General features: G+C 40.6%; 1 protein-coding gene across 1 annotated transcript; it reads left to right on the top strand.

Moving 5' to 3' along the window:
* Positions 1-6637: 6637 nt before the first annotated feature.
* LOC142075517 (chondroitin sulfate proteoglycan 4-like) lies at positions 6638-34529 on the top strand. Its single transcript, XM_075136924.1, has 9 exons — positions 6638-6793; positions 7404-10973; positions 11835-12305; positions 13135-13311; positions 18744-18942; positions 22475-22606; positions 26682-26854; positions 31819-32002; positions 32500-34529. Exons 1-9 carry the CDS (start codon positions 6665-6667, stop codon positions 34527-34529), a joined length of 7065 nt encoding a protein of 2354 aa, XP_074993025.1. The 5' UTR covers positions 6638-6664.
* Positions 34530-72089: the final 37560 nt, after the last annotated feature.

The following is a 72089-nucleotide window of genomic DNA, read 5'->3' on the forward strand; positions in this document are numbered from 1 at the left end:
ATTGTGCTGTACAATCACAGTAAACAAGGCTTTTAAAAGTTATTAATATCACAACAGCTTATTTATATTTGGTATTAATAGGCTCTGAACACTTGTTTCCATCACTCAAATCCTATCCCAAGGGAGAGTCTTCCTATTATATTTATGTTGAAGGCATGCTGTTTTTCCTGTGATTTAGGGGAACAAAGTTGGGACCTGCATCTTCATCTGTTGGGGCCTGCGTATTTTCTCTTAGTTAACAGCAGAAGCTATTTGGGACTCAAGGCGTCTCTCGTTGTTTGCCTAGCATCTAATGCATGAGGGCACTTCATGAGTTCAAGCTGTACTTTTATATAGCCTGAAAGTATTTTTACTCTGTGGAAACCTGCCTTCATCTCTAGATTGCACAACCCCTCCACTTCTCACCCTAAATGACTTTGTAGTGCAAAAGAAATGTGTCAGTACGAAAAACAACTGCTCTGTTTTGAGGGAGGGAGAGGCAGAATGGGGGGACAAAGTTATACCGCTTTGGTTTCTCTACAGCCCTGAAGTGAGCTCTCACAGTCTAATATTAGGGTGAAAAGGTCTGCTCTACAAAAGGAGAGGTCACACCTTTTTCACCAACCACAAGGAGAAACAGGCTGCACCAGAGCTTCTACTGGAACATCCAAAATAGTAGAGGGTCAAAAACATACCTGAATTTGTCAACAGACAGATAGAAACCCACTATCATCTGGAAGATTAATATTTATCTGAGCTGCCTGTGCTGGTTGATTTCTGTTCCTGTTACACTTTTGTGAATGAACTGCAGGGGACAAATCTTCAAGATGCAAATCTCAGCTGGACAATGAGATGCTTATTCATTCAAATAACTAAAACGGGTGTTGCCTCTAGATATGCTAGACGTCATGAAGCTAGTACTTCACCAGTCACAACTGATGTTGTATGCGCTTATTGCACTTTATCTGCGTGTGCTGTTAGGACAGATGAATTAGCCTTTATTTTGACTTTGTGTTTTTCAGATAGAAAGATAAGTAACTTTATTTTCTTGAAGGGACATGGTACAGTTGGAGTATCTTGGGAGAGGTGTGCATCAAACATCTAGCAGATAAGGACCTTCTCGGTGTTTGGGGCTCCTAGATAACGGTGCAGCACATGACAACGGTAGATGGTAAGATAGCAGGTTCAAAACCAGTGAATGTGATTTTTCGCCCCCCTTCTTCTTTTAATTCCTTTTTATACAGCCAGCCTGTAGAGCTCACTGACACAGATTATTAGTGAGGCCACTGCAAGGAGTGTGGTCTCAACTGAAGAGTTACTGTGGCACAGAAGTGTCTCTTGTCTTTGCAGTGGACAACAAACAAGCCAACACCAGCTCCTGGCGTGGCAGTTGTGGAGTTTGGAGAGGATCTTGACTGAAAATACATGGACGATGTTAGACCTAATCCTTTACTTTTATGATTTTATCTTTAATGACTAGGTAGCGTAGTAGATTGCATGACTTCCCCCACCCCCCGCTAAAACAAGTCATATATAGTTGTTTTCACAGAAAATTAGCAGGCTACATGGGAACAGTTTGTCTGAGCAGCAGTAATTCTTTGGGCTAATTATGACATTTATTGTACTGTTGAAAATAGAAGATCAATATATTAGGTATTTAAAGTAGACAAATGTTTTTGTCTGCATCAGAAGGATTCAGGACGTCTGACTATACTTTTAAGTGTTATCTACATTGTTTTTCCTTACACTATAGGCTCTGGCGTTATCTTTAAAGGGCCCTGGCACTGATACCTCCTGAACATTTTGAAGACAAAAACATTGTCCGAATACTCTCTTACATGGGAACTACATAATTTTTCTTTTGTGCTTGAAGATTAAATTATGTATTTCAATTTTTTCATATAAAAGGGTAGATATTAGGGGCAGGGAAGGGATCTGGTAAAATGCCCCTCTTCTCTTTTTCATCTGGCATAAATGCAAAACCTTTATGGATTACATGAGGATAAAAGTCTTTCTGGGGTACTGGATCAGGCACAGTAGGGAAAGCCTTTCCGTATGACTTTCTTTCGGAAGAAGGTGTAAAAGGGGTCCAAAGAAGGAAAGAGTTGAGATATGTGTTGATTTGGCTGTTTCCTGTCCACAGTGGAGACCAAAAGGAGTTGAGCAGACATGAAGTCTGCATTAAATTACTTCCAATTAAGAAGTGAGTGTGTAATTGTGATTCCAAGATCACTGTTCTTCCTTATGATCCCTGTGTATTGCTGAGAAGAGACATAATCTAGTCTGAAATGAGAAATACTGACAGAAAAAAAGGGAAAAAAGAAAAAAATCCGTTCTTTCAGTTAGCTCTTTAGTCTTATTTTGTTGTTGGATGGATTTGCATAGCTCATGATAATTGTGTAGTGAGTCTGAGTTTGGTTTCTTGTAGACATGTTCCTGGGGTTGTTAGTTTGGGCAGCGAAGAAGAGACCAGGCTTTTATTGCTTTGTGCTTTGAGTGCAGAAACCAACAGAAAAATTATTCAAGGTGTAGCTGTTTGTTGAATTTGGTGATGTTTTTAATACTAGAGAACAAAAGCTGAACAAAAGGATAAAATGCCAGCCTAATGTCACCACTAGATGATGAGTGAAGAACCTCTTGCTCTGTGATTATGAAGGCTTTTGCTGTACTTGGCCTGGTTTCTCGTGGTTACTTCTAAGAAGGATGTTGTGGACAGAGCTGGTCAGGAATCTTCAGTAAAACTACTTGAAACAAGATACTCAAAACTTACACTTCCCAAATAAATGTTATCTGTTATGATGGAAATACTAGGAGGGATTTATAGCCCTAATGTGGTATTTCTAGTCAGAGTTGAGGGTCGGCTCAAGGGAGAAGGAAAAGAGATACCACAAATTATCCAGTAACTCAGGTTGAACAGATCTTTAAATTGGCATCCCAAGTGATTATGCCTCTGTTTTTTTAAGACTTTATGTATCTTTGTCCATGAAGGGATGTCATAGCTGACGTAGATCTGGCTCTTATTCTCGCCTGCTTCCACCTGTCTTTTCCCTTCAAGGCATAGAGCTGTTACAGAATAGATTGTCTGCCCAGGCAATCCAAAGGAATCATTCCCTATATGATATACTGAATTCACCTGTTCCAGTAGCAAGGGAGCTTCAAAGCTGGTATTGTTGGTTGAAGTCCACTTTCCATAATAGTATGATTGACATCAGATGACAAAGTGTCCCCTTTTCAAAAGCTGTGGCACCAGATTCATTCTGAGGTCACTCATAACAGTTTCAGCCAGAAATCATTCTAAAAGTGTCTGCTCTAGAGGAACTTGATTCCTATACTATAATAACATGCCTCTTAGTTTGGTGGGTACTGAAGCAGAAATCATGCCAAGGCACTGTAGGTGGTCTTGGCCCAAGACCTCATTTAGTGTTGGATCAGTGCCTACGCTGATGTTGAGTTTCCTGCCCCACCTTCAGTGATGGATTCTGACTCTGAAGTGTTTTATGGAAGGCAAAAGCTTTGACTTATGTTTCTTTTTTCTTTTCCGGGAAATTCATATTTAGTATGAACACCAAACTGTTTCCCAGTGGCACACCGCAAAATATTGACTCTGCAACTTCATTTCTAGTTATTCTAAATTGCACTTAGTAATCCATGGATAAGTTTATCTTTCTGCTCCGTTGCTTCCCCCAAAATCCAATAGTTTTTCCCCACATACTTGAGTCTAATGAGAATTTGATGTCTTTAAAAGTTATTTTCAAGTTCCATCAGCAGTCATTAGTTTTGATTTAGAAATTCACCAATGAAGTTTGGGGGCTGCGTCACAGTGATGATAATGAAACTTTCAGGACATTAACATCTGTGAAAGCTGTGTATTTCATTTGTTAATTTCTGAGAAATTTCACTGATAAAATTATAATGAAATCTCTTACTTGCCAGTTCTGTAGGGGTACTAGGGTGTAATGTAGCAAAACAAATGTAACTGCTTTTCGGAGTCTCAGCAGGGTGAGGAGAAGATCTGTCTTCTCGAGATGGGACCTTCTTGTACCCATAACATTATATTGATGTTCTGATGTTTCTACAATGGCTGAAGGAAATGGAGTAATGTTTTGATTAAGGCAGGTTATTTCAGACAGCTAGATTATGCTTCCTATGATCTTCAGGAAGACAGTATCTCAGTGCCTCATTTGCTGAGATGGAGGTCAAGGGACTCCTCTCCCTTACCTGTGTTATTGGGTCCAAAGCACTACAGGGTAGGAACAATCTCCTATAGTCCATTGGTAGATAGAACAGTGACAGTCCTAGCCACTGCCATAATATGAATTTACCACAATATAAAAATTATAAACATTTAACTTGTTTCCTGGCTTATTAATAAAATTTAGTCCTCACTTGTACTGGGGGTTTGTCTCTAGTTCTGTTATTCCAATACTTGCTTTAAAAGGGAGGTTGGTCTTTATTAACCATACAGTAATAACATTTCTATATACAACAAACAGTAGTGGTTCTCTTACTGTGTAGATTTTATGGAAGACATGTAAGGTATATTAGAGCTATTTGATGAAAGCTTCTTTTATGCTAGAAGTAAACTGGTGGGGAAGAATTCCTTTTTGTTCAACTTGGAACCAATTTTTCTATGCACAGTGGTTACTCTTCCTTTGCAAGAAATATGTGTACTTCAGTAATCCAAAAATCTTTCCGGTGTTTCTCTGGGTGCTTAATATATTAACACACTATTACATAGCTTTTGGCTGTGGGATTTGCTGAAACCTTATTCTTGGAAAAGCCACCTAAAATTTTTATGTATACTACAGCGAAGTTTTATATACTATTAGTGATTGTTTCATGAAGCAGCTGGTTAACGAGACCTTTGATTTGGTACTCTGTCATGTCCAGTTCAGAGACTTGAATTAAAGCCACATTTTGTAAGAGTCATCAGAGTGTGTTAGATTCAGCAGAGGGACAGCTAATGTAGAAACAGGAACAATTAAACCTCAATAGCCCTCTACTTTAGTTTAAAAAAAACCTGTTAGAATGAGAAAATTGTCTCAGAATGAAGCTAAAAGCTGCAAAATAAGCATTTAACTGGTGGTGTCCTTAAAGAGTTGTGACCATACACAACTGAAAAAGCATCATAAACCCTGGCAGATGTAATGTGAAAATAGACCGGCCTGGAAAAAAAAAAGGTCAAGGATCAGCTAGCTGAAAGAATCAATGCTTTTACTAAATCCTTCTTAAATACATCAAGAACAAAAACCCTGGAGAGGGTCTGTGCAGCCAGTTGATTAAGTTATCAGTATGAACGAAGCACTCAGAAAGGGCATGGCTACTGCAGAGAAGCTAAATGAAATGGCATTTACTGCTAATTGGGAAGATTCCCAAACTGAAATTCCTTTTTTGCGGGGTAACAAGAGGGGTTGACCTAAAAAAACCTCAGGGTTGAAATTGCTTACTTGCTAAGGATAATATCTGATCTTACGCTTTAAACTCCCTGAGTACCTGACGCCTGGCGGGTGGCAAATTTTATGCCAGTGTTTAAAACAAGAATGACCAGAGGACTGTAAGCCTGACACCCATACCATTCAAATTTATAGATACTGTAGCAAAGGATAAAAGTCACAGAAGTAAGTAGGATCAACTTGGGAAGGGTCAGTAGGGTTTCTTTAAAGATAAGTTCTGCTTTACAAACCTCTTGGAGTTTTCTTGTTGGAGGCAGGACAGGTGGCTAAGATTTAGATTCCCAGAAGGCTTTTGGTAAAGTTTGACATCAAAGGCTTTTGAGCAGCCATTGGATAGGAATGCAGGGCTTTCTGTATTAAGTAATGAATTAAAAGATAGGACGAGGGGTAAATGATTGATTTTTTTTTTTTGTATAAGAGGGAAGTTACCAGCAGAGTTTTTGAGGATTTGGTCTTGGAATCTGTGCTGTTCAGTATAATAATAACAGGGGATGGTAAAGGCAGTGAGTAGTCAAATGGGAAAGTTTGCTGTTCTTCAAGGCAGTAAAGGGGACAAGAGAGTGAAGGATTGCAGGAGGCCCGTACAGAACTGAGTGAGTTGGCAGCAGGGCAGCAGGGGTGGTTGGAGGCTGCATACATGAAACAAGACGACACTTCAGCCTGGAAAAGGGATAGATGAGAACATATGAAAGAGTCACTCAGATGGCAGGAGACCTGTGGGTCTTCTCATCAGAGATGATAGCGGATGTCTCTGACGGAGATGTAAGAGCATGTTATAGATGAAGATGTTTCCAAAGAGAAACTAGAGGAGTACTTCAGAGAGAAATCCTTTGGCAGTTACAAAATAGACCGACTGTGACAAGCTCAGGAAACCACCTGAAACAAAAAATAATTGGAAGAGTATTTGAAGGAAAGTATTAAATATGATTGCACTGTTCTTATGATTCCCTGTCGTCACTGTTGGAGGGAGAATACTGGGCTAGATTTACTTGTTGTCCATACTGGTGTGGCCATTGGTCTCTTACCCAGTTGCTTGGACTGGTGAATTTGATATCTGAGATCTATTTTCATTCATATATAAATAAGTATATAAAGAGTTAATATAAGGAGTTTTTTATATATATTTAGCTGTAGATAAAAAAAAGATTTTTTTGTGTGTGACTAAATCTCCTGTTTGTTTTCCTTTCTTTCTTTCAGTATCATTTTATGGTGATAGTTTTGTGGAGTTGAACATGGCAGAAGCATCCTCTCAGACATCCTTACAGTTGCGGTTTCGAACAAGCAAGCCACATGGACTGCTTTTTCTTGCAGCTGGGAAGAAGGATTATTGTTTAATGGAGCTACGCTCAGGAAATTTACAGGTATGGCTTATAACTATAGCTAAAAAGATATGTGTAGCCTGTATTGTTTAGTGTTTTTCTTCAAGCTGTTGTCTATAACAATTCTCAAGGTTTATGTTTAAAAAAAATGGAAAATCACATAATATAATTGATAGTTTCAGAATACAGTATTTATTTCTTACAAGGATAGTTATTAAAATTGGCCTCTAAAAGCCTTTGAGATCTCTAGATCTTAAAAGTAAGATCACTGTGTTCAAAGCATGAGGTTCAGTAAAGGCAAAATTTGAGATTTGATGATGTTACCATCATAGAAAATGTCTGGATCCAAATAATAGTTTTTCTGCAAGGTAAGTTCTTGAAAGATCATTATCACTTGGGTCCTCAGGAGTTGTTGGTCCTAGCAGAACTGCAGAGGAGTCCATTCCCTCTTCTGCAATTATTCAAGTCATATTTGTGATGGCAAGTAAACCTACACAAAATGTTAGTGGGATTTTATTTTTTTCAATGATATTTTCTAAATTACGTACTTAATATGAAAATTTATTACAAATAATCTATTAACAATATATTAATATATGATTGTGAAAAATACCGCTTTGGATTTTGATAGTGAAAATTCTGTCTCTTGCAGTTGAGAATTAATTTTGGCGTGGGGGAACGAGTACTGCATTCTCAGCAAAGATCTCAGCTGAATGATTTAGCTTGGCACCTGGTTGAACTACATCATGAACATGATAATGTCACATTGGTAATTGATAAACATGATAGAACTAGTGCAAAAATGCCTGGAATTCTCTATGAATTAAATATTGATTATGGATTCTACATAGGTGGTACTAGTAAACTTGACGTTCCCTACCTTGTTGGAGCACTGCCCAATTTCCGAGGATGTATTGATGATGTGTTGTTCAATCAGCTAGACATTCTGATGCCTCTGAGACCTTCTCCTGGCTTTAAAAATGTCCATGAAGTTTCAGTGGGATGCAGTGATGAATTCTTTGCAGGTGAAGATGAACCCATTAGTTTCTTCAGTTCCAGATCGTATGTTTCTTTCCCATCATGGAATGTTGATGATGCGGGAATCTTGGAGTATACATTGCAAACCTCAGCTGCACGTGGCTTGCTGCTTTACCATTCTGGGCAAGCAGGAGATTTCATTGCAATGGAAATGGAAGACGGATTAATTAAAGCCTATGTTGGAAAACATAAAAGTAGAACCCAGGTTTCTTCTCATAGGTCTGTCAATGATAGCCATTGGCACTACATCGAACTGAAATTTACTGCAGAATATTTGCAGCTGACATTGGATGAAGAAACTGTGAAAAAATCATTGCCTCCACACAGCAAGCTGCCGCTTCTGAAAGGGTCTCTCTTTGTAGGTGGTGTAGATGACAGCACACGATCAGAAGTGATTAAGTTAGAGCTAACTTCAGTGTCTGGGAAGTATGCCAGAGGAGGGTCCTTCAAAGGTTGCTTAAGAGATCTGAAAGCCAATTTGGAAAACAAATCGCTGAGGAATGTTCTGGTAACAAAGGACATTTCAGCTGGATGTGAAACGGAGAGTGCTTTTAATACAAATCTTTCTTTAGAGATGGCTGTAAAGAACCCTACTGTGAAAGCAGCCCCAACATTTGCCATTTCCCCTGAAATCTCTGTCTCTCTGGGCAAGGAAGACAAAAGCCACCTTTTAGTTCTAAGTAACTTGATTGTGCTAGAAGGCGGACAAGCTTCACTCGAATCTAAACATATTAAAGTCAACTTAGACTTTCAGAAATTAGGGATTCATCAATCACAAATTCTTTTTGAAATAAAGGAACCACCGTCTCACGGAGACTTGAAACTAGATGTTGAACAAACGCAGGAGGTAAAAACATTTACTATGCAGGATGTGTTGCAAGGGAAGATTCTTTATGTCCATGATGGCTCTGAGGACACTTACGATTATTTTAATTTCTCCATTTCTACCAGCAGTGAGAAGATTGTACCTCCATATTTGCAAGGAAATGAGCAGCACGTGTTTAGCATTACTGTCACTCCAGTAAATGACGCGCCTGAGATGACACTTCCCGAGGGAAACTTGCTTCTTCTCGTAGAGAACTCAAAGAAACGTTTGACTAGTGATCTGGTAAAAGTTCTAGATAAGGATACAGATCCTGCAGATCTCAGTCTTTCAGTGCTTGGAAATCTGAATGCAGATGCAGGATTTTTAGAAAATTCAAAGCATCCTGGGAAAGCTATTACTACTTTTTCTAACAAGGACTTAAGAGAAGGCACTGTTTTCTTTGTCCACACAGGCGTCAAGAACTCAAGGATTGTTCTGAGGGCGAGTGATGGTGAGAAAGTGAGCAACACTGTTGTGTTACGTGTCATGGCAGTTCCTTTGGATTATAGAGTTGTCAACAACTCAGGAATAAAAGTACTCCAAGGTGTTACAGCTCTGATCACACCTAGGCATCTGGCAGTTGAAGCAAATGCCAACCTCCAGGAGCTGGAGGTATGGTACGAGATCACAGAGCCACCCCAGTTTGGCGAACTCCAAAGGCAGCATTCAAGAGGGGAATGGAAGCGAGTCAACTCTTTTTCTCAGCGCTCTGTTCAGCGCAGCCGTGTGAGATACTGTAGCACTTTTAAAGAAATTCAGCTGGAAAATGTTACTGACCAATTTAAATTCAAAGTTATCATAGGAAACAGAATCAGTGAAGAGCACGTGTTTCCGATCAAAGTGAAGTGGTTAAGGTACAGTTTATTGAAACATGCTCCTCTAGAAATTGAAAAATCAAAAAAGAAGTATTTGAATTCTGATAATCTTTTTGCTGTGATTGTGGATCTAGAAATACCTGAAGATGAGCTTCATTTTAAATTGCTGTCCCTACCAAAGAATGGACAAATACTGCTTAATGACCAGCCTTTGAAAAAAGATTCAGTCTTTAGCCAGAAAGATATTACTGATCGAAAAGTGGCATATGAATTAATCAGCAGATATCATGAAGACAACCATGATTCATTTAGATTCCTTATTTCTACAAAATATCTGGAATCAAATTTATATGACTTTGAAGTCTACATCAAATCAGATTTCGGAAACATTATTTTGACTAACAATGGCCTAACTGTTACTGAAGGTGAAGGAGAGTTAATAACAAGCACAAAATTGTTTGTGCAAACACCAGATAATAAAACTTTCCAATATAAAGTTACACAGTTTCCTAAGCATGGGAAATTAAAACTCATTAATTTTTCAGGCTCGTTCGAGAGTAATGACAATCTCACCACTTTCACTAACAAAGATATAACTGATAAGCGCCTTATGTATGTGCATGACGATTCTGAGACAGCATTTGATGAATTTCTTGTCAGAGCTTCCAGTGAAGAGTCAGGAAAGTGGGTAAACTTTGATCCAGAAGTAGAACCTTTGTCAGTAGAAATTAGATTCAACATTTCTGTCCAGCTGAAGAATGATGAGAAACCAATACGTGTAATTGATAAGATATTTAGCATAGTGAGAAATGGGCAGCGATTATTAACTTTGGCAGATCTTTGCTATCATGATCCTGATTCTGATTTTGATGATGGACAGTTGCTATATACTAGACGTGGCATTTCCAATGGGGACTTGGTGCTAACAAATGATACTTTGCACAGACTCTACCAATTCAAACAAGCAGACCTGGAGCAAAAGCAAGTCCTGTTTATACACCGTGGTGCAGATTTTGGGCGTTTTGTGCTCTTTGTGACAGATGGCAAGCACTATACCTCTTTGCTTCTAGAAGTTAGTGCCACTGATCCTTATGTTAGGTTGGCAAATAATACAGGCTTGTTGGTTCAAAAAGGAAAAGAGGAAACTGTTACAACAGCTAACCTGAGTGCTATTACAAACCAAGACATCAGAAATGATCATGAGATTACATATGAGATGTTATCTTTCCCAAAATACGGAAGAATATATGTAAATAATCTATTGATGGATTCCTTTACTCAACTTGATCTGATAAAGGGGTATGTGACCTACAGGCATGATGACAGCAACAACCTTATTGACACATTTAACTTTACGGTCCGTGCTAGAGATGTCCATCTGGATGCTGGAGTGCATGTTCGCATATATTTGGAAAGTCATCAGTGGCCACCAAGAATTATGAACAAAAACAATCTCTTAGTTGAAGAAGGAAAACCAGTTAAAATCAGTAAAGGAAAACTGCAAGTAAGTTAACTGTGTTGTCCATTTCTCCAGTCTTTTAGCAAATTTTCTTCACTGCTTTCTCAGCCATTGCAATGTCTTTAGCCTCTCTGTCTTCTCTTCTTTAACTCCTTTTGGTTTTCACTAACATGACTGCATTCTGGATGCTTAATTCTGGAGAGACTAACACTAGGAAGCTTCCATTTCTAGAAAGGAAATGGGTTATGCTAAAGAAAAAGACTGTCCATGGTCTTTGACTCCGTTACATATTGGTGCTTGAGAAAGTTAAGATTTTGAGATGCTGCACTTGTATATTTGTTTTAGTTATGACAATTGTTTGTACTTAATGTTCATGTATCATTCTTAGTTGAGCTGGTGGGAAATGCCAAGGAAGAATTGGTTTTGTTTCATTCAGTTTGGAGCTAGCCCAATTAACACTGTCTGAGATTTGCATCCAAAATTTTAAAAACATCAAGTCATAAACCTGAGGTCGTTTCCCTTTGGTTAACATTTTCCTCCCCATTGTTTGTGTGTAGCCTTTCAGTAACCACTGTGAGGGGGCTCCGGCAGCATGTGGCTGTGCTGCTGAAATCCGTGTTTCAGGGGTCTGCAGTGCTTAGGCTATTAGCTAATTCTGCAGTGTGTTCCGTTTCAAAATTTACAAATTTGGGGCTACAAAACACTTCCACACCACATTATTTAACAAGTCTACCTAAGGTATTACTGTATTGTATTAGGAATTTGCAGATATACCATGTAACCCCAACAAGGAATGCCAGTTAATTAGGCAGACATCCAAGGGTTAAAGTGAAAAATTCAGAAGAGAACTAAAGAATTTCTCCCTTTTCTGTTTAAATAATTTTGGGGTATGTTTTTAAATTTAAGGTCGTTCATGAAAACAGTTCTCCATCTGAGATTGTGTTCACAGTAAGACAGCTTCCAGTACATGGATACATTCGGAAGTTTTCCTCGGAAGCAAGTTATCTTGGTGCTGACCAAAGGCCAGTTTTGAGCTTCACGCAGGAAGATGTTGACGAGGGCAAAGTTCAGTATGTGCAGACAGTTTCTGATCAACTAGATGACCGTTTTTCTCTGGATGTGACCAATGGTATCCGAACAGTGAGTGGAATAGAGATCTCTGTAGACATCATCCCCAGAGTGATTCCCCTGGAAGTACAGAACTTCACAGTAATCGAAGGGGGCTCGAAAGCCATTGTGGAAGACTATCTAAAAATTTCTAGCAGACACTTTGCAGGACTCAGCTGTGAATTTATTTTAATTGAGCAGCCAAAATATGGGTATGTTGAAAACTCTCGTGTTCCTGGAATAAAGTTAACCACATTTACCAGAAGACAGGTAACATTTAGACCTGCTTTGCTGTAGTCATGATTAATTCTTTGCATTGCTAAAAGCTAATTTTGGCCTGTAGTGGGACGTTTTGGTGGGAGGTGGTATGATGCGTGAGTTTGAGCTTTATTTTAGCCTTGTACCGAAGATTTTTCTGCGGTTGCTACCTGGTCATTTGTGGTGGGGACGGAGGGTGCCTCATTGTTGTGGTGAACCACATGACTTCCTTGTGAGCCACTGGTCACACAGACTAGTTTACTGTCATCACAGTAGACTGATGGGCCACTCATACTCAGACAAAGTTGTTGATACTCTGGAAACCTAAGACTGTGTGTACATTTTGAAAAGACCAGAGGAAATGGTGTGTAGATTGAACAAGGAAAAAAGTGTAAAAAAATGTTTTTTTAGCTCATGTCTTTGCTCACAGAGAACCAGTATATGCATAATAAGCTAATTTTCAGTCCTTTAGCTCTAAGAAGCAAAACTGTATCCTAAGTCACCATCTACTAATACTATGTTCAGTTTATAGATTCCACGAAACATTGTGGTAAATACAGTGGGATTGGATTTTCCATTTTCCCTTCAGGGGGAAGAGGGAATGCCAAGACTGGCAAGTTAAGAAATTCTGGCTAGAGGAATGGACAGATGAGCTGTAAAATTTGCTGTTGTGGACAGAACAAAGATAGAGGTACAGATCAGATATGAGCATAAAAAAAGTCTTAGAAGTTGAGACAATAAATACAGAGGGGCATGACTAGACTTGAATATTTTTGGTTTTTTAATGTGGCATTCGTTTTTTTTTAGCCTCTTTAATTTTTCAGGTTGTTATATTTTTCAGGTGGAGGAAGAATTAATCTACTATGTTCATGATGACAGCGAGGAACTGTTGGACAATTTTACTGTGATAGCAAATAACACAGAATTGTGGAAACAAAGCTTGCCCCAAACTGTATTTGTAACAGTTACTGCAGTAAATGATGAAGCTCCTGTTATAAAAGTTAACAGAATTCTTCAGGTATGTTTGTCAACATTTTGAAATGTTAAAATTATTTTAACCTTCATTAACAGAGTATTAGGTTTGGTGGGATAGTCAATATAATAAACGGTGGTCCTGGGATTTAAATAAATTAGTGTTAATGAAGGGAGGCGTACATGGGTAATGTGTATTTAGGCAGATTCTAGTCATCATGAAGAACATTTTCTGCTGTTGTAAAGTTTATCTAGAAGGCTGACTGAGCTTTCTTTTAAAGATACATGAAGTCTCTTGGGCTGACAGAGGGCTTTTGGGATGGGATGGCTTGCACCTGGATCACTGTTGTGTTTTAGTGGTGTTTGCTACGGTGTCTTGAGGGCTGTCAATGAACAGCGCAGCTTAGAAAAGTACCCAGAGTAGTGATGATGAGGGTGCAGACATCTCACTGCTGTCTTTGCACAGCCTTCAGACCCTGTGCCTCTTGCCGTTAAGTGTACCAAAGGGTCAGACCTGCTGAGGTGCGTTCTGCTGCCTGCTCCTCCCTGTGGGACTGGACAAGAGAAGAGAGCAGCATTCTCACTGACACTTCATTAGAGAATTGACTATGTGTTGGATATTTCTGATGCTAAACAGGAATGTTCCCTTCTTTAAAAGTTCCTGATAATAATACAATGCAATCTGTGAAAATCTAGGCTGTTAGAGGTCATCAAAATATTAGTACAGACACTGAAGCTATTACTGTGTGATACTGTGAGCTAAAAAGAGGACATGCTAACTTGTTTCTAACTCCACCCCCCCCCAAATTCCTGAAGAAAATTTTAAAGTTGTTGACTGATGCTATCTTTTGCTCTTAATAAGCATAGCTGGCTTTTTAATCTTTCGATCTTTGAAAAAAGTCACTGCTATCACTTCAGTGCTTTTTCAGATTTATTTATTTATTTATAGAATTGTTACTTGTTTGTGTTATAATAGTACTCAGTAACCAGAACCAATTTATTGTGGACACTGTGCCTGTGTAAACCAAAAAGCCCCCATGTGTAAAGGCTTCCAATCTGAGATCTGATGAGTAAAAACAAATTAGGTAACTCTGAAAAGCAGAATGAAATGGATACGGGTCAGCTAATGAACCTGTGGTCACAGTAAACCAGCTGAGAGGCATCAAGACTGGGAAGATATGTAGGAATAGGTTTGAAAGAAGCTACACAGGGTATTTTGAGGCTACATCATCCCCAGTGCTGTATGATGCAGTTTACAAATTGGTGGCACCCAAAATATGCATTTAATTTTAGATATTTAGTTGTGTTTTGCAGAGGGAGAATGGATTACTGTAAAAATGATCATAACCTTGTGTTGTGTATTTAGCCTTTTCACATGAAAAAAGACATAATTTTTAAACAGCGATAGTGGCAGTATTGTGCAGCTTCAATCTATGATAAGCTGCAGATGCCCAAAACACAAGACACCCTGACTGTGCAGAGACTGCTGGCAGAAGGGCAGACTCACTTCACAAGCATTTGGGTGGTACAGAGTAAAACCTTCCCTGGTTAAAGTAATTACAGTGGTACTCTACAGACATCAGCACAGCACACAGTAACGTTGTCTGTGAGAGGGATGTATGTCCAGTCAGAAATTTTCTGTCTCTCCCTTCTGGTGCATTGCTGGCATTGAACTCCAGTCTGTTAACAGAACTGAGGCCGTTCAGTGCACTGCAGTGCAGCATATGGATTTTTCTAAAAATATCTGTAAGTCTAGGCTTCCCAAGAACAAGGTTAACACAGCTTAACCTATCCAAAGTTAGTCCTCTTTGCAGGGGAGGCAGTTTGCATACCCCAAACCAATATGCTGCCATTGTGCCTGTGGTTTTGCTGATCATGCATAAGCTATTGCTAAGAAAAATTTATTTTTGTCATGAGTGGGTACTAACATGCACACATATGTTGGATTCATGTGCAGACTAAAACAAAACTGGCAGTCGAATTATATACTGGAAGGAGTACACTGAGATGATCCTTCTTCAAAGCAAAACTTGCACATCCAAAGTAGGTGGGAGAAAATGGATTTTTCTTAGTCCTGCTAAATATTGAGATAAGCCATGCATTCCTGTGTAGGGTGATACTTGCTGGCCCCATGTTCTAGCCAAGCAGTCTGTGCTCCTCAAGGACGTTGCTAGTGGTGAATGTTGAGTAATAAACTGTGTGTTGCTTTTAAAAAGGCAGTAGCTCTTCTATATCTTTTGAAAGGTTGGAAATGTACAAAATGTACAAAAGTATAAAATGAGGGACTAGTACTGTGGGAACTGAGGTCCAGTAGGACCGTTTGAGTTGACTGAAGTTTAGCACCTCAGAAATTTTGCAGATCTCAATATAAAGAGTTAGAAAGAACTGCTGAACAATTAAAAAATAGGTTAGCTTTTGGCATCTGCTGTTGAGAAATAGCTTCTGTGAAGAGCTGCATTACATGGCCAGTGATGTTGGCATGGACATATGAAAGTTAATTTTGGCCTTTGTCACAAGGCTTCTGGCCAAATGCAAGAAACTGTTGAGCATGTGCATACATGCTGAATGAGTCCTTCAACTCCAGCTCCCTCACTTCTGAGGCATCCATAACATCCCTTCTTCAAACAACCTTGTCTGTTGTTACCAAGGTTATGAACACCATCAAGGTTATGAACACTATGGGAGGTGTTTCAGGAGGACAAACAACCAAACATTTTGGGTGTTGTTTCTGATTTTTCTTTAGGCAGTGAAAGTTAGTGAAGTTTTTTAGGGGTTTGGTTTTTACTCAAAACAAAAAACATTTTTTTGTTTGGCTGTGAATTTATGACATGCTGAAGTATTTACATTAACATAATGTATGAGATGCAGAAAATTCTACTGTCCTGAGAGCTTCTGTAATGTATGCTAGTAATCCTTGCATTTAATTTAAAGCCTTTCCATTAGAACAGTAAGTGCATGAGGGATATGTTTATTTAGAAACTATACAGCATTTTAGGTATAATTTCCTAAAATTTCCACAGGTTCTGTGGTAATTTTCTTTTTCTGGGGTGGGAATGGGGAAGGGAAATAGGATATTTCTAAGAAAATCACTATCATGGCGTTATTTGCTATGTTCATGTATGTGTTTAAATATATTTATGGGTAGTGATGCTGTGAAATGACTGTATCCTCCTGTTGCCACAAGAGGGCCCTATTTTCCTAGAATTAGAATTTTTTTTAAAACCAAATTCAAACACTGATTTTTTTGTTTCTTTAAATGACTCACTTACCAGAGCATTAAAATGTCTGTAATATAGAGTGTCTGGTAGGATATGTAGCATGCAAGGAGATACTGATAACTGAATGCTGCAAGTAGAGCAGAATGGATTATTTCCCAGTGGGCAGGGTCATGAACGTTTTTTTGGACCATGCCTGTGGAATGTGTTAAGCACATGCAAAATTAGTGTAATGCTACATCCTGGAAGTTCAGATACAGTTTTCGTGGTGCTCTTCAAGGAGGATTTCGTCCTAGATGTGGCAAATAAGCCAATTGTACAGTATTTGCAGTATTCTGAGTGTCTGCTTCCCTACAGCCCTTCTCAGCTCTTGGATCTCCCTTTCATTCCTCAAGGATTGTGTTGCAGGTCATGGAGCACCTCAGCATGTACAATATTTTAAAAAGCATTGTGTTAGTGTCCTGAAACAATAGAAATAAACATTGGCTTCATAGAAAAAAAGCTCATTTTTTCCTTTAGTAAGAGAAAAAATTTCAAAACTTTTGGACATTTAATGAGTCATTTGTAATAACATGTTTGCATAGTCCTTTCTTATGTTTTTGCATATGCTGTATGTGACCTTTTATTTTCTGTGTAGAATAATCTGAATCAAGTGCTACTGAGACGAGTTAAGGGGTCTCAGTACAAAACCAGTGACACTGATGTGCTTATTTGGTGCTGCTCAGCAAGTCAGCCTTTGGTATTAGTTATCATCCTGTGTTTTCACAGGTGGCATCTTTTATCGAACTTCAATAGTAGTAATTACATTATAGAGAAATATATATTTCAAGGGAGAAAATAGCTATTTCCTGGAGACAAGATATTTTCTATTATAAAATGTAACATAACTTCTTTTTCAAGCTTTTTTCTAGTTAGAAAACACATATAATTTCACTTTTTTATGTCTGTTTCTGTGGCACATATTTTATGACACAATGTAGTCTGAAATCTTTCCTCTATTGAAATGTCGTGGCAAAAATCCCAGTGGCTCTTAAAGGTTTTCTTCCATGGTTTTTATCAAAAAGTAAAATTAATACTTAGGAAAAAATCTGTGATGGCTGATTTTTGGTTTTGGCAGAGGTAAAATGCCCTTTGTCAAGGATTATGTTTCCTCTTCAACCATTTGGTGTGATTTTCTTATCAGATATTTGTTAAGTGTACTAAAACCCTAGGAGGACAGGAAGGGACGATGCAGTATGTGTTTTGAAGCCCAAGCTGAAATTTTTAAAGGCACAGGCTCTTAAGATTGTACACTATATAAACTCTGCATGGAAACAATTGGTATTGATGTATTGAATATTTAGGAATTTAATTTCATGTTGAGATAAATATGTATTGTTCTTTGTTAGTACTTTTGTCTGTAATTCCAAATAAATACAGCAAGGATGAAGAGTAAAATGGGCCGTTGCTTATCGTTTCCAAACAAGAGATTATCCAGTGAGATATGGATGAAGCCCAGATAGCAGTCCTTTCTGCTTGAAAGAAGGATCTTGCAGTTTGTGTATATCTTAAGCTAAAAACAAAAAAAAAGCGGCATTTAGATTTACTAGAATTAAGGAATGGGTTTTATACCATCTTCCAAATTCTAGTTAGCTAGTTTGTCTGGAAGTATGACCTTGCAAAGTGCTAAGCAGCTGTTGGAGGTGTTGATTCCTTCATCTCCCACTGGACTGAGCACCTCTGTGGGTTGTTTGGTGCACAGAAAAAGGGCCTTTATTGCGTGCTGTTAGAAGGAAATAATGCAGCTACAAGAAGTGTTCCATTTGTATTAGAGATTATGCTGTCCACAGGCTTTTTTTCTTTTCTGCTGGTGAAAGTAGAGCATATTGAATGCCTTGCCTGCTGTGAAGTACGTGACACTAATATTCATGTGTATGTGTTGGAAAGGAGCTCCTTGACTCAGTTATCAAAATACAATTTTGTTATGTTTGTAAGCGTTTGGATACTGCCTGACAAATAGAGCACTCATGCTGCAGCTATCTAAAACTCAAACTGGTGTAGGGTGTGTTTGCTTGTATTATTTCGTGGCCTTGTTTTTTGAAAACCATTTGCCAACGTTAACTATTCCGGTCCGTGATCAGAGATTTGAATGGACAGTAAGGAAACCTGTCATAGCTGCTAGTGTTGCACAGCACAAATCTTTCTTTGAAGGTTTTTTTACTCCAATTTTCTTTTGTATTCATTGTCTTTATTATTACTATTTTTTTTATTTTTGCTTTTCTAGGTCTGGATGGGTTCAGTCACAGAAATAACTATTGATGACCTCTGTGCAGAAGACAAGGACTCCTCACCATCAGAACTGATATATTCCATTACTCCACCTAGCAATGGGCACTTGGCTCTGAAGTCTTCTCCAAACAAGAGCATCCTTAGTTTTACCCAGGCTCATATAATTGAAGGGCAGCTGGTATTTGTACACAATGGTATGTGGTTTCAAAAATACCACTCCTGTTACCAAAATACTGCTCCTATTCAGTGTATTTGTGTTTGTAATGCTTTGAAGGTCTTCGTGTAATGTCACAAAAATCTCGGAGCACCTGTTATGTGATACATGATCTCACAAACTAAACAGGAAAGGGTCTGATGACTACTTAAATGTGTGCTCATCAAGAAACCTTGGTGTATTAGTGGTTCAGTTGGTAGCAGCCTTCTTTCTGAATGCAGGTTTGCGTAGGGGAATGTTGCCTTGCAGCTTTCGGAGATATGAAGTCCATTTTTTTGACCATTGTAATTGAGAATCTTCTGAAGCCTTTCTGTCTTGCTACAGTGCAGAGCTATTCATGGACCAACAGTTTCTCAGACACCTGCCACAGTATAGTTGTGTTCCCGAGCAGCTCTGGGCAATGAAGTTATGGATCATCTGGGGATGTCAACCTCTCTTTCAGTCTGTGAAGGAATTCAGCTTTAACCATTGACTCTTTTCTGCCAGTGGCCAGAGCTAGAGACTGGGTTATTTGTGTTGCTGCTACAGAGAGAATGTGTGGGCAATAAAAAAAGAAGTCAGGGCAGCTTCATTCATCCTTGAGTGGCAGTGCTGGGAAGCTGTGGGAATGAAGATCCCAGCAGTGTTCCAGCCAGTGGAAGAGGTGGGGCTTTTACAGGGCGATAGCTGCCTCTCTCCTGCTCCAGCTCTATTATCATGTTACCTCAGCTGAAAGAAGAAAGGATGTGCTAAAGAAGGAATAAACCAGTTTTGGGGAAGGAGATGGAAGAGGTACAGCACTGTCTTGCCAGCCCAAGGGCAGGCTGAAATTATTTCCAGTGCTCCCTTGGGTGCAGCAGTCACTCCAGATGTGCTGTGTTTTCATGAGGCTTGGTGCAGGTTAAAGTGCTCTGACTTCCAATGCACTGTCTTGCAGAGTGCATATGTGTTGCTGAAATCGCTTTACAAGCAGCTGCTGGTGAGCTGTAAGTATCCTGCTCAAATAATTTGGTCAGGAAATGAAAGGTCAAGAGCATGGCAAAAGTGAGCCAAGCTGTTTGAATTGTTCCGAGGGAGACTTTGTCACGTAAAAACCCCTATGATGGTAGGACGGTGGTAGTCTCAGTGTGAGGAAATGAATCCACTCTGTGTTCCAGAAAGGGCAAATGCACATCTATAGCCTTAGGAAGTGAATCTTGATTAATAAAAGTAAAAAGAACAGCAAATTTAATTTTCCAGTGAGTGGGAGTGTGGGTTGTACAGTAAATTTGAAATGTAAAATTGCCCAGGTCATGTGTCAGCTCTTGCAGCTGCTCTGGCTCTGCCATCCGCTCAGCCTTATGGCCTCCAGTGTTTCAGAAAGTACTTTGGACATTTTGCTTCTTTTCCTTTCTCAGTCTGTGATTTTCTTTCCTCCTTCATCTTGGACTGTTGCTGGAAGTGTACTTGTTACTCTCATCTTCTCGCTCCCAGCCTTGTCCTGGGGCCTTTCCATATCTAGTTGCTGTCATTTGGCTTTTTATCCCTTTTCTCTTCAGCTGCTCTGTCCCTCGTCTTCGGTACTCTAGTGTGTGCTAGCTTCTTTGGCTCCTTCTGGGAAGTACCCCCACTTCATGTTCTCCACAGCCTGGTGTCTGCTCTTCCCACCCACTCTAACTGTTTCCCAGGGGAAGAGCAGCATCTTCATGGCTGAGGCAGCTCTTCCATCCCCTGGCGTCTCCTCCGGGCACCACAGGAGATCTTTTACATCTGTACATGGCAGTGACTCTCCGTCCTCAGGATCTTTTGTTCTGCCAAAGAAAGTACTACTGTACTTCACTTTTATGCCTCTAACATTAGACTTCATAAAATTTTCCCTTCATCTTTGCTCAGTCTTGCAAGTTACGTTATGCTGCTTGTTCTGTGCTGTGAGTTCTCTTTGTTCTCATGTTTTTCCCTTAAATTTTGTGTTTTCCTCAGTAATCCCTGATTGTTCTGTCACCAGCATAAACGCAGAACCAGAACACACCTTTCTTTTTCTGTTCTCCTCTTTCAGTGTGAGAATTCCTTCCCTCTTCCACCCTCGCTTCACTCCAGGGTGCTCCCATCCCGCTTTCACAGTATGGGGTCTGCCCTTAAACCCTGCCAGCGTTTTCCTTATGGCAGTGCTGAATTGAACTCTTGTTTGTTCGGAAGTCTCTGTGTCTTTTCAGTGCAGTTTTTACAATCCTCTTTCTGGTGTCCTTTTAATCACCTCTGATCAGATATGCCTTTAAAAATTCATTGTGATGAAATAAATACATGCTCCACCCAAGCAGCTCTTCAGGATTTAGTTCTGTTCCTGACTGCCAATGACAAAATGTCTGTGCCAGTTGGGCAGTTGACCTGCATTAGCCAAAAAAGCAAGTGAGGCTAAGTAAGCCTTTTTTTCCCAACCTGAGGCAAATAGTAGACTCCTCAATGCCTGTTTTAAATGCTCAACTACTTGAGCATTTTTATCAAGAGAAAACATCAGAGAATAAAAGCTTTTAAAATAAAAACAATATGACCTAGTCTTCCAGAGCTACTTCAGTGCCTGGCTGGATATAAGAGCATTGCCTAGGGTAGTTGTTAACTATAATCTCAGAACCCACATTTGATTCTTCTGATATGTTAATTTATAGTTAGGCAAGGAGTGCTGATCTTTAAGTGAATGTATGTGGCACTGTCTCAGTTTCAGGATATATATTCATGTGGCAAGATCTCATGGCTAAATCAGGCAAAGCTAGAAGAGCAATGTTTCAATTTTTCATTCTATCTTTCCACCTAATTAAACAATCTGGGGAGCCTCTACTTAAAGCAAGATTTAGGAAGCTCTGTACACCTCAGTAAGTCAGTTCCAAGAGATGTATTTTTACAAGAATCCACTCAGACTCCTGGAGGTGTTTTGCTATCACTTGTGCCAAAGTACATACAAGTCCTAAGATTAAAGAAAAAAATGTGCATTTATTATGAGTACACATAACCTCTGAAATAGTTTAAGCTGTGACAACATATGCTCTTCAGCAAAGCTGAAGCAGAGTGAAGAGGCAAAGGAAACAACCTGAGAGTTGATTCAGTCCTTTCAATGTAAATCAAAATGAAAAAAACATTCTAGTTGTTTTTCTCCCTAAATTCCTTTTTTGCCAAAATGTGACTGCTTAAGTGCTTTAGTCCCTCCTAAGATATAAAAGGAGTAGGAAATTTGGGAGTCATTGTCTTCCCAAGTTTAACTTGGTTTCAGCTCCACTGGGGTCAGTGAAGAAAGAAAGGAAGAGGCACTCTGCTAATTTACATCTAAGGGATGCCTGGCCTTCAGTGTAAGCAACAGCCAGTAGTTCTTCATTGGGAAGGTGTTCTCTGCAGTATTAATTTATTTAATTCTAATTAAGATACAAAGGTATTGATCAAAAATTGCTTCAGAATGACTTTGGATATATTTCACTGTAGCCGAGAGCAAAAGGTGTCCAGTGTATGTTTGTATGTTTTGGATGACAAATAGAATAATACAAGAATAAATTTATGTTTTTCTACAGGAGCAATGTCTGGAGGCTTCAACTTTCAGGTAACAGACGGTTTGAACTTCGCACCTCGACAGATTTTTAGCATCACAGCTCGGACGCTAGTCATTAGCCTTGAAGTGAACAAAGGACTCGGAGTCTTTCCAGGTCTGTTTTTAAAGATTATCATAATTTCGTCCACTTAAAAAAATGGTATAATTATGGTTATATGTCAGATAGCTAGCTGGCTAAACTACAGCAAACTGTACCTGGGAACACCTATCTGTCTGATTTTTAAAAGAACAGTTACGTTTTCTCAAACAACATATTGCTGTATTGTTTTATAGTCTTTAACTTTTTGATATGCGCATGTGCTTGGAGTCATGGAAATTGGCAGTGAGACATATAAGCATAGTGTGACAATAAGTGTCTGCCTAAGCTCTGAACTTTCCCCATTCAGTTTATTTAAAAGCTCTATATTGTATTCATATATTCAGAGGTGTCTTAGCTGGTTGTGATTTTGCTTGGTAAAAGCAGTGAAGCTTGTGTCTGTGGGATTCTGAATAGCACGCATAAGCTCGCCAGATTGCTAGTTCGCTTTCTTACTGTTTGAGCTGAGTTATGGAGAGCAGCACAGACTCACTGATGATGAATCAGTAGGGCTGAAAACTTTGATTCGTATTTGTGCATTTGGAACTAGTTGGATCAGCAGCTGAGTATTTTTTTAATGAAATCCTACTCCTGCAGGAGTTGATGTGTTAAGAGAGTCTCACCAGAGCCATTTACTGGTTTGCATTGGCAAGAGTAATCCCTCATTGAGTTAGTAATCTAACATTAATTGGAGGATTAAAGGAAAAATGAAGATTAGTCTTCTCTCAGCAAAGTCTTGCATCACACTTTGGTTTGTGCTACCTTCTTTTTGCTCTATACAGCCAGAGAGATTGAGAATAGGTATTAGTCTGTATCTTGATTTATTAATTTGATACAGAAGAGGAGCACTTTAGTTTCTTAAACTTCCTGAATATAAGCATAAACAAAGGCTTGCAACAAAAGCCACTTAAACACAGGCAACAAAAAATTAGATTGTAGCAGCATGATCTTCTAATTCAGTCGATACAAATGGGATTCACATAAATCCACTTACAAAGCTCATTAATCTGCTATTTTGGTGTGTAAGGTTGCCTCAGGCACAGGGATTTACAGGAATTCTATCTTAAGCCAAAGATAATTGTAAGAAAAGTATGCATGATACTTCCATAGAAGGCAAAGTCTCTAGACTATCTATCAGTTTTCCAGTTTGCAAAATACAGCATTTCTTTCGGCACTGCAAGCTGTATTCATTTAAGCCCACAGTTTTTCCTGAATTCTCGCTTACTTTGGGTTAGCAAAATTCCTTTTTGGTGTTAAAAAGTATTGCTAGCTTTTTCACCTATTCTCTTTATGGTACTTTTAAAAGACATTCTGGAGCTCTATGGGTTTCAGCTCATCACGAAACGACTATTACAACAACGATGGTGCCAAATGCTTAATACACATAAAAACAATAGCCAGCATCCTGTTATATTTTATAGCACTGCAGGAAAAGTTAATTTTGAGACAACTTGAAGAATCTTCTCTCTAGGGAAGTAAAAATTGAATATATTGTGAAAAATTTGCCATGTCTTCATGACTGGGTATAAACTATTCTCTCAGGCATATTGTTCTGCGATTTTTATAAGAGTGTGTACTGTTGTCTTCTTTTGTGTTGGATATACCAGATTTGTTTATACAATTTATGGATTTTTTTTTTGTTGAAGAGAAGCTTGTTTTTTTCAGTGTGCTTAGTAAATTGAGTGCTAGATATATGAGTTTTTTCTTACATATGCTAGATATCTACAATGTGAGGATTTGCGCTTTTCAGGGAAGCAATTGCTTAAAGAAGGAATGAGCTGAGTTGCTCTTTCAGAAGGAGAGGCAGCCTGACTTCTAGGTATTCGGAAGCAGAGCTGTCTAAGCAGTCAGTAAATGAGATGATTCCTAACTGTTTAGCAGTGATAGGCAGAATGCTCATGCCAAAGCACTTTCCAAATCTTAGATGTGGGCAGTAAAAATGGATACCAAAACTATTAGGTACCAATCATGGCCTTATGCTGTTGCATTCTACTTGTGTGGATTAACTTGGCCCTACTCTGCATCACCCATCCTTGTTGTGTGTCTTCCTCCCCTATCTCTGTTCCTTTCGCCTGTGTTTGGGTGGGGTTGGTTTTGCTATGTTTCTGCTCCCATGTTTGGGAACAAGCAGACAGTGTTCTCACTTTCCTTTCCTCCGTTTGTTGGCTGGCAAATAACCTTCCTCTCCCTATTGAACTGTCAGACCAGAGCAGAACTACTGCAGGTGCTGGGAAAGGTTCTCAAGTCCCAGGACAGAAGTGGGTGAAGGAGAAGGTTGTATTTGGGGGAGGATCCCATTTTACAGGAGAGCGTGAGAGACTTTATTGTCTGTGGCCCTGTACTGTATTTCAGCCTGTGCTATGCCGTGAGTGAGATCAGGGCTATTAGGAACAAACAGGGGCTGTGTGGCACACATCCTCTGTCCCCATGTCCCTGCACTGGGATGGTGGGGGGTGGGATAACCTGGTATGGTTATGAAAAATCGGAGCAGTAACTTCCATCACTACAGTGTGACTGTGTCTGAGAGTTACTCTGTCTTACTCTGTTAAGGCAATGAGGCCTGATTTGCGTAAGTAGGAGGTTATTGAGAAATACCTGTGTTTGCAGATGTACGTGGTCTGATTAACTGTTGCTCTCAGTTGTACATTCCTGACTACATCTGCAGTATGCACAACACAAGGTCGTGCTTCCCTCTCTGCCTGTCACGCAAAAAAGGGAAAAGGAGAGAGAGGAAGAGGAGGGAGACTTCTTGAAAGAGATATAGTGTGGGAGAATTTTCTAGAGCAGAGGGACTGGTTCGCTTTTCAAAGCAGTATGGAGGCAGAGAGGCATGGGAAGGTAAAAAGGGGAAAACAGACAGAACCAGAGATCTCATTTCATTGTAACAACTCAGTTTCAAAGCAGAGGTAGTTTGAACCAGGGCACAACTACGTGTAAACAGGCAGAATCCTGACGTTACTAATGGTTTGCAAAACATCCCATTCTTCAGTTTGCTTAACATATTTTTTCTTCTGAATATTATAGCAGGAACATGTTATTTTGTGTTATTCCTGTATAAACATTGTGCTTTATTGAACATGGATTGATAATTCAGACTTCAAGGATATATACTGCTAGTATCTGAAATTATGTATTGATACCTATAAAAGCTTGTTGCTCAAGAAAAAAAGAAAATGTAAAAATGGAGGCAGAGGTGGGGGCAGGGGGAATAGGATTATGGGAATCTGTTGCTCCTCCAAAAGTATGATTAAACATGAGATTTAGTTTGCTGAGTGTGTACCATGAAATAGTGCATCAAAAAGAAGCCAAATAAAACTTCTCTTTTCTTTTAGGAAATCACTAGGTTTGGTTTTGTCACAGCTATGTCAAAAATTGTCTTGGTTTGATTAAATGCCAGAAAGCTTTTTATAATCTTTTTAATATTTAAGCCAGAAGGTACTGGTTAGTGTGGTGCTATGTATCAAAAGGATTTTGTTACCTCTCAGTCTCCATCCATCTTAATAATACATTATTTCAGTTCAGGCCATTATTTCTGCTGTGTGAAATTCTTCCTAGTTTGTTTAATTCAGTATTTATTTTTTAATTTCATTTAATGAAAATGATCTTTCATATTGGTAAAGTGTGGTTCAAGCTTCTGGTAATGATCAATTTTGGTTTGTGTATTCACTAGAAACTTTGCTGTGTTAAGGCTTTTCCCTGCCAAATCACCCTGTGGGCAACTGGGATTACCAAAAACATTAACAATGGTGACTTCGGCTGGAGTTTGAATTCAGGAACAGGGCTTCTTATACATGCTCTACTCCTTACTTTGGGTTGTTTTTGAAGAAGCTAATATTTAGCGATTATAAGTGCTGAAGAGAACTGCACTTTTTTCATTTCTGTAAAACAAAGGTACATCCTACTGGTGGACTTTTTGATTGAAAAAGCTGTAGAAGAGTTGTAACTAGAAGGTGACTAGAAAAAGGATAAACCTGCTGATCTTCTAAATGCTAAGTAGAATACCTAGGTGAGAGGGTGCGTTGTGCATACAAAACTTATCCTTTGGGAAAATTGCTGTTGCAAATATATGTTACTTATAACTGATGTTTTTTAGGTTCCAGGAAACCTATTTCACGACATGATCTGAAAGCTGTAACCAATGATGTGACCAATGCAGGAAACAGAACTATAACTTTTATGATTGTAACTTCCCCAAAACTTGGAAGGCTGATCAGAGTAAGTTCTGATAATACCACTCAGGAAATCCTCAGTTTTACGCAGTCTATGGTAAGCATTTACTTTATAATAACTAGTTCAGGGGTAGATTGTTACTTCAAAGGGCATCTCAGTTGCTTGTTCTTTGTCTGATCCATTTATATCTGTTAAGTAACCAGGCATATGTGACCCATCAGTGCAATCAACCCAGATTTGCTGTGTCATTAAATATCTGGCATCTAGTAATGAACGCAAGAGGAGCCTTTGTTCCCCTCTGCTTGGATACCAGCAGCGTCTTGGCAATTTCCACTGTTTTGCTTGTAACAGTATTTTTCAAGAAGAGCTGTTCTGGTGCCATTAACCAGCAGTCCGAGGTTGGAAGCCTTTAGTTTTTGGCAGAAGGAATAGCCTTTTGCTCTATGAAAAGTCCAAGTATCAGATTCATTTCAGCTGTACACAGTCCTCATGAGTGTTCCCGAGAGGACTTTTATTGACTTGATTGGCTGTGATATTAAGTGTTTAAAGAATCTTAACTGTGATACAGGGTCTCATACTTGAATGACTAAAACGTGGCAGCTCATGTAACTTGATGGAAAACATTCTTTTGCAACTGAAATGACTTATGTCTGTGTGCAGAATATGAATATAACTGTGTACTCTGTGTGCAGTAAGTTATTCTCAGAAAATCTAAGCGGGGGAGATAAAAGGAGCTTAATCTCCTGACTTTGCTGGAGGAAAAATTAAGAGATAATTTCGTCTTAATCTACATTTACAGATTTCAAAAGTGACTGTTTGATGTAGCATATGAAGGCATGAGAAGATCTATTGCCCAGAAATTGAAACTTGACCAATAAAACCTGGAAAAAAGGTTGACTTTTTTATTAGTTATCATCAGACTTTGAAACAACCTGACCAAGGACTGTGGTGGAATGAATCTCCACTTGAACTTTATAAATCAAGATGAACACAGAATGTTTCTCTTAAAACTATGTTCTAATCCCATTACATTATTGGTCTTGTTGCAATAGTTGCTGAGTTTTGTCTTACATTATGAGGGAGATGAACTGTATAACGACACTCTTCCCTTCTATTCCTAAAATGTGTGATTTTTATGAGCATTAGATGAAACAGTTAAGCATGTCAGAGAGAAAATCTTTCAGCTAAGGTTTTGAAGTTTTACTCGTTTTGCCTATGAATATGATCTTCACATATGTTTATCAGACAGTGCCATGTCAGAACATGCCACTTATTTTCTATAGCTTTAGTTCTTACTAATGTATAGCTAACTTTCCTTTGAACTTTGTAAATTGTGTAAGGGTTTGAGCTATAATAACGTGTATGTTTTTCTTCTCTTGGCCATTTTCACTTCAAACAAGTAGAGCTAAGTGACTTATTGCAAGTAGAATTAAGGTATCCTAACCAGCTTGCTATTTATTCTGGTGGAGAGTGACTTATAAGGGAGAGAAAAGAGATCCGAAACAAACTTTCACTATCTAATGTGTTGTAGCCACATGAGGTTAAATATCAGTGAGAAAATGACATTGGTATTACAAACATTGTATATTCTCCATGTAATGGAGAACAAGGCATTCAATTTCTGTTTGGTAATAAGAAGCTTGTAAATCTGAGTTGAATTGAAGATATTTTGCATTAGTTTAGTTCTTTGGGTTTTCATTGACTTCATTCTGTATTGTGGAACTTGAAATTTCACTTCTGAAAAGTACTATGCAGCTAGCTTATAAAAGTAGTTAGCACTTTTGCTATGGTGCTGAACTCTTCCCTATGCCCTGTGGTTTATTGCTTTGTTGCCAAAGGAAAAAAGGAAAAAAAGGATTGAAATCACTGTTGCGTTCCAAGAAATTTTTTCATGGACAGTGTTGTTCAGCCAATATAAGAAAACTAATTGCGTGTTAAACACACTTGAATAATACAGTAGCTTTCAACATGATGTTTGGTTTTTTTTCTCTGCCAGTACTTTCTATGGTGTCTTAGAAGTATTTTCATCTTTGCAGCAAGCCACTATTTCTTCATTATATTTAAAGTCATTACAGAGGTAAACACAGAAATCCTCACCAATTCTATTATCTTCTTAGCCCAGATATTAGCATGATTTGCAATTAAAAAAATAGATAACCCTAGTAAGATTGATACTAAACACCGTTGATTTTAAAGGATGCATATTGTGCCTGTTCTTGTTACAAAAATTTGCTTTCTCCAACTTGAAATCCTAGAGGCATGCTTTGGAAAGTCATCCTGAACTAACATATCCTTTTATTATCAATTTTGTTTGGTTTGTCCTATAATAGCCATTAAGAATTAAATCAGTATAGGGAAAGCATAAACCTGGAGATGCGCATATAGAATTTTATCATATCAGTCTGAATTTTTTAGACAATAAGATGGGATGGTTTTGAGGCTGCTGAGAAACTGAGCCTGAAAGCCCTGTTTCCCTAGTGATCTCAGTGAGGGCTGTTGCAGTAGTTTCAGGATTAGCGCGGTCTGTAGTCACAGTTCAGATTCTGTAGTGCTAAAGTGCTTCGTCTGTGATAACAGCAGGAGTTTTTTTTCTTTCTTTTTTCACACCTTTCAGCATATGTGATGGGAACGTGTGCTGATGAGTTTCTTCAGGGTGTTTGTAACCTGTGCAGAGTATGTTACAAATAGTAACCTTAGAACTGGCACCATCTCAGAGAGGAATCTCTTTGGTAATTATAAACTAACACATGCAAGCCATGTCAGTAGTTGCCTGGGAAGTTGCCAAGGATTTAGTAGGTATAGCTGTCTTCTTTCCAGGTCAGTGAATGAACTATCAAGCAGACCAGACGCTGAATCTACTAGATGAGATTTAGTAAGTGTTTTAGTCTTGTGGTTATTAGGCATCCTATTGTAGTTTCAATGTATTATGGTACTGATTTTAAAATTGGATGTAATTCCAATTGATGAGAATCCTAGGCTGAAAATACTGCCTTTAGCTTTGGGGCCTAAAGAGATAAATGGTTGTATCTTCTATAAATATGCGTTTCTCTGAAGATTTAATGCAGTATTCTGCTTTGAATCTTAAATCCTCATGGTGGGACTGATAGGATTCTCTTGAGTATGATGATCTGCAAGGTCAGTGAAAGCAGGTGTAGCAAGCCAGGTTCCTTCCTGTCTCTTAGGAATCCCTTTCTTGCCATGATGTAAAACTTTTCCACTAAGTAATCCCATCAGCTCTTTGGTTATAAATGAGAGTATATTTCAATGGTCATTGCACCTCCTTCTGGTTTCCATAGTCTCTTACGAAGTGTCTTTTGCTATTCACCATGAAACACTTCATCAAAGTCCTTTTCAAGCCTTCAGTCTTTCATATGCTTTTTCAGGACGATGAGTCCAGCACCGCTGGTATCCTTATAAACAAAAAACCCTAAACATATGATACTCCCAGCCAGCACGGGTTCATGGAAGGCAGGTCCTGCTTGACCAACCTGATCTCCTTCTATGACCAGGTGACCGCCTCGTGGATGAGGGAAAGGCTGTGGATGTGGTCTCCCTGGACTTCAGTAAAGCCTTTGACACTGTCTCCCACGGCATTCTCCTAGAGAAGCTGGCGGCTCACGGCCTAGACAGGTGCACTCTTCGCTGGGTAAAAAACTGGCTGGACGGCCGAGCCCAGAGAGTTGTGGTGAACGGAGTTAAATCCAGTTGGCGGCCGGTCACGAGTGGTGTTCCCCAGGGCTCAGTACTGGGGCCGGTCCTGTTCAATATCTTTATCAATTATATGGATGAGGGGATCGAGTGCTCCCTCAGTAAGTTTGCAGATGACTCCAAGCTGGGCGGGAGTGTTGATCTGCTGGAGGGTAGGAAGGCTCTGCAGAGGGACCTGGACAGGCTGGATCGATGGGCCGAGGCCAACTGTATGAGGTTCAACAAGGCCAAGTGCCGGGTCCTGCACTTGGGCCACAACAACCCCAGGCAACGCTACAGGCTTGGGGAAGAGTGGCTGGAAAGCTGCCCAGAGGAAAAGGACCTGGGGGTGCTGGTTGACAGCCGGCTGAACATGAGCCGGCAGTGTGCCCAGGTGGCCAAGAAGGCCAACGGCATCCTGGCCTGTATCAGAAATAGTGTGGCCAGCAGGAGTAGGGAGGTGATCGTGCCCCTGTACTCGGCACTGGTGAGGCCGCACCTCGAATCCGGTGTTCAGTTTTGGGCCTCTCACTCCAAGAAGGACATGGAGGTGCTGGAGCGTGTCCAGAGAAGGGCAACGAAGCTGGTGAAGGGCCTGGAGCACAAGTCTTATGAGGAGTGGCTGAGGGAACTGGGGTTGTTTAGCCTGGAGAAGAGGAGGCTGAGGGGAGACCTCATGGCGCTCTACAACTACCTGAACGGAGGTTGTAGCAAGGTGGGTGTTGGTCTCTTCTCCCAAGTAACAAGCGATAGGACGAGAGGAAATGGCCTCAAGTTACGCCAAGGGAGGTTTAGGCTGGACATTAGGAGAAATTTCTTTACTGAAAGAGTGGTCAGGCCTTGGAACAGGCTGCCCAGGGAAGTGGTTGAGTCACTGACCCTGGAAGTATTTAAAAGACATGTAGATGAGGCACTTAGGGACATGATGTAGTGGGCCTGGTGGTGTTGGGTTGACGGTTGGACACGATGATCTTAGAGGTCTTTTCCAACCTTAATGATTCTGTGATTCTATGATTCCAATTCACTAAAGATACAGTCCAGCTGAGCTCCTGTTCACCATTACCACTGCTAGTTTGAGATAAGTTTCTCTATGTTTTATACCTCTGTTCCTCACATAAGGCCTTTACTAAGCACTCATGCCCAGTAATGTTTCACCTACCTTCAAGTATGCTGGTCTGGCAACACAGAGTCCATCTTCAGAGAAAGAGAAATGCAAGGTAATCTCCATGTAAGTTACATATACACTGTGCATGGACTAAGGTACAAAGGCCTTTCTTGAACAATGTTCTTAAGATTTTTTTTTTCTCTCTTTACACTTCTGTGTTTAAAATTATTCTCCTCTTTCACCTATGGCTTTTCTTTACCCTAAACAGGTGGATGAAGGTGTGATCATGTATGAGCACTTACATGTCAAGTCAGCTGGCTGGAGTGCAGAAGATTTCTTTACGTTTACTGTCTTCTCTCCACCATCAGCTCTGGATCTCCAGGTGTTCCATATTGTAATTTCATATGAAATTACCAGGCATGATCAGAACAGTCGTCTTCTGGCAAATACAGGTAAAGATGCTGTACTGTTTGGGCTCCAAATTGTTTTGGATCTGTCAGGGTTCCAATGAACAAATGTGAAAAAACAAAGGCTACTTTCTCTTCAGTAACAAATGACCAGAATACTTTTGTCACTTTTGTCATAGTGGCTTGGAAAACTGCATCACTGCATCTTTAAAAATGAGATTTACTACCTATGTTTGATCCTTCCTACTGCTATAGTGGGTATTCTCCATTTTACTATAATGGTAGGTGAAAACACTGTCAGAAGCTTTGAGATAGTGATTTTTTTTTTAATCTTAATGTATGCATTAATAGAAAATCTTGTCTCTTATATGTGACTCTATTTTAAAAATAGTGATAATATATTTTTAGCCATGACATATGGAAATCAAGGATACCATGCAGGAGAAGCTTTTCTGAGCATCATGAGTGTTTGATACCTAATTTCTGAAGCATTGCAACTATAAAATAGTCAATTTCTAAGATTCTCTTTTCCTTTCTGCTAGGTGTCACAGTCCAGGAAGGAGGTAGAGTATTAATCAACAAAACAAATTTAGATGCTTCAAATCTATTGATTAAGCTACCTGAGGTACAGCGCTCCATGTATGAAGTCTGGTATCAAGTTGTATCTTTACCCCAACATGGCATGATTGTTGTTGGAGAAAGAAATGTTACCAAAGAAAAACCTAACTTCTCCCAATACATACTGGACAAATTTGGAATTGTGTATGTACATGATAATTCTGAATCGCTTAATGACAATTTCACTTTTGCTGTTTGGTTAAACCTAAAGAGCAAGTCTGCAACGAAGCCCCATAGCGAAGTTCTAGAAGAGATGTTTAATATCACTGTTGTTCCAGTGAATGACCAAGCTCCAGAACTGAAGACTAAAAGGCTGCACTTGAAAGTCCTGCAGGGGGATGTGTCAGTGCTGGGGTCAGAGAATCTGAAAGTTGAAGACCTAGATAACACCCCAGCCGAGCTCAAATACACCATTGTTAGCAACCCCAATAATGGTTATTTAGCAATGAAAAGCAATCTCAGTGTCTCTGTAAAGGATTTCACACAAGCAGATGTTGACAGTGGTAAAGTTTGGTTTGTACAGGATGGAAGTTCATCTTCTGGGGTGTTCTATTTCAGTGTGACTGATGGTAAACATCGCCCTTTATACAAACTATTCAGTCTTGAAGTCATACCAATCGCTCTTGTCCTGGTCAACCTTACCAATGTGGCACTTCCACAGGGCCAGACATCTGTCGCTATTACTAATGTGCAGCTTTCAGCTGTCACAAATGGAAAAAGCACTAGTATCATGTATGAAATAACTCAGCCGCTCAAATATGGGCACCTGTTGATTGGAAATGAGCAGGTTACTAAATTTGAGCAGGCAGATTTGTACTCAGGAAGGCTGTCTTACCACCTGACAAATCTCACTGCGTCCAAAGAAGTACTGGAGTTTATGCTCTTCACTGCAGAAAGCAATCTAACAGGACAAGTGCTGAACATCACAGTGAAGCCTTTAGTACAAGTCGTACCTGACATGCAGATTTCAAATCAAGCAGCTCATAAACTCCAAAGCAGTGACCTGGATGCTTCTGAGCTAGCTAATTTGACAAATAGTAATCCTAGATTTGAAGTGATAGTGCCTCCGTCTCATGGAAGGATTGTAAAGAAAAGGTTTGCGAATGATGCAGTGTTCGAAGATATTCAGACATTCACCCAGGCTGACATTGATAGTGGTGTTGTGCTTCTAGACATAGATACGAATATGACGGGCATTGATCTGTTGAATGACTCATTCACGTTTTTACTCAGGGCAGATGCTGTGCAGCCTGCTGTCGGCTGTTTTCAGTATTCCATCGTGCCATACAGTCCTCCACTTATGCAGGGTTTTACAACCGAGGTGCCTTCCATAACCAGCACTACCACTGTGAAGATTCACACTACCTCAGCCTCCTCTGAGAATGAAGAGCCTACAGTGGCACCGCAGAAGACTGGACCAACCATGTGGCCAGGGCAGAGTCGCTGGGGAAATCTACATGAGGAAGGTCCATTGCTAAATCTGGCGATGGGAACAAGTGGATCTGCGGGGACTAAGACCACAAACCAGGTCAATCCCAGAGAGCAAGCAGGTGAAAGCAGCAACCCTTGGTACATCATTATCCCCCTGGTCCTGGTGTCTGTGTTACTCATTGTTGCTGTTATTTCTGTGTGCATTTTGCTAATGTGTCAGAAGAAAGAGAAGACGAAACCACTCGTGAAAAGTCAAAACGATGCAGTCCTCAGTAGTCCAGATCGATGTCTGGAAAGGAGCTTGACTGTACCCAGTGTTACAGTGACTCCCCTTCTGAAGGGGATTGAGGGAAGTACAGCCTCCACATTTATGGCGGTAAGACATGAACAGCTGCTTCCTGCAGTGGTTTCTCCGACTGTAGAACGGTCTCTGCAAAACAGCTGGTTAAACCTTGATCCTGAAATGATCCAGTATTGTCGAAAAACAAACCCGACTTTGAAGCGCAATCAATACTGGGTGTAGTTATGGACAGTTTTGGTCACGCTAACTGATATAGTAGAAAAGAGAGTATATGTTGTTGACATATAATTTGTTCTTTAATACACTTATTTATTATAGATCAAATGATGCACTGTTTGTTAGATGAAATCCAAATACCTGTGAAAGAGTAATAATAATAATCTTACTGATTACTGGCCATAAAGTAGGATTTCCGGTTGGTACTTCAACAAAATTCCCTCTTAATTCAGTGCAGAATTTGGCCCCATAGATTTTGAGTGCACCCTGTGTATACAATATTTTTTATTTCCCATGACAGGGGTAAATAGAATGCTCTGTCATGGATTATATGTTTTTAATACAGTAACTTTTTTTGAAGAACCAAGTTTGCTATAAAGGTCTTGTATTCTTTCCTGAACCACCACTTCTATTTGAAGAACTTTCAACTGTTTCTATAAGTAGTTGCCAAGGTGCTAATCTCGATAATGTCATTTTGACCCGAGGGCTGTTCAGAGGCCAGTACTAAAGAAACAAAGCTGTGATTATTTTGACAGGTGTTCATCCGGGTCGCTGAACTGGAAATCTAGATTCAACTTGGCAACAATAGTACAGCAGTGACAGTATATAAGGATTCTGGTAAAATACTGTTACTGCGAGATATTTGTTCTTTTGTTTTTCTTTTTCCTCTTTTGAGGAACCGAACTCTAGCCTTTGATGTCTGCAGACTGGTAAAATGCATCCATGACCTCCAGTCCACATAGCAAAAACTGTGTATCTGCCAGTCAGCCTGTCTGCTGAATTATCTTTAGGCTTAGGTTATGTCTGGAAATGCATATCAAAATTTCCTGCTCCTGACAAAGGGCTAAATTCTGCCTTCAGTGAAGCAAGCATAACCCTCTCCAGAGTCTGGGTGTTCAAGCAGATGACAGCAGAATCAAGTCCTCTGCTGCATACTATCGTGTGTGGTGGAGCTACTGACAGAAACAGTCCTGCGAGGAAGTACGTATCCCCTCTGGAGTTTAACAATTTACCCTTAATCTCCCAGAACACATGTGCCTTACACACTATATGACAAGTACTACCTACTCTAATTTTGCTCTGGTGGTAAAATGTGCAATAATTTCTCTGCAAAGGGAATATTTTTGTATTTTTGGAAATCCAAGCTCAATAGTGATGTGCAGTCTCCTGTTAAGGTCCAGTCTTTCTTCCGCTGAGGACAACAGCAAAATTCTTGTTGACTTCAGAGAATGAACTAACTTCAGGGGAGTGGTGCTGTGATCATAACCACTCTCTTACTAACCACTGAACTTCTCATCTATTTTTGTATTTTTGTACTGTTACAGCTTCCAGTTAGCTTCTCTGTAAAAATACTGTGCTCAGTGTCAGGATGCAATCTCAGCACTGCACTCAGTTAACATTGGAATAACATTTGTGTTTGAGCCTAAGTACTGCAGTTTTCACTTTTACAGAACGGATGTATGGGCCTCAACATCCTTGGTGATAGTCATTTCCCACTACTTTGTTTTGGAGTATTTTTTTGTGGTTGTTATTGTCGATGATTAGCTGTGTTTCTGTCATTTTTATATTTCAATTATGGGAAATTTTCACCCACGAGGAGAGCCAGACTAAGTCTCCGCTTACTGCTGTGTTCCGGAACTAAACACAGGAGCAGTGGGGACAGTCTCTCATCTTTACCACCTCTGCCATGGTCAGCTGTGATTGTGGTGCATTTTGAAGCAATGCATTTTTCAGAGCCCACTTCAAGGAGGGTAGTCCATGTCAGTGGAAAATATGCAAGCCACCTTTTCAGCTGGTCAAGTTCGTGGAGCACTAGAAACTAAAGATATGAACCCATTATATGCTCAAACTAAAATGTATTTGAACCTTGATACACAGTTTTATTTCTGTGTCATAACCATTTTTCCCTGATGCCAACATGAGCAGGTTTGAATTCAAGCAGTGTGGTCAGTGTAAAAGACTGGGGTGTTCAGGTGTCCCCGGTGGACCACTGCCGTTCTGCATTGTAGTCCTTTTCTGCTTTTTCTGCTTTTCCAAAGAAAATCTTTGGGACTGTTTTTAGAAACTCTCAGCCAGAGAGGTGGTGCTGCCGCCAGCCGTCGCAGGGACACCCCAGCATCCTGTGTGGAGGTGCAGCTTTACGTCTCTTGCCGTTTCCTGAGACCTCTTCTGCTAACACCAAGCAGACAGCAGCTTCCTCCAGATCCCAGCTGTCAGCAGAGCATTTGCTACAGCCTGCCTCCGATGCCTTCTAGCCGGTAGCAGGAACCTGATCCCTTTACACCTCCTCCAAGGCCTCATTCCAAGGAGGAGTAAAGAATTATAATCCAACACTTTCCTGACACTTAAAGAAGCCTGTCTCTCATTTCCCTGCCACTGAGATCTTCCTGTCAACAGCAAAAGAGGCGTCATACTCCAGTACCTATCAGGACACCATGCAATATGCCTCCAACTCGCTGCCAAAATATTGCAATGCTGAAAGCTGCTGGAGTCTGGTGACAAAATCCACAACGTGGACCTGCGACAGGCTGAACAGAAACATGCAATAAAATGTGTGCTTAATGAGATTTTGCTAAACATACTGTTGTAAAGACAGGTGTGCCCAAAGTTGCAGTGCTCCGTGTGCAGTGGAGCTGGAACATAGGCCTGCTGTAGTGTTTGGCAATGGTGAAAAAAAATGAGACCACGTCATAACAGTCTGAGTCAAAAAACCAGCAATGCAATTAGCACTCCACAGTTGAATGGGCATTCTTGAGTTTGAGCAAGAAATCAGACATGAAAAATACAGAAAAGGTGGTAGAATTTGTGCTGGCTTTTTTGGCTTCAGCCTAATGGGCTGAACTCTTGTTCTCTGTTTCCAAAATGCTTTTGGCTGACAACAGATGTTCATTTCAAGTAGATCAGGCATTATGGAATTGTATTTTGAGCATTGGGCTCAATTTTTAAAGCATTGAGGGTTTTTTGGTTTGGTTTGTTGTTTTTTTTTTTAATAAAAACAGCTTAAATGCCTAATTCATCAGTGAAGTGTGCCAGCATTCAGTTTTCTCCTTCAGTCGGTGCTACTGTGAGACAACGGTGCCAAAATGCCTGCCATATTATGGAATGTTTTGATGAGAACTTTACATGGATATAATTATGTTGTATCAGTGATTACTGGGTTTCATACAAAATGTAGAGGTAATATTGTAACTGATAACTACATGTGGATTTTGCTTTAATATCCTACCCTGAGTCCCCAGTAAAAAAAAAATAATCTGATTGCATTAATGTAAGCTTTCTCCATGGACAATACAGAATAGTCTCTGGCAGAGGACAGTTGATCTTGTTCTTACATAGATATTTAATACAAGTGAGAGGAGTCAACTCTGGATAAGCTGAGGTCACTGGCTTACCTAGAAGTCCGGCTTTGAGACAGTAAAAACTCCTGGGTTTCCTAAATAACAGTCAATCTAGAAAATCCCCAAGAAAAAAATGTTTTGTACTTACGGATTCTTTTTGTGATTCCAGGAACAAACATAGTTTATGGTCAGGATCTGGTTTGAATTTTTTGATTGTTTCACTTAACCTTAAAGTTGTGTGTTTTATTTAGTGAAGATGGGGTTTATGAAGGATTCCGTTTCTTACCAAATGGAGTTCTAAACTGCAGCATGAAAGTGCTTTGAAACCATATATGAAATCAATAAACTGTTTTGTTTATAATCCAGACACTTGTGTGTTTGTGCTTTCTTTAAAGACCTATAAAGAACTGCAGTCAGTGCAGAAACACAACAGGATCGCATTGCTGGTAACAGCGTTCTTCCAAGTTTTCTGATGTGTATTTTTTAAATTGCACATGCGCTGAGATCGCTGTTGTGCTGTGAGCAGTATTGTGCCTCTAACATAATGCATACGACTGGAAAAGGAGAGACGTCTCATCATGCAGCTACCTGGCCGTGCTCAGCACTTGCATGAACGTAACACCAAAATACATGCACTGATTTGAACTTGCTTGAACAGGACTGCACTGGGTTTATTTCAGTAAGTTTTTCTGTTATTTAACTGCACATGCTTGGAAGATTTTAAAATATCAAATTCTTAAACATTAATACATCAGTGCTGTTTTGAAGTAAAAAAAATCTTTGATTTTTTTCATCTTTAAAGTTTGTCAGATTATCTTTTATTCTTGATGAAAAATACACGCCCACTCCAGCCTCACACCAAATGCATTGTTCGACTTGATTTTGACTTTTTGTTAATCAGAACTTAGCCAGTTTGTAGGTGTTCCTGTAACTTGAGATAAGGAACTTTTTTTTGAGATGTCAGAAATGCTGGTGGCCTGGTGGAGCCGCTTCCCCCGTGCTCAGCATCCTGAGCGCAGGCATCTGTCGGCAGTAGTGGCGCTCAGTCTCAGGGTCCTGTGCCCCTCCCCCAGCCCTCCTACCACTCAGAAGATGTTGGTTTGGGAAGAAAAGAAATGGTCATAAATCTTTCATGTTTTTCCTTTTATTAAAATATTAGTAAGGGCCAGCTACAACTTCCGCTGCAGTAGCCTGTTACTACCTGCAAGGCCAAATTCAGCAGTGAATCTACTTACACGTCCTGAGCCACAGGGCTCCATCCTGCTTGCACCATTCTTTTCAAGTCAGTCCTTGTGATGTTACGTTGAAGTACATTCTGTGAATATTTTTAAATGGGCTGAAAATAATTGTCCTGGCATATTCAATGGAAACTCCATTAATTTATCTTCACTCATTTCGAGTTATATAATTCCTGCCAGAGCTTGCATATCCCAAATGCAGTCCCAGAACAAAATGTTCTTTCATTGCAGCTGGTGAAATCCATAGTTTCACATCTGTTTGTAGGGAGACTCTGTATGGTGAAATGCTTGTTTTACGTGATCGTTTCCTCATTTCTAGTCTTGCTGCTTGATTATTTTCGTGGCAATGCTTTATATGTGCTGGTAACCACTGTTTAGACATGAAGTTGTTTGCAGACTGAGGTTTTAGCTGCAGAACTTTTGCATGGCATCACAGTGAGAGGGGCATCAGGTCTCATAAATTTGGGGAAAATGAAGACTGAGCAGATTGAGCATTGGTATGGGGTGGCACCGAGTGTCAGAACTTTCTGCAAGAACACAGCCAATAGGTCAGAATAAATACGTGCTATTTATAGCGTGTGACTGATCACAGTGATTTGTTCCAGGTAATACACTGTACAACTTCATCTTGCACAGCAACTTTTATGTATGGTGCATGAAAGCACATTGATGAGGAAATTCTCGAGAGAATAAAAAATAATTGGAGGAATCAAAAGTTCGTATTTCATATACAAGTACATATTCCAGTACACATAACTGAAATTGAAACCGTAAGGGAGAGGCACATAGGAAGTTGGTTTGAGACAAGCGAAGCCACCAGGGAAGCTGCTTTGCTAGAGAGGGTGCTGAGAAAGAGGTTGGTTAGAGAGACAGGGGAAGGTAGGAGAGTGGGACGGAGACAAGTTCTCTGGGGTTAGGTGAGATTTCTAAAAAGAAGGGAAGGTCATTTGGAAGCAGACCCATGGGCTTGTTTGAAAGGCAGAGGTGCTGTGCTGGACTGTGCCTCTGGGAAGTGGGCTATGGTCCACCACGCTGCTTGGGGAGCTCATCTCACTGCCAGAGAAAGGGAGGAGCAAGAATCAAGATGACGAGTTTTGTTCCCGGTAGAGGGGAGAGTTGTGCTTGGGAGGGATGGCAAGACTTAGAAGCTCATTTTGCTTTTTCTTCTGCTACCCTCTGCAGCTGGCAGGAGATCTAGTTGAAGTAAATCTCCTATGGCATGAACATTTTGAATGTTGACTTACAAAAGTGGCTGCCTGTCAAGAAGTCCAGTTGTGGGATTCATCAGATCAGATCACTAAAATCCTTCCTTATATAACCGTCGCCCAGTCTGGCTGCGCTGAGTTGCCTAGGGTGTAACCAAATGTTAAAGCCTGTTGGCATGAATATTGCCTTAAAAATAGAGCTGTAATGTTCCTAGTGTCTTGGTCAAAGTGCAGAAAGGAACAGGGTGAACTTGCCTGAGGTTTTGACTGATTGTAATCGCAATTAATGATTAATGGTAAATCTAGTTACCTGCAGACACTGAAAGGTATTTATAAGTAAGGCAACAGAGGTCTTGGTTTTGAGCACTGAGCTAAATAATGCAGATAAAGATGGACCTGAGCTTAGCCCTTGAAAGAAATGAAAGTAGCTTGAGGACTGATCTCATTTACACATGGCTGCACAAAATGCTGTTGAAGAGCAGCTCTAGGACCAAGATTAGACTAGGTGTAGAAGTAAGCAGAAGTGGGATGAATCAGCTAGAAGAAAAACAACTGCCTACTTCATAGTATCTCTTAGTCAATCCGTATTGCCCATCCCAGGTCCTATACGCTGCTAGGAATGCTGCAGTATAACCATCAGTGAGACAAGTTGCCCATTTTCCTTCCCTAAATCACCTTGCTCCTGGTTGTAGGACTTAGGTTCATTTAGCCTTCCCTGTTGTGCTAATTTCTGGGATTGAGATGCCTCTTTGGCAGTCCTTGGTTCTCAGTATGGGATCTGCCCTAAGAAGCCCAGTACTTCTGCGCGTGCCGCCCAAGAGCCAACGGAATGGTAATGGTTGATCACCACTAATCTGTGTTGTGGCCTACTCTAATCTGAACCCACAAGTTACACTTAGAGACACATTATAACTATTTCCATTTCACTGGTTCTCCAGAAAGCCTGAAAGTTTCCAAAATAGTGGGTTCATGATGCCCCTCAGGGATGCCACAGCTTGGGAAGCAGCTGCTTGTTCCCCCAAAACCCAGCTCAGCTGCAGCACGTGCAGCGCCTGGCAGACCTGGGTCATTTGACAGCCTATTTCGTGTCATACCAGGCTGTTTCACAGGCAGAGGGCGAGAGACTTCACTCTGCCTGGCCTCTCTGCACTGCTTCAGCCGTCAGGGAGAGGTCCTCTCCAGCATCTTGATGAGAGCAGGTGCAGAAGATGGAGTTGCTCTCAGGGGCTGTCAGCAAAGCTCTGCTCTGGTTTTACTGGTTTCCCGCTTCCACCCTACTGGGAAATTCTCAGGCTGGCAGCTGTGAGCAGAGGACAGTACTTTGCTAAGAAACGTAGACGTACCCACGTTCTGCTTTAGAGTTTTAACTTCCTTTTAAAAAAAAAAAAATTCTTTTTTAAGAAACACAAATCCAGGACAAGAATATATAAGCACACACATAAATCAGAGCCTCTGCCAGGAGCAACTGTAATAGTTTAGTTGTAAACAGTGCACCACCTCCCAGGCGTTAGAGCTACAATCAATGTAGGATGGATGTTCATACCCGAAGCCAGCTTTGCCCATTACCTCAGTGACAGTTTATGTCGTTGTCAGTTGTGGATGTTGTCATTTTCTTCAAACAAGTCTGACTGCCTAGGAGATTTACTTGTCTCTGTTATGGAACTGTTACATGGTTTAATGCTCACTGGTCACAAGTCACCAATATGTATTTCTTTAGTTTATGGGAAAGTTCAGTGAGAAGCCGTTCCAGTACGTAGATTTTGGAACAGAAAGTTTCTAGTACTTCAGATGGTTGAATGTCTTTGTAACTCCAGAGCTCTTGGAGCTGGTAAGTGTATTTCAAGGAGTAGCATGGCTGCTGTTGGCAACTTCTCCAACTTTTATTGCTTTGTGAAAAAACAAACCAACCCTGCTACATATGGGTAACTCTGTAGAATAGTTTGAAATAAATAGCAAAATATATTTTGCCCTACCTTCTTCATTCTCTTTTCTGATGATGTGAGACACGGACCTGTTTCTTTCTTAGCTATTGATATCATAAACGAAAGACAGCAAAAATGATGAGGCTGGTTGTTTGTGCGGCCAGGGCAGAGTCTACTGAGACTATGACTGGCTTTCTCTAGCAAGTGAAGAGCAGCTGTAGCTGGAAATGTTTTTGGATGCTGCACAGGGAAATCATCCAACTGGTTACACTGACAGCACGTGCTTAAGAAATACCAAAGGTGGATGTAGCAAGTATCTCAAGAAGGTATTTGGTTTTCTTATTTACAGTTTCCACAGAGGAACGGATGTTGTTGTTTTCCTGTTAGGAGATATTTGTATTTACAAAGTCCTCCACTGAGCTCAACATTTTGTCCCGTGCTAGAATGGATGACACAAGTGACTAATAGCTTCCACACAAGCATGTGATTCAGAGAGAAAGAGATGCCTGACTCAAAGTCTCTGCAATCTGCCTTTGAGATTCCCCAGGCACAGGAATCAGCACAGCCTCTCTTGCTTTTGGGGCAGACACACAGGACTCCTACAACCTTTGAAATAAGACAAGTGTTGGAAATGCAGACGGTTACACAGTGGATCTGTAGCCTGGCTGGTTGGAAGTGACTGCTCTGTGCCAATCTGCACCTTCAAACCTAGCTCAGAGGGATCTCCCACAGGTGGCAAACACTGTTGGCACCATGATGTTGCTCAGCATGTGAAATCCGGTGTGTTGGCCATAACCGCTGATAAAAAGGAAGAACATCTAGTGAGCTCTTTCACTCCAAGATAAATCACAACAAGGACCTGGGTATTACCACACCTGCTTAGTTGATGATGTACATCAGCATTCGCAAAACCTTCAACATTTCCCGTAGCCGGAGTCCTGGCAGTGCCCGGTTTGGCTGGGAGATGCTGACTGGCCATTCTTTGGGCTTGCCTTGGACTTACACTCTCCTCAATGATGGAGTAGGGACACCCGGGCTGGCAGTTCAGGGTAGCAAATGATCTGGCTCTAGCCGACATCTTGGCTGGGTTAATAAACTACATGTTTCCTTGCCACTGTGTTTGCAAACCCCACACTCTCGGGGAAAGGGTTGGTGGTAGCAGGTAGGGTTGGTGACTGGGGCATTCATACAATATTGCGGAAATCCAGGTTTAAATCTTGCTTTCTGACTGAGAAGGGTGTCCCCCTCCACTTCCAGGAGGGAGCCCAAAGCTGCTCTTTGCAAAAATACTGAAAGAACAAGGAAACAGAGACTAAACCATCATTTAGGGTGCTCTCCAGAGAACGAGGGTCAACACTACGGTAAGTTAGGTGAGTGCTCTGCCCTTTCCACCACTGTGTGCAAAGACCAAGGGAAAAGTATATTCCCCTACAGGGAAACCTTCCGGGCTTTCTGGGGAAAAGAGGTGAGGTGGTTTAGCCGTTACCTGGGTCACTGACTGAGGAGTGCTGGGGGACCGTGCTGGCCCTGTCTGGCAGCCTGCGGCAGGGAACCAACCTCCCTTTCGTGATCCAGACCTTGTTCCTTCCTTCTACATGGCTCAGGCAGCTCCAGGCACATTTCACCCGCTACTGTGAAAACCTTTTTCAGATATCTAATGCTCCTTCGTACTGTGTGGATGAGTTTGTGTGTTTAACTCACTAGCTTACAATTTTAATTTTTATTTTTTTATATAAAGCCACTGACTCCCAACGTGGTGTTGTCTAAGCGTTCAAATCCTCTAGGACAAAGGCATTGCCTAAGTATTCTTCTCCAGAGAACTGCCCTTAGATGTTAATGACAAGGTTTTTTTTCCTATTGTTTTACAACTTTTTATCTTTTTGTTTTCTATTCTCAGATAAACAGTCCCACAGAAATTATATCGTCTTTCTCTGCAATCTCAGGCAAAGCAAATTTTCTGACATTTTACTGTCACACAGCAGTTACCCGACAGACACATTTTCCCATTGCTTTTGCAACAATGCTTACTTTGTTTTCAAGTTTTGATGAGTTATATTCATCTATGTCTTGACAAGTTGTTTCCCTGTTGCTGCTCCAGCTTCTACTGTTATTCTAACATCCGATAAAAGAGCCCAGCTGGCAGCAGATGTGAATCTACCATGGCAGAGTCTCTTTCTCGGATTTGTACAACACAAAATCACACTCTTTCTTATAACCCATGCTGTTTTGGAACCACTTTACAAGAGGGTATTTTGCCTTGTTTTTAAAAACACAGGAGACAGACTTCACAGAACACTGCCCAAAATTGCTGCAGAGCTAACTTTTATTAAATGCTGCTTTTAAGAGTGTAGGAATAATAATATAAGGGTGCAGGGTTCACCTTCAAAATCCCTTGTGATTTGCCATCAGGTTTCTCAGGTCAGTGCGTTTCAAAACCTGGTTCTGTGTTCATCTGAAAGTGATACAAACAGCTGCGCCTGTCTAAGCTACAAATAGGTTAGGGATGATATATGCTAAGCATAAAAAAAGGCCCCTCATCAAGTATAAATGAGAATGATATTTAATAGGAAGCTGGTATAAAATTTAGCCAGCTGAAGTATTTCATGCAGTCTGCACAGTCATCTTTTACATATGGTAAGGGTGTGAGTTGATGACTATGCATTGGGACAAGATGGCACAAAAGGTGTAGTACTATAATGCTGTCATCTCTTCATTGAGTTTTGTGGGATCTCATGGAGTTTCCTAGTGTCTCAGCTGTGCTGATACTCCTTATTGTTGTAAAATACCTAACTAAAACCACTAATGATCTGGCACTGAGCCCAAAAGTTATCAGTGGTTCTCCTTTCCATTAACAAGGTGGTCATTTCTTTAAAAGGAATCCCTGGAAGATGAGGAGCAGCAAGATTAATGAAGTCTAGCTTCCCTTGGATGTGTGTTTTATAGGCCCTAGTCCTGCCCTTCCTCAGGTTCACCTTCAGCTCCTTCCCACATATCCTACATAGAAAAGCTTCAGTGCATCCCGTGGCTGATTCAGAGCTACATGTGTCCTGACAAACCAGCCAAAACGTGCCTACACATTGGCCAGATGGCTGCTGCTTCTTCAAATAGAGAAGATGCTGAATTGGATCTAACTTTCACTCACCACGAGATACTAAATTGGGCTTCTTTCCTCTTTTTGGCTGCCAATTTTCCATGAACTTGTAAGAACTTAGAATCTTTGAGAACTTTGCACCTCTTTCAAAGTTGGCTCAAGCTGGCTGTTGCACTGAAATTGGAGTTGGGAGGCAGACAGGCAGATGGCATAGTTGCACAGGGGTTGTTCCCTTAGAAAACCAGGCTAGAAAGGAAGAAGATAAATTCACAGTTCAAAGAAGTTTTCAGTATTGCATATATTGAAAGACTGAAAGGTGTAAAACAGCTACACAGAAGCAATCTGGTAAAATGATGTTTTGTAGATAACTGAAGAATGAGGAATCATGTTTTAAAACATGTTCTGTGATTGTGAAAGATAAATGCTATTGCCACCCTGTTACAGTTTCTCCTCCCTCTCCTCCTCCTTGTGGAGAAGGCCTTCCTTAGTTATTGGGCTTTTTTTTTTCCCTTTTGACCCCCTTTTTTCTTTGCTGTGCTTCAGTTGTAATGGGAGACGGGGCTTCTGAAAAATCTCCAACCACATTCACACACAACTATAGCTGAGGGAAAAGTCTGTAAGTCAAAGTGTGGTTTGCTCCTCCTAGAAAGCAGCGACAGTGAAGAGAAATGGCTACAGATGACAGTAGAAAACCAGTTCAGCCTGATCTGCAGTCCAATGCTTTAGATCAAAGAGGATAATCCTTGGCTCTAGTGGTTTAAGGAAGAAGTATTTTCTCAATACTGCATTGATGGGAGCAAAAAGAGGCAGATTTTTCAGTGCTGATGTCCATGTTTGGAAAAGTAGTTGAAGTAGAAAAGGAACCTAAAAAAGAATGATTTGGTGAGGGAGAATATTTGAGGAAATCAAACCTCTCCTTCTTTTGAGAAGACTAATAAGCTGCAATTATTTTGCTTTAAAAAAGAATGACCAAGACCTGGCTTGATGATGGCCTACGGAAGGTTAACAGGTAACAGGTAACACAGGTAACAAAAAGGCAGAGTGAACTTCGATGCTGACTGTGAAGAGATTTAGAAATAACAGGAAACACTTCTGAGTGCACAGCTTAACTATTGCAAAAACATACTTGGGAAGATCATCATGCTTTTGTTTATTTGGAAGTCTTTCTTAAATATGTATCATAACCCAAAGACATTAATAGGCTTAAACAGACTTAAAGGCTGCAAATTTATGAACTCAAGGATTGAGTCAGACCTTGTCAAGCAGAAGTGCCCTGGTGAAAGAATGAGGTAAAAAAGGAACGCCAGCAGCCAAGCAAAGGGATCCTATCCACCTCATCTCCTTGGGGAAGGGGAAATGAATCTTGATGGCCGAGCACATCCTCCTGGGCACAGCACATGGAGTATCTCCTTCCTGGCCTCTACTTTCTCCTATCCCAACAATCACCAGTCTCTGGCTCCAGGGGTGGCGGGTACTGCCTGCCTGAATACACGGACTTTCTGAGGTGGTGGGATGATCGTTAGGCTCTTGCCTATCTCACACCTCGCTCTGACAGGCAGGCTGGTGCCTAAAGTTCTCCAAAAATAACAAGAGAGCTATAGTATGCTTTTTACCTCTTTGAATTAAGCTATTATATAAGTATTCTGCTAGGCATTTTGGAGTTTAACCGAAGATACCTTAGATTTTAAATGTTGGCCCCAGTGCACTCAGTCTGTGTCATCGCAGCTGTTTTTCTCAAAGGCTGGTGAGGCTTTGGTTTGGGATGGGAGTTAAATGGTTGGAAGGAAAAAGCAGAGCAGGAAGGGTTGCCTTATACTTCCTTAGGCTTTTGTTAACTAATACTTTTATTGGAAGAGTCAAGTAACCATCTGGCTGCAGGCAGTTGCCTGTGAAAAGCCCAGCAAGGGTGGTCCTCACAGTGACATGCCCCAGGAGCACAGCAGTTCTCCTACCGCCCAATGTGGAGGCACTTTAGGTGCTTCCCAATTTCTAAACAGAAGAAATTAATATTCCTTTTCAGAAGGAAATGACACTAGCATTTGTTTCTGAATGAACTTCTCATCTTACCTTGAAGAGTAAGGCAAGGAAATGTCTACTGGAGGAAAATGTTATAGCTGTTTTGTTCTGCATTTTTACAGTATGTATGCAGCTCATGCTCTTGGAAAATGGAGAAAAGCACACTTTGTTTCCCAGTTCGGGTTCAAATTCCTAAAATGCTTATAATAAGCAGCCATCTGGCTGCTGTTTAGCATCCTCAATGAACTAAGGATGGTAGTCTGAGCTGTGTATCCAGAGAACAGGTGTCCATATCATTGGAAATTACCAGACTAATTGGTAAAGAGGCCAGAATCTCTGGGGGATACCCAGTCTAAGTAACCTTTCCATAATGAATGGACTTAATATAATTTTTTAGACCATTAAACTGTGGAGGGTTTCTGTTTGGTTTTTTTGTTTTGTTTTGTTTTTTTGTTTTTTTTTCCAGACAAAAGTGTTGTGAGACTCCCTAACATCGTTTTCAGTATTGCTGTATTTCTAATATTAAGCCCCACATGATAAGTGCTGTGTGCCTGTCCTGAGATTCTCAGTCTGGAAAGAAATGCACTTGTCAGATTAAATGAGACAAAATACATATAAAACCAAGCTGATTTCTTTTAAAAAAAGCTCACTTATCCTTCAACATAGCTATTTTGAATTGTGATAGTTAAACTGTTAGGTTGAAAACAATGCAAATTATTACAATAGAGGAAGTAACAGGGGAAGGACATTGTTAGGTTGCAGCATAAGAAGTACAAAAGCCTTTCCCAGGATAAAAATATGCAGTATCTTAGTAAGCATGATACGTCAGCAAAATAAATAAAATCAAGTTTGAGAAAATTCTTTTAACTTTTACATCACCAATTAACAACAGAAAATTATTTTGAGCAAGAACAGATTTGTAGTGGGTTTTACCTTTTCTCTCAGTGGAATTTAAATTAAATTCAATAATTCAGTAGTTTTCTGCTTTTTAGAGTCATTAGCTGGTAATACCATCCCAGCAGAAACCTGTTTGCAGTTCAATTAGAAAGATAAGTGACTCCAAATGGGGTGTTTTTCAACACCCTGAAATACTTGGATTACACTAATAATGGCAAGAACTGTATATTTTGATGTACATATTCAAAGCAGAGTATTTATATATTTGGGGGGTTATTGCAGATATAAGAACCTTAATTTACTAACAACTTGAAAATATTTTGAATGTGACCTTTAGCTTTCAAATTTGAAAGGCAGACTAGTTTCCCCTCTCAGTGTCCCAGTGAATAATGAATGACGCATACTTGTTTTTAGTTCTGCCTGAGATGGTGAAACCTACCCCTTTCATTACCGGGAAATTACTGGTGGTCACTTGCTTTGACAGGAAAATATAAGCTTCTGTTTCATTCATGCTTACTTCAGTTGAAGTTGATGTACTAATGACTTTTTAAACAAAAGGGACATTTTGTATTCTAGTATCAATTAAGGGAAGGAACTCAAATTTTGTCCACGCACCTCTCACAAATCAGTTCAATATAAACCCAATATTTTCACAATTTTAAGATCATTTGCAAAATGTGTAGATCTATGGTTCCTCTGTGATCACTTGCTCTGAAAAGGAGGAAATAGTAAGAGGTAGCTAAATACAGAAATCAAGATTTTAGAAATCCTGGCTTCTAATCCTATTTAGTCAATACCTTTATGGGGGGGACCATTCACCCACATCTTCAGGGCCTAAAAATGAAGGTATCAAAAAACGATGGCTAAGTAAACACCTACGCCTTATCTTCTGTTTGCCCCAAATTTCTTGAGTCTGAACAATAATCTTCATCTTCATTGAACTGACACAAAGATTTATGTATTCATGTTTTTAAAAGGATTTTGGAGTTCTTTATTTTGAATAAAGCAATGGAATTCAGCCATATTCCAGTCTTGGGAAAGTGGGACGTTATGGAAAGTGAATTGCTGCTACTAGAGGATCATAAGAGTGAGAATAAAAACTAGTCTGAAAGCAAAGGTCCCTGCAAGGGGCTTAGCAACAGTCTGGGGTGCAAAGGCAGCGGCACAGGCTCAGCTGTACTGCCCTTGCAACCCGCGCTCTCACTGCCCCTCACGCAAACCGCCCCGGCGTGCAGCGGGCAGATGGTCCCGTGGCCTGCAGTGGCAACCACCCCCTCCTTTCCCACCAGAGGGGGAAGAACCCACCTGTCCCACCACAACTGTATGAGGTCCCACATCTGCTCGTGCCTTTTTCCATCCCTCTCCTTGCCTTGTTCATCCTGCTCAAATTATACAGCTAACTCTGCCTTTCTTCCCCTTGGTTCATGCCACAGAGCCCTCGCCTACAATAGTAACTCCCCTTAATTGAATTTAGCTGGTCCAATCTTCCATACATCCAGCTACTGCTACTTGCAGTAATGACTTTTTCAAAGTGTGGTGTAGTCTTCATGTAGTCTCATAGACAGTTCATTGTCCAGTTTTTTCAATGTTAAAAGAGAATTCTTGAATACAGGATGAATGTCTCTCCACGGGCATTAGATGCATAACAATGATAGCAACTGGAGGAGGAAGATACCCACACGTGTCTGAATCTGTCCTCTGTCAATTCTCTGCAATGCCCCCTTCCTTGCAGTAAACCTGTTCTCCATTCACAGGATACAACCCTGCTACAGGCTCAACATGTTTCTTTTCAATGTGTTTGTGGAAAATGCTCTTTCATTTTGTGCGCTGACAAAAAAAAAGCATTTTACCTGACTGTCATAGACCATGTCAAGACAAAAAAGCAGTGGTATTAATGTGAATAAAGCTTGTGCGTCCTTGCCTGCAATGTGTCTAACATGGAGAATGATTAACATTCAGGTTTTCTTAGTAACTCCATTATGTCAACATTTCCTGGTTGCAATAGTCATGGGTTTCTCTTTGATTGAAACATGATGAGTTGGGCAATGTGGCCTCTTGCTAGGCAGTCTGGAAAGATGAGGCTACAAACGGCACTAAATTACAGCTGAATCCACTGATGCAGATTCCCTCTGTCCTCCACACCCATGGTGTTTTGTTTTCCCTTTTGTTCCATGGGCACCTCTACTTCTCAATTTTATTTTTCCATGGTCTGATGTAGGATTAAAGAATGGAAGGGAAACACCAGGGGAAAAAACAAGAGTGGAAAACATCAGGAAAAGATCATTGCCCAAGTGCTTAAATAACAAGGCACTCTCAAATCGCACAAAGAATAAGGTAGTCCTTTTTTTTTTTTTTTAAGTTATTTATTTCTATAGGACCCTTGTTAATATAGATGAATGATGCAATGACTAACGATGACTGCCTACATGCTATTAACTTTTTCTGAAACTTGCACCCCTTTGCTGTATTCTGACATAAGACAGATTGTTAAAAGAGTGTTTGTGACAATTGTATCTGAAGAGCAAAATCTGAAAAAAAAGCAACCATCCAACCATTTTTAATAAGAGTGGTTCATTTTATATATGCAGTCTGCTCATAAAAATATCAACAACAGAACTCCTATTGGTTTCTTTGGATTGAGCTGCTGTTGACTGTATTTGTTCTCTCTTCCCATCCAGGAAAAATGAGTTTTAAATTTCATTCCAAAAGCACAAGAACTTGTCAGTACTTCTATTTTTTTCCAAAGGCAAGTTTGATTTTCCTGTGTTAGCTGTCCTGAAAGCCATGTGCTGGGGCTCCCAGGTCCCACCTGTGCAGTTACCAGTTCCGGTGTTCCACTGGAAGGTGCTGATGGAGACAGAAGGTCACATAATTTGCGTCAACCTCAGAAGGAAGATGGAAAAGTTGAATTTAACCCAGTCTTAAGTCAGGAGACTTGCAGACAGCAAGGCATTGCAGTAATGGGTTCTGACCTGCTGTGCTGTGCATCCTCTGGAGCAGATTTAGGGACCATAACATCATTTGTAGATATCAGCTATTGTAATCACAAAATCTGAAGATCACAATTACAGAAATCACTGAGGTGAGAGCTCAACTTGGTGATAACATCTATGCTGGTAAATTAAGCATAACAGAGATCTTTTTCTGGCGCAGAGGCCAATCCTCTTAGGAGAGCACACAGCCTACTAACCCCACTTGCCTTCCCAAACGTGATCGCCCAAACTGGAAATTACCGTGTCTAGGAAATTTTGGGAGTCTATTTGTTGTCTTGGACCAAAAGCTTGCCGAGGATGATTCTAACGATCTAACAGCATCGAGTGCCCACTGCCTAGGCACATCCCACAGCAGTATTTAATTCATTAGCACTGGTCTGCCTAGCACGACCGCTATGCTTCGTACTTCAGTGCAATGCCAACCCTCAGTACAGAGCTGGTACAGCATAAGACAGGACCACTTCACATAACTGTTTTGGCAATGTTTGAGGTTTTGGACCCTATGTTTAAGTAAGCGCATAAACTCCAAAACCTGAAGCCTCTTTGAAAAGAGAGATTTTTCCCCTGTGCACTGGAAGACGCCACTGGAGGAGATTACAACACAGGAACAGCAGTGCCCTGTGGCCTGCAGCTGTATGTTCCACTGGTCTGGTATTGTCGTGTCCCAGTGAACAATAGTCCCATCTTCTGTGGGTCTGCAAAGTCCCCAGGGAGATTTCCTCATATAAAATCAAGCCGGGACTCTGTTCATTGTCAAAAAGGAGAAAAGACTGTTCACACCAGCAAAATAGAGAGACAAAATGCTTGAAGTCATAGAGGATGACAGGAGAATATATAATCCCAGTGGCTTCATGGTCATATAGAGCTTACTTTAATGAGTTGTGCTAGCCAACGTTTCAAAAATACATCTGTTCCCATGTACTCTTTGGCTTCCTGATTTCCTGCACACTGAATTCTTATGCAAGACAAGGAGGGAAGGGCTTTTGCACTTTTTATGTTTGTGAAGTAAGCCATTAAGAGTCAGGTATGCTCTAAACGACATTCAGTGTGAAGGAAACGGGACAGAAGTGAGTGATCAGAGTGGTTTTCATGACCTCAGCATTGAGGAAGACAAGAAGCAACCTTTGCCCTGTCGCTCGTGAGAAGTACGACGTCTAGGGAAACAGAGTCCTGTGAAACCACTTGTTTTTATGGCAAAAAAAGAAAAAACAGCTGACTTACTGAAAATAAACAGGAGTTTGAGATTATGACCGCAGACATTCAGCATCTGACACAAAATGCTGAGTAAGTTTGAAAAGACTTCTTTGCCAGCAAACAGCAACTGTTTACTAATCTAATGGCTGGCTCTGATACATTTTTAAATGAAATGTCGTAATTCTCGGGGTTAGTTGGTCTCCTGACAAAAAAAAAGGCATGATCCTACCAGTTGCCACACATCACAAGTGCTGCTGAGGCTGCCTACCCCAGCTCAGCTTCTCAGCAAGGTGCCCCTTAACCTGCCGGACAGAGTATTAAATACTTTTCCCAGGGTAATTTTGCTCAGGTAGAAGAGAATAGGTAGGGTGACCCCCCGAAGAAACAAGGAAAGGTTAATCTTTTAGCTGCACACAGCTGAGCTGAATGATCAAGTACATCTGTGTGTGTGATCTAGAAGTTCTGGTGATACAAATGAGGACCCACATTTAAAAATGAAGAACCTAAGACAGTTCTTCACTTCCTGGGGAATTCAGATTATTTCACCTCCATGGAAAGAACCTGATTTATATACGTGCAGTTCCTGATTCCATACTGGCCTATTCTGTCATTAAATAGGGACAGAATTTTAAAAGTATGTTTTAAACATTCAGAACTAGTATTGCAGATGATCACATAATTTTATAGTGATCAGGATCTTAGAAGAGATATCTGGGCAGCCTGGCATAGAGGTTTCAATGATTTAAAATAATTTAATGGAGATGGATGAATTATTCATTATGAGTAATTCATCTGACCAACATGGAAATTTCTCTGCATATAAATAATTCATAATTTTTTTAAAATTAAAATTATTATTCAACCTTCCTCCACATTTAACAAGGCTTAGAATTTGGCCCTGCATACATTTGGTATGTAAAAGGTGTGAAAACAGATCTTTTATATTACATTGACTCCCTAAATTTGTTTTTCTTCCTTCTTCTCTGTGTTATAATATTTTGAGGTAGTGTGAACAAAAAAACCCCGCGAGTTCCAAACTGAAAGAAAGAAGTGAGAGAGCACAGAATTTCCTCGTCCAGACGTTAGGTCATGAACGTTTGTGCTGTTTTATGCATTAGAGGCTAAAACATAGGGAAGGCATCAATTTCCGTGTGCAGTTGCCTATATTGAGCAATATTTAACAAAAGCACAGTGCGCCCTTTCCTGCTTCTCTGTAGTTACAGTAGTATTGAATTAATTGGTAAATCACTTCCTTGGACCCTTTTATAAATCACAGGCTGCTTTTGGAGAAAATGGTTTAAAAAGTTCTATCTGAGATGGTGGCACAAATTGATCCTATTTGATTTTTTGATTTGCAGATCTCCCTGGTCTTTTCCAGTGCAGTTTATGAACATGCAGTTCATTTAGAGGGAATTTAAGCATGCTGACTATTGGCTTGCTTTTCTGTTGCTGCTTGTGAATCTCACAGAAATAGTCCACAGATCATAAATTAAAAACAGTAAACGAGGAAACAGTATTGGAAAATGATTTTAAATTGCTTCTGTCATTTCATCTGCAGGATGCAATCTCTGAATTACTTAAAATGAGGCAAAGAGTGCTTACTGTGACATACCTGCCACCAGTAAAGCTAAGGTGCTAATCCAGGAAGGCTGAAATATTCATACACTGAGTGATACTGGGAGAAGTTATGTATCTTCCTTGACATTCAAGAAAATAATCAATCAATAGTGATTATCCCTACAAAACTCCACTGTAAACCATATGCTGGGTCACTACGTTAAAAAGTCAGATCATGATCTGCATGTCAAAAGTAAAAGTATTTTCAGTTGTTGCTGGGTAGTCCCAAATCTTGCATGCATCTTTGTGCATCTGTGCTCTCCTGGGACCATTTTCATTACAGCCCAATAATCCAATTAATCCATTATCTGCACTTAGCCTTTATCAAGACAAAGTGACATATTGATTTTCAAGCATTACACAAATTGACAAAGCAGAGTGTGCCATTTGAATGTAAGTATTCCCCGGAAGGCACATTATTGCTAAGATTCACAAGGCCTTTCTTAGTCTAGACCTGTTTCCTTCTGAGTAGGCAGACTCATTTATAGAAAAATGTGCTGTACGTGGTAGAGACATAGCATGTTTTAAAAAATTCTCACTTGGGTGACAGTTTAAAGACATTTGGATGTGTAGTTCCCACTGATAGCATAAAAAATACTGCCATTTCTTCCATGTTAGCACCAATTTATTAAGATGTTCTGTTCCACACCAGGTGCATGTATGATACATACACCTGTGAAGAGTGGGATAATCCCAACAGCAATTTAAGAAGGTAGATATATAACAAGCACCATACTGGTGCAAAGGTCCACCTACCCCATTATCCCATGTCCACCAGTGGCCAATATTGGATACCTACCCCAAAACATAAATCAAGAGAGGGTGCATACATAATATTTGTTCATATACTCCTAATATCCATCAAACTGCTGATTTTTAGAATCAAAGGAGTGGTTTTTTATTCAATAGCCCATGGTGGCTTTCTCTGCCATGATTTTGTTTAGTTGCTTCTTAAACATATGTCATTTTTTTGCATACATATGTTCCTATGGTGTGAGACTCAGTAACTTAAAAGTAATTTATTCAGATATTGGAAAAGAAAACAAACTAATCCCAAATCTCTTCATGGTATTCATGAGTTTATCAATGTCTATATCCCTTCTGATTTGCCTCTTTCCAGTCCCAGTCTATATGGTAGTTCTATATTTTCAGACATCTGAGTCCATTCAGGATCTTATTTATTGGATAGCACTGTATCTGTCTAAATGCATGTTGAATTCTGTGCAACCCTCAAAACAGGTAGTGCTGGCCATGGCAAGACAATGGAGTTACAGCAATTCACAAACCCATAAATTCAAGTGGGTTGTCCCTTGGGGAGTCCCTGTAAGAGAAAATGTGTTTGCTGATAGAGATGCCTTGCTAGCTAATCTCACTTGCCTGACTTGCTCTGCAAAACAACTCTTTCAAAGGTAGTGTGTGTAGAGAATGCCACGGTCAACTGCTAAGCTCGTATTAAAATTGGCAGAAAATGTGCATTGCTGTCATTTTTCAACTAAGCTTGAATACTAAGCTCAGCTTCAATGACACCACTGCTCAGCACAGGACCACTGCCAACAATAAACTCAGACTAAGCATGGTAACTGAAATATTTATTCGCAAACACAATTTCAGGGTATACATGGTCGCTCTCTGCACATGCATTTCCAATGGCATGGAAATGACCTGTTTCCTACTTGGTGTTATTTCTGGTTCAGTCGCTTGGCTCTTGCTCACAGTCCTGGAGCCAGACTGCCAGGGGAACAAAGACCAGCTCCAGACCTTGGAGACAGATGTGCTCCTGTCAGTCTGATCAATGAGCAAGGTGGACGGCTGAGCAACTGCCTTGTACTGCGGCTCACAGAGCTGTGATTTATTGTCCTACCTCCAAAAGATAAATGAGTTCTTGAGTCAAAGTGAATCTTCTAATTGAATTATCCCCTGTCCCAGATGGAGATGACCTTAAAAGCCCAGACCATGCAAAGAAGATATAATCTGAAAGGAAATCTCCTTCACATTGCACATTAACCTGTGCATCTTCCTGGATTTTGCTCTATTTATAACCCAATGATCCCAGCATTTGCTATTTTTAATGTCTAAGATAAACATTTATTTACTATTTCTGGTACTGAGCAGCTAAAATAGGAAACCCTTCTGCTGGAACAAGGAAGACCTACAACTGTCTCCTAAGCCATTGGCAGCTCTCAAGCAGTTCAGGTGGGATTCCCACCCAGGGCTCAGTTGAATGCCCAGCTACGAGGCCTTGCTGCTGTCCTCAGCAATGGGAGGAAGCGAGCCCGGGGATGCAGTGAGGCCGGGGGTGCAGTGAGGCCGGGGATGCAGTGAGGCTGGGGATGCAGTGAGGCCGGGGATGCAGTGAGGCTGGGGATGCAGTGAGGCCGGGGATGCAGTGAGGCCGTGGTTGCAGTGAGGCTGGGGATGCAGTGAGGCCGGGGATGCAGTGAGGCTGGGGATGCAGTGAGGCTGGGGATGCAGTGAGGCCGGGGTTGCAGTAGGCCGGGGATGCAGTGAGGCCGGGGATGCAGTGAGGCTGGGGATGCAGTGAGGCCGGGGTTGCAGTGAGGCCGGGGATGCAGTGAGGCCGGGGATGCAGTGAGGCCGGGGTTGCAGTGAGGCCGGGGATGCAGTGAGGCTGGGGATGCAGTGAGGCCGGGGATGCAGTGAGGCCGGGGTTGCAGTGAGGCTGGGGATGCAGTGAGGCCGGGGATGCAGTGAGGCTGGGGATGCAGTGAGGCCGGGGATGCAGTGAGGCCAGCACTGCTCGGTCCAGCGGCACACCCTGCGCAGTGCAGCACAGCCTGGCTCTGTCCCAGGTTGCAACCCAGGCACCTGAGCAGCTGTGGACCCTGCCTGTGGTTTCTGCTTGAGAACCCTTCCAGGATATCCCTCTCCTCTGGTATGGTCACTTGTCATCTTGTACCTCTCATTCTGTGGCTCTGACCCGCATGAGATATTTTGTAGGTTCAGGATGGTTGGCTGAATGCTTTGGAAATGTTGTGGCCCTGTCCTCAAAGAAATCAACACTGGCTGACCCTTATGGCTGTATCTTCCCACAAGGGCAGAGGCTGCCTGTGTGCCATCACACTCAGGAACTAGGAAGATCTAGTAGATCCTATAGGATGTGAAAGTAGACAATGAGTATTCCCATTTTATGTGAGGAAAATAAGTCAGAGAACAGACAGGGCACATCATTTCTTTTGATTAGATCACCATTCCTGAGAATTTCCTCCAGACGTTTACCATCCGGAATGCTAAAAAAAAAAAAGATTCCTCATTTATCATGCACATTTGTTTAGCTCCAGCTTCCTGCCACAGAAACATTTGCTGTTTGAATTTGCTTAAGTTATAACATCATCCAAACTTTCTGCATAGTTGTTTTGATTAATATTTTGGTAAATATTACTTGCCTTGTATGCATCATTCGCTTCCAATGACACCAATAACAAGCATGAAAATGGTAACCTTTATAAAGATAAAGTAATGTAAATCAAATTTCTCACAGTGTGATGTCAAACATTAGAACGACTCAAGTTGAAAAAAACCCCATTTTTCATCAAAAATGCATCAGACAGCAGTCAGATAGGGGAAGGAGGATTCTCCTGGGTTTATAATTGGCCACCCTAAAGTAGGCCGGCAGAAGGTCTGAAGTGGAAAAGAGAGATCCTGACCTACAAAAGTCAACATGCCTTTTAGCTGGTGACTCAAAAAGTCTTTAGAATCTGGTAGTTCATTTGATCCCCCAATTTTTTTCCAGAATGGTAAGAAAAGGTACAAAGTCCTTTTTCCTATTTTTCAAAAATATTTCAGAGTACTGTGGTTTTGGATGACTCTTGTTTGTAAGAAGTGAAATGCTATATCTTAAAAAACACAGGTGTTGCATGCAGGTGCCAGCTGAAAGTGGATACATTGCAATACTCTACACAGGCTGTTTTCTTTTCCTTTGAGAAATACATTTCTCTTGGGTATGCTGAGCTCATTGTGAGCGACTTAAATATTGGCTAAATATCACATCAACATTTAAGAAGCTTCAGACTTGTTCATATCACTCCTGCAATCTCTGAAGCAAGGTTTCTGTAAAGAAGAGACTTGGCGTATATATCAAACACATTCTCTAAAGATTCATCCAATTGTATAGCGGTGTCTTCAGATCAAAGCTTTGGGAAGGGGAATGAATGACTTTTAACATGACTGGGTAATGACAATGAATGAGAACAGGTTATTTCATAGTGCTGTGTCTGAAAACATGCCAATGCTTTTTCAATCTACCTGCATGATATGAAGACATGCCATATAGATTAAAATACTACAGAAGGTTCAACTTAAACAAATGAAGACCAGAAAGTTAAACACTTGAACTCTGCCTTTAAACCATTCATTAAAACAATACACACCAACCATGCCTTCTCCATTAAATGTAGTGCATTGTGACAGGCCACCTCTGGAGTTTGAAGTTTTACACAAACCAAAAGGTCACGGTTTAACCCCAGCCGGCAACTAAACCGCACACAGCCGCTGACTCACTCCTGTCGTGGTTTAACCCCAGCCGGCCACTGAGCACCACGCAGCCGCTCGCTCACCCCCCCGCCGGGTGGGTGGGGGAGAGAATCAGAGGGGTAAAAGTGAGAAAAACTCGTGGGTTGAGATAAAGACAGTTTAATAGGGAAAGCAAAAGCTGCGTACGCAAGCAAAGCAAGACAAGGAATTCATTCACCACTTCCCATCGGCAGGCAGGTGTTCAGCCATTGCCAGGAAAGCAGGGCTCCATCACGTGTAACAGTTACTTTGGAAGACAAACACCATCACTCCGAACACCCTTCCTCCACCTTCTTCTTCACTCAACCTTATATGCTGAGCATGACGTCATATGGTATGGAATAGCCCATTGGCCAGCTGCTATCTCGGTCATCATTTCATCATGCATTTTCACATGCACGCTCCACAGATCACTGGTTGAAAATCATGTGTCTTTTTTTCTAAGATAAAAAACTCTTTTGTGTCTCTAGCAATATGCACTCATAAAGCAATGGATGAAGGATGATCCGTCTTTTCAGGCTTGTCTTGCTTTGGATTGTTGATTGCTGAAAACTGAGGATATGTGAGCATAATTCTAGTTTGCTTTCCCTTCTGAAAGGAGCTAACAATCCTGCTGGTATCACAGGTGGTCTAAAGCTCCTTTGGGTGTCGTACCATGAGCTACTGAGATGCAGCTGCAGTTTATGTATTATTTTTTATTGTTTATTTATTTATAATTTATATTTATTATTTTATTATTATCTATACAGAGGCCACTGTACAGCATATAGTAGCTGCAAAGATATCTTAGAGATTAGGCTGCGGATGTAATAATATAACATTTTCAAGCTTCAGGATACTGACACTTTGGAATGGGTTGTATCTTACAGGCACTCTCAGTAGATCTACTGAGTGAATTCTTAGTTGCTTGTGGCTGGCCATTTTTTGTGCATCTGTCGTTAGTAAGGACTCTAAACCCTACTGAACTCATTGGGAATCTGGCTGATGGCAGAACAGGATTGGATCAGACCCTTGATTTTCCATAAAAACAATTTAAAAAGAAAATAAAAAATAAAACAAAAAAAATTTATAAAGCTTGCTGAATTTGCATTATAAATAGCTGCCATGGATGGAGAATGTTACAATTTTGGCCCATAGGAATATATTTTATGCTTAATTCTTTTCCTCTGTTTCAGCTACTACCATGTGGTTGCAAGGTGCAGAGCTGCAAGGGATTAAAAAGCACAATAGAGCAGACACCTGCAGTTTCTCATCAATTTTTATAGACCGTAATATCCTTTTGACTAGGCTATTTTAACAATTTTGATAAAACTTCATATTCCTTCTACAAAATTCCATAGGATTTTACAGGAAGCTCCACAGACAGCTGACAAGTGCTGAATCCTATGGGACATAGCTGAGATAAAAAGTACACTGTTGCCTGCTGTGCAAAATGAACCACATATGTTTTCTCTGTTACAGTCCCAGGGTATCCAGGAGCAATATTGTTAGCCGTACACTATAAAAAAGTTTTGCACACTTTATTTCAAAAGCAAACAGTAAGCCCGTATAGAATTTTTCGTAAAATCTGTGGGACTTAATGGAGGTTTCTCTTTTTGCAGTCTCAATGAAATGGGGCAGCAGGGATAAAAAACTGAAATTCTGCAATGTGAAATCAAACTACAGAAAAGAGAACAGTTTATCTTAAATTCAGGTGGACCTTTTTCATGTGGGGTGATTTAACTTGCAGTAACCATACAGAGTGCAGGAGAGCTTGCTAGAGTAGTTACTAATGTTCTGATGTTCTGATTTGGTTTATTTGCACTCTACATTCTTCCATTTATTTCATTCTGATCCCTCTACATTGTTCGCAGCCAGGAAATAGGTAAATATAGAAAACAGGAAGAAGATAATGTAGAGAGGTAGAAAAGAAATAAAAACAGAAACCATGGAGAGAGTAATGCATGCATTCTACTATTAGCCTACTTACAGCAAAGTCACTGTAAGTTTGATGTGGTTTGTTACTAGGGGAGGAGAAGCTAATTTCTCTAACTCCAGGCAGGAGAAAGCCTTGACTGGAGCTTGGACAAAGGTGGAAACAGTGTACTGAATACTCAAAGCTTTCAGTTGAGAAATTAGAGTCCTGGGCCTGAGCTCAGTTTCCTTACATATCTACTGACAATGGCAAGGCACAAAGAGGTCACCTGGAGCAAAACCTTGGCTTCATCATCAGTTTAGACTGGCATAAGTCATCCTGTCTCAGAGCTAGTCGGAGAGGCCCTGCCACCCCTCCCGGTGGCTTGTCCTTCCTCATGCCCCACTTCTTCCCATGTGCTGACATGTAGGTTTTCATGACTGTGTGCTGCACCCAGCCAGGGAACTGATTTTCTATTTTAGGGAAAGAATACGGTGGAAAGTAGTAGCAAAGTGGTTATCATAATCAGATGAGGGCACTGTTTATGAGGCTGAAACTGTTCTGGTTTCTAAATGTTTTTGATGAATCATATTCACATCACAATGTCCAAATTAGAGGTTTCTGAGTAGATAACTGGCTAAAGTGTGGAGGAAAGCAAGGAAGACATAGGAGTACATAGGAAATTTATAGAAAAAATAAGTAAGAGGAAGGAAAAAGCAGCTAAAATAAGCATAGGGTGAACAGGGAGGAAATAATATGAAGCTGTGAGTAGATAACAGAATGCCTCAAGAGAAAACAGGAAGAATAATACCAGCAGAAAAATGGCATTAAAAATGGCAAATGCCAAAAAGCAATGGAAGAAGTTCACTTGAGAAATTTCTAAGTGTCTGTAAGCAAAAGCACACAAACATGAAAACTGGAGATAGTGGTGGAAGCATGTTATGACTGATGACTGTCAAACTGTGATTTTTTCTGTATCCATGTTATCACAATAGAGGGAAACGAATACAGTTCCACCAGTAGCATCTACATACCATCATTTTTTTCTTTTAAGTCTATTTCCTTTGCGTGCTTTAGAGAACTATAAATAGCTTTTGACAGGGTCAGCATGTCTCAGACTGCAACATTATTTGAGCAACAAAACCACTTCACAATCCCCACCTCAATGAGTATTCGAAATAGTCATGAAGTCTGCAAGCTTCAGGCCTTGCTGATGAGATCTTCCTGGAAACTTGAGCCCCATTTATGAAGTGCTAGGAGAAGGTTAAGCTGCTATCTTGGGCCTTGGGTAATTAAGGGGTAGGATGGGCACTCAGTACTCTAAACTTCACATCCAAACATCTATATACTGAGGAAACCACATGGGAGAGGACAGCAGGAAAATCCAATCTCAGAAATGTGAGAGAGAATCTGCTTCTTTTCTCCCAGATCATCTCATTCTGCCTCGACAGGGGCATTTCCAGCTCAGCCCTGGCAAGCAGTTCTGCAGCATCTCACACTCATTTATCTCCCCTTCCACTGACCTGTCCGACATCACCATTTCCTTTATTTGTGACTGTGCTACCCTGCCTTTGAATCTGGGACACGGTGAGAACAACCACAATAAAATGTTCTAATAACCACTGGGGCAGAAAGTTTTGTAAGAGGTGAACAAGATCTGTGAAGGTACGTAAGGGGCTAATGTGGCAGAAGGTATGATTTGTATTGAAGTCGTGTTACCATTTGCAGGAATAATAACTCAGGTGCAAGTTACACCTCTATGTGAGTAGTTACCATCATTCAACCACCTCCCCGGTAGGACTGAGCAAGTACTGGAAGTGCTCAACTTGGGAGAAGAGGAAGTGAAGGGAAAAATTTCCAGTCTATAGAAAGCTTTACATAAAGGTGACAGCATGCTGTCTAACTTGAAATTTGGCCAGAAAACGAAAGTGAACACACCTATGATTTCAAAACGTACTATGAAACATTTAATCACCATAGGTGGTGATTTTTTCCCATCATATATACTCTGGACGCCTTCATCTTTTATATAGCATTTATTGTCATCATATCTAAATGCTGACATCTAAGAGGCAGTTGTATTTCCCCTGAGAGGAATAAGAAAGCATGAAGGAAATCCAAGAGTTTCTGAAAGGGAGTTTGTGGCAGTGAGCTGGCTCAATTGAATGGGCATGCCTTGCAGCACACAGATCTGCTTCTGTAACAAGCACAAACACTTAAACTGTATCTTAATGAGGTTTTGAAGTGCTTCTTTCCCTTTGCAAGCAAAACTGAAGTGGCTGATGGAATTAGCTGTCTTTTTTTTTTTTTTTATTCAAGCTTTACCATCCAGCCAGTTTCCTCCAGGTCTGCTATCAGCAATAAGCAGAAACCAGCCAAGGCAGGATGCTTCACATTCACCTTGCCTGGAGGCACAGACTGCTTCATACTTGTTGGGGCCATGGCCTTCTCTGTGGAGCTGCCCTGACAGCACACCACTGGGAAAGAAGTGCATGAGCTGTAGCCGTGCTAGGTGTAGGCAAAGGATACACCCCACTGCCTGTGGTGAGGGACAGAACAGATCACTCTCATAGAAAGAAAAATATGGTGTAGGGAAGAGACATGCACAGGTTGACTGGCAGCTTGACACGCAGCTGGAAACTGTAATGACATCAGCCTTTGCTCCCAAGAAGTCGATAGGTGACAGATGTTGGATGTGAATGTAGATTTCCCAAGGGAGAAAAAAGAAACGGTGAAGGAAACAGACCTCACAGCAAAGTAATTAAAACTATGGGGCCATACAGCAACACCTCAGATTAAAACGCACATGGAAATTAGCTATTTCCACAGGGGAGATGTGAGCTGGATGGAGCCTGATAGCGCAGCAAGTATCTAAGACAACATCCATAATTTAGAAAAGACACCAGTGAAGCTTAGCTTGCACCACATGACGAGATGCTCTGTGGTCTTTAAAAGGTAATTTTTCAGCACAGCCAAATAAAATGTAACCGCTGAGTCATATGTCACCCTGAAAATACATCCTGTGTATGTTAATACTTGAATGTGTGTATAGAAGAGCCTATGTCAGGGCTCAAATATAGTATCTATGCTAGAAAACATGAAGAATAAAAGACTAATTCAAATTCACTTAAATCATACAAACATGCGAAAGTTAACTCAAGCTCTGACTAGGTGCAAAGCTCTGCTTTGCTCTGAGCCTTTGATAACATGTCTGTTACCCAACACTAACAGCAACAGCAAGTGATTGCTGAATGGAGACAGGACATTTCACAACAGGCATTACACCTCTGCTCCTCTCCCTGCACTCCTCCATTCCTAAATACCGGAGTCGGTGTGGACCTGGTGTGCGTGTGCAACAGAGCTATCACATTTTCCCTGTTAGCGATATTCTCCAACCTTTCCCATGATTCATTCACCTTCTGTATCCATTGGCAGTGTGTTATTCCATAGCAGGATACTAAACAGGCCTGACTTGGGTAGCAGTGAAACTTCCAGAAAAAGCTTAAATGTTAAACAGTTCGAGCATTTATGAAAACTCACAAGCCTTCAGACTGCACTGACATCTGCAGATTATGGTAAGTTAAAGTTCAGTTTACAGTGTTTTTTGGTTTTTGTGGGTTTTTTTAAAGACTTTAAATTAAAATGAAAGTAGCTGGTGATTTCCAGCAACTATCCAAACTGCAAGTCTAAAGATAGCCTCATAGGATCTGGGTGGAGCGCATGTATGTGAGAGAGAGGGCAAGAGTGAGAGAAGTGTATAAATAAACTCCAGACTGCTATTGAAGGCTCAAAAATTTAGAATAACCAAATGCTGACTTTCTCACAGCAGCAGAAATGAAGCTACAGGCAACGTCCTATTTATGAGGAGACAAAATAAATAGGATTCATAGTTATCCTATCCTATCTGAACGCCATGAAAAGTGAAACAATAACAACACATCTAGCTCTTTCCACTGTGTCAGTCGTTGTACAATGCTCCTCCTGCTGCAAACACTACATTGAAGGAGTACTTTGTGATTACTGTGCTCAAAGCATGAGCATCTGGGCTGCAGTCCTTGGGATGCTTTTGTCCTTAGGCAACATGATATTGCCTCTCCCACCACCTGGGAGAGGAGCGGGGTGCTACTGGTTACAACTCTTACTGGTACAACGGACAAACAGACATTGCTTCCACATCCCTGTGACTAGTGGATGGATGATTAATGCACATTGGTATGGTTGGATGTTTTATTATCCCTGACACAACATTGATTGTTGCTTTACCTACAAGTTAGTGCCAGGGCTATAAATGGAATTAATGATGATGTACACGGTGTTCTCAATTCTGGTCACTTTAAACAGGTGCCAGGCCTCTGGCCAGTCCAGGAGAAGCCATTATACCCCCTCTTATACTCAACCTTTTGTGCCACCTTTCACCTCACCAAAGAAATTGGGGCCGTCTGATTGCAACCCTAGGCAAAAATAAGGGAAGCTGAGACTAGGAGTGAGGAGAGGTGTTCCCTTGAGTGTTTGTTTACCGTCTCCATTTTCTTCTTTTCTCAGCACCCAAATCAATACTCAGAAGTTGGTGTTAATAGGCAGTAGATTAAATGATGTAAAAATTGCCGCTATGAGTAGCAAGTCAGCTCTTCACCTGCCATGGGAGGAATGCCTCTGACTGGACTGGAGACAGAGCCCATGTTGGTGCTGGAAAGAGGGCCTGGAACAGATCCTCATGGCAGGGCTATCACCTGCACAGCCAGTTTGTGGACACCACAAGAGATGACATTGCAGCGGGGCGGAGGACTAGGCAAAAGAGACCTGTGGGGTGTGACCAAGCCCAGAGGATGATGCAGCTCAAGGGCCTTCAAATTTTGGGTCCCACCCAATGCTTCTCCAGTACAAACTCTGCCAAGCAAGCATAAAAAGTCACTTTATCCATTTTTGACCTGATTTTTCATTTGATCGGTCCATTAAAATTTTGGGGGATAATTCCATTTCTAGCGTTTGGTGAGCAGATCCAAATATGGGTATCAGCAAAAGAGTAAATGAAAGTAACTCAGACTTGCTTGTTCCTTTCCCTAGTTTTATTCTACTTTGTACTTGTAAGATTACATTTACATTTGCTCACTAACCAAAACACAGATTTTATAAAGAAAAATGCAGCATTGTCTGAAGTGACTTCTGAAGTTAATCTGAAAAGAATTCTGGGAGACATGATTACAAAACCCTCAAGTTGAAAAGCTTTATAGTCAAGCACTGACCACAAAGCCTGCCGTCCAAATTCTGATCTCAGAGCAGCATAAATCTATTGTAATACCCATGGTTTTGGTGGAGCTACTCCAGTTTTACACAGCAGTAACTGGGAATTGAACTTGGAACTTTGCCTTTAATTTTGTCCAAAAATGTGAAAGTAGAAAAAAGTATGCTTTCGACATGGAGTCCCACAGGAATTCAGAGGGTCATCACATTGAATCATTTCCCCAATTGCTCTGCATGCATTCCCACAAAAAAAAAAAAAGCAACTCACAAAACCCTCAGTGTTTTGTCAGCTCAGCTAGGAAGAGAAAAATAAAGCATGGCTTGCCTGATATACACATACAGAGATTAAACATAGGTGTGAAACACTTGCAGTGTGAGACATTTGATAACCTTCTTTACAGTAGTACTGTGAAAAGGAATTAATTATTTTGGAAGGCTTTTTAAATGTGCAGGTGAAGTATGACAGCTATCACATTAATAATCGTCATAAAAGGTCTTTAAGTTAATAGCAGAGCTCTGGATGCGTGCACTTTGATTTTTGCTAAGATTGAAGGCTCAGGTTTAGATTGCAGCATAAAGGCACAGTGCTGAGAGAATCTGTGGTGAACATCTAGTACCCAGGATGTGGCTAGAGGCCTCAGCATCCTTAAGAGTGATGTGTTTAGTGTGAGGGCTTGTCTGCATAGGGACTTACCCTTGATTAACTCCATGTGTGGACACTCCTATTCCAGAATAGTGGGTGGAGAACAAGGCCTTAGGCTGGAGAAGCATTGTCTCCCTCTCAGTATTATCCTTGGCCATGACCCCAGCGATGGGTCTACGCATCTGCTGAGGAAGCTGAGGACAATCTGGCAAGTGAACACAAGGATCACCTCCCCAGGCAGTAGAAAGGACCCATAGGCTGTGGTGCTCTCTGAAACAAAAGCCTGGCATGATTGCTTTTACATACAGCAGTATGGCAGGCTTCCCCAAATTGCTGTGCGTGAGAAGGAAAATTGGAACCATCTGTGTCAACATGTGCCATAAATAGAATATATTTCTCAGGAAAACAGCCAGCAAAAATAGAGTATAATAATCTTCAGCTCAGTATTTGCATATTACTAATGCCAGAAGAAAGTATTAGAACGGACAATGGGAGAGGCTTATTCTTATTAGAAGAACAAAGCATTAAGAGGGACGTTGACTGTGGTATTAGGGCCCTACAAGCCTTGACAAAGAAAGAGCAAGTCTGTGACAACAGATGAAAATTCAAGAGCAGCATTATGGTTATTCGGAATAGCTTGAATCAATATAGCCCTGAAGAGTTTAGCTGGGAATCCACCCACTGTGGCATGTAGCCAAGATGAGCGCATAAACCTCAAAATCCTTTAAGGAAGCAGTTTATAAAACTGAATGAAAAAGAGACTAAAGTGTTTTATTAGAATCTCTTCTGCTGGACTGTGGAATCTAAATAGTGAATCCCCGAAGGAAAGACATCGCCCAGCCCAATACATAGGTGTTGGCATGACCTTATGGCTGTAACCTTCCTGCGTTTAGTTTTTGCAGTATGCATTGCTGGGTATTTTCATCGTTGTTACCAGAGGGCCACTTGGTCTTGCAGCTCAGCACACCTTACAACAGTCGCGTTATTATGGGAATGTTTGCTGCAGAAGAGGGAAGTGAAGGGCAAACCATCACATTTCGAGAGGCTCTCCGCTTGTCTGTTTGGGATATTGAGGTCTAAACATCCATAAATTTTTCTTTTCCAGTGCTGCAGGGTCAGACGTAGGCACAACAAATAGGCAGTTTTATTGAGATATTTTCATAGGGGATAAGATTTCTATTATTTCCTACGCACACTAGAGAAATTGGCTCTGCTTAAAAAAATAAGGCAAGCAGGCAATTTCTAAGCCAGTCTCACTCTTCTTTCTGAAGTAATTTTATCACCTCTGTGCATGCAACTCTCAAAAGAGGTTGTTACTGTCTGTAAATAGACTGGCTTTATTGTTACGCTGAGCAGCAGAAGAGGAATGTGGATTTACAGTGAAGGCGGGGAATGGGCAGGCAGCCAGCCCACTGGTGCCGCCGCTGACTGATAGCATGGCCCGATTTCTTACACATCTTGTGGCAGGCTTGAGTAGCTAATTCATTTGGTATAGTAGCACACAGTATTGCCCAGTTGTAAAGACAATCATAAGCCGTGTTAAATTCACTAGGCTGTGATTAGAGGTAGTCAAATAATTATTCATTTTAAGTAATTCACCTTATTATGCATCTAATACTCCATCTGCCTGGGAATTAAAGACATATGAAAGGTGATTTCAGTTACCTGTTCCTCACTTACAGTTGTTTTACTAATATAGCGTGTGTAGACATTTTAGTGTCTAGTTTTGAGTAGTCTATGCAAAATTTTGCTATTTATGATTGTTTTGACACCATCAAAATCACATGGTGTCATTTCAATTTGCTCTGTGCACATGTATGTATGGGGATCTGAGCACCAGCAACTGGAATTGCTGACTGCTTGCCATTGGGCTTGTGTGTCTATGGGGCCAGCAGCCGGGGCAAGTGAGCATATGCAAGCGAATGTGGCATCACTAGCAAGTATCAAGCAGGACTCGCTGGTAAGTACGTCAAGTGGCCTGGGAGCCACCCTGGGACACGTTTCTCCTTCTAGTAACTGGAGCATATGCTAAGGCTTTCATTTGATATTACCAGATCTGGTTCATATTTATAACACTGTACTCAGGTGGCTTATTTCTAATTTTTGCTTCATGGAGACATTATTGATATATACTGTTATCAGGCAATTGATAGGAAGAGTGGTAATGGTTTTAAACTGAAAAAGGGTAGATTTAGATTACATATTAGGAAGAAATTCTTTACTGTGAGGGTGGTGAGACACTGGAAGAGGTTGCCCAGAGAGATTGTGGATGCCCCCTCCCTGGAAGTCTTCAAGGCCAGGTTGGATAGGGCTTTGAGCAACCTCATCTAGTGGAAGGTGTCCCTGCCCATGGCAGGGGGGTTGGACTAGATGATATTTAAGGTCCCTTCCAATCCAAACCATTCTATGATTCTATGATTCTATGAATTAATACACTATTCCAACATGAAGCAAAGCATCTGATTTCATGGCCTTTAAAAAAAAAGAGGTGCAAGAAAAATGGGGAACTTGTCTCTTTTTTATAAAAGATACGGAAAATACAGAGTTGTCTAAAGAATGGTACTGAAGGTACTGGTACCATTAGCCCTAACAGAAAGTCCAGGTGGGTGGTTTCAGTGGGTCTTCCAAAGGAAGTTGGATTTGGGAGCTAAGTTTCTCCTTATCATCCAGTGGCTACTATTTCTACATCTCAGAGCTAGTTGAGCAAACAAACACCTGCTGAAATCAAGTCAAGAGGCCTAAGGAATACTTTATAGGTAAAAAGAAGAAAAGGCAAATCCATTACTGAATACTTAATGCTTTGTATTTTAAGACCTGATTTTTCAAGACTTTGTATAATTCTTTTGAACATCTGGTGTCAACAGTTTATTCATAGTTGATTGAAATTATCTCACCTTATGCATGGTTTGAGCTAATGACTCCATCTGTCACTATAGCAATAGATGACAGAGTAGAAAGAGGTAAGTTTAGGATTTAATTTACCTATTTCCTAAGGTGGCCAAAGTGAATTGCATCTAAAATGTGTTTCTCTTCACTAGTCCTAGAAAGGAGCCCAGGGTTATTTGTTCACCTGGAGACATACTCATTTTAAGCATCAAAAGTTAGGCAAGATGATCCGTTATCGTTCGCCTTGCCCTGGAGGAAGAAGTTTGCTTTTCATGCCATGCTTTTAGTTAAGATTATTAGGTAACATGTACAGAATTTGATAACAGCTAAGGAAGATATCATAATGGAGGTCACACTTTATGTTTTTATTAGACTCTGAAAAAAAAAATCAATTCTGATTTATATATTACCCAATTTTTAAACTGTGTAGTTGTATGAATGTGTTGGACCTCCTTTTTATTTTGCACATCGTATAAACTGAGGTGCCTTTCATAAGCTCTTTTGGAGTCCCAAATATTTTTTGGTAGAAGCGTCTTTTAGAGACTGCTATGACACTATATTTTAAATAATTGACATATATAACTTTTCCTGGGGAGATTTTGAGCCTTTTTAGCCTGATTATGCTTTATTTCCTGGGAGGCATTTTCTGTTGTGACCATAGCTGCTAGAAATTCTCCAGGCAAAATATTGAGTTTGCATAATATTAATTGGGCCATCTGCATTTGATTGATGATACAATGGAGCCCTTAAAGTACCTATTATTTTGGTCTGACTGTATTTAATATTTTACTGTGGCAATTCCCAGTGTGAAGTAATGAATATGCTTTTGAAACACTTGGCCTATATTCTGTGCTTTAGACGATGCACAGAGAAACATCTTGTTCATAACAAGGGGCCACATCAAGAGAGGTTCATGCTAGTCATAGCCAGAATATATTTTCAATGTAATAACAAAGATAATCCTAGAGAGAGGAATGCATATCATCCAATGCTCTTTGCAAGCTCCCGTCTTGTGATGCCGTTGGGGATTTGAGTGTTTCACACAGTTAACAGAGCAGTCTCTAGCACCACGTTTGAGGTAGATGTCTCCCAAGTATGAGATGTGTCAAATTTGGCAGTTCACCAGCTGCCAACAACCAGCAACCACTCTTTACAGTTAGTTTGCACCTGCATCTGAATGCATTGATTCCTTATCATCTTCCAAAAGTGTCTGCAAGGTGCTGGGGTAATTTTAAATTTTATGAAATCTTACACGTCTGGGATACATGGAGCAGCCATAGCTAGGTGTGTCTGCAAAGCTTCCATGAGCGATGGTGGCTTGTTTCTGCTCGTAAGATGAGGATTATATTTTTTCATATGTGTTTGTAAGGAATTATCTTCAGTAACCAACTATCAGCAGTTAGTTTAGTGTTACCCAAAATATACACAGTAACAGTAGAGTTGTCCCACAGAACCTTTTTATTTCCTTCTACACCACCTAAGCCACTGATTACAAGGTGGTACAATAGGCTTGTAACATAAGCAGATTTTAATTAAGCTTTGCACACTAATGGGTTATTCCATGCTTTATGTTCACAAGAATGCCACAGCACTGGTCTCTGTGACCAAGAAAGGCAGGGCTGGAGCTGTTGTGCTCCAAGACCTCTTACACTCAAGCTTCTGCAAGTCTTTAACTAAACATGGCACTCATACACATTTGGTTCATGGCAGAGGTGTATTTCTGGCTGGAGTTTTGAAAGCTGCACAGTTTTCCTTTTAGAAATGTAACTGTAGCAATTTCCAAGAAAAGCATTTGCTCATAAAACTCAGAGAAAAGGGACAGTGGTACCCAAAATTTTTACAGGTCTGTTTCAACTATTCTGTTCTCAATCCTGAGCATTAGAAATAATTTGGCTTTTTCCTCCCACCCTGTGTTGTTATTTGTAATGGTTGAAACATTAACTTAGGTTTTTCAGTTCTCAAAGATCAGGTTTAGCCACAAATTTAAAGACTGGCACTGGATCTGAATTTGTGTACAGCTTAGAATGCTCAGACAAGTCTCATGGTTCAAGAATATCCTCAGGTAAAACCAACCTTTGAGCAAGCAAAGATAGCATACAGGCATCACTGGCTATTTCCTAGTTCTAGCACATAATCAGGTAACCATCAAAACACAAGGGTGAAGCTGGTAAACACTAGAAAGTTGGAAGCTCAGCTGCCTTAGAATGAAGTAGAATTACTCCTGCTGTTTCTAGCACAGAAAGGGAAGACTCATATTTTCCTTTCTTTTGTTGTTCCTTTCCAACATTATTGCAATACCTGAGGTTCCCAGAAACATCATGAATGCTTCCACGCTATAGCTGTGTGTGGTAGGGAAATGTGACAATTTTTGTTTTATAGGTGGACGCTAAGGCACACAGTGAAACAGCCAGCATGATAGACAGAAAGTTTGTTTGGGAGTTTGGAACTCAAACTTTGTCTCCAGGAATAACTTATGCTAACATATAGCTTTTTTCATGCAACTTTTATACTAGCAGCCCATTTATCATTCTTCAGTAATGCTGGCTTTTTAACTGATCGCAAAGGTACAGAGAGGCTATGGAAAGCAGCCTCTGTTTAGTGCTTAAGCCATGCCACTTTTTCCCTACTTCAAGTACTGAATCTAGAACAGGCCATGAAAAAAATCCCACATTCCTCCGCAAAAAAATATGAGCCAGGATGACAAAGCAAAAAAACTCTCTGTAGCTAACTAAAATGAAAGAGCAAGAGTTTTAAAAGTTTTAACTAAAGCAGAGCAATCTTCAATATTACAAATAAATTTCAGTTCACCCTATGCTTTTCAGCATAATGCAGATGGCAAGGGAAAGGGAAGTGGAATTAAA

This window comes from Calonectris borealis, chromosome Z, assembly GCF_964195595.1.
Source record: "Calonectris borealis chromosome Z, bCalBor7.hap1.2, whole genome shotgun sequence".
Lineage (NCBI taxonomy): Eukaryota > Metazoa > Chordata > Aves > Procellariiformes > Procellariidae > Calonectris > Calonectris borealis.

What these genes read in the sequence shown, in the direction of transcription:
- LOC142075517 (XM_075136924.1), top strand. Translation starts at nt 6,665, where the DNA reads ATGGCAGAAGCATCCTCTCAGACATCCTTACAGTTGCGGTTTCGAACA. An exon ending in TACGCTCAGGAAATTTACAG is followed by an intron (nt 6,794 to 7,403) that starts GTATGGCTTATA and finishes TGTCTCTTGCAG; the next exon opens with TTGAGAATTAATTTTGGCGT. An exon ending in TCAGTAAAGGAAAACTGCAA is followed by an intron (nt 10,974 to 11,834) that starts GTAAGTTAACTG and finishes TTTAAATTTAAG; the next exon opens with GTCGTTCATGAAAACAGTTC.